At 43.3% G+C, this 72089-nt stretch overlaps 4 protein-coding genes across 5 annotated transcripts in view; 3 read left to right on the plus strand and 1 right to left on the minus strand.

Annotated features, from left to right (window-relative positions):
* Positions 1–7007: 7007 nt before the first annotated feature.
* Positions 7008–22120, plus strand: socs5b (suppressor of cytokine signaling 5b). Of its 2 annotated transcripts, none has more exons than XM_080507559.1 (2): positions 7008–7241; positions 14314–22120. In XM_080507559.1, exon 2 carries the CDS (start codon positions 14333–14335, stop codon positions 16022–16024), a length of 1692 nt encoding a protein of 563 aa, XP_080363685.1. In that variant the 5' UTR covers positions 7008–7241; positions 14314–14332; the 3' UTR covers positions 16025–22120. The 2 variants fall into 2 exon arrangements, with proteins under 2 accessions (XP_080363685.1, XP_080363686.1); XM_080507560.1 differs by lacking the exon at positions 7008–7241 and adding an exon at positions 8441–8574.
* Positions 22121–48587: 26467 nt separating this feature from the next.
* prop1 (PROP paired-like homeobox 1) lies at positions 48588–51056 on the plus strand (the record flags this gene model as incomplete). The annotated part of the gene is made up of 3 exons (XM_080507390.1): positions 48588–48681; positions 50077–50306; positions 50697–51056. The coding sequence occupies 3 exons, from the start codon at positions 48588–48590 to the stop codon at positions 51054–51056; spliced, it is 684 nt and encodes a 227-aa protein (XP_080363516.1).
* A 2496-nt stretch (positions 51057–53552) lies between these two features.
* mcfd2 (multiple coagulation factor deficiency 2, ER cargo receptor complex subunit) lies at positions 53553–55495 on the minus strand. Its single transcript, XM_080507983.1, has 4 exons — positions 55423–55495; positions 54663–54866; positions 54363–54522; positions 53553–53704 (listed from the first exon to the last, which is right to left on the minus strand). Exons 2-4 carry the CDS (start codon positions 54863–54865, stop codon positions 53573–53575), a joined length of 495 nt encoding a protein of 164 aa, XP_080364109.1. The 5' UTR covers position 54866; positions 55423–55495; the 3' UTR covers positions 53553–53572.
* A 1229-nt stretch (positions 55496–56724) lies between these two features.
* ttc7a (tetratricopeptide repeat domain 7A) overlaps positions 56725–72089 on the plus strand; it is a gene marked incomplete at both ends in the record, with an annotated part of 60553 nt that continues 45188 nt past the window's right edge. Inside the window, 8 exons of the mRNA XM_080507148.1 lie at positions 56725–56781; positions 58365–58554; positions 64787–64950; positions 65835–66003; positions 68790–68920; positions 69465–69589; positions 70151–70229; positions 70631–70800. Coding sequence (XP_080363274.1) covers positions 56725–56781; positions 58365–58554; positions 64787–64950; positions 65835–66003; positions 68790–68920; positions 69465–69589; positions 70151–70229; positions 70631–70800 — 1085 coding nt within the window. The remainder of the gene's footprint in view (positions 56782–58364; positions 58555–64786; positions 64951–65834; positions 66004–68789; positions 68921–69464; positions 69590–70150; positions 70230–70630; positions 70801–72089) is intronic.

The raw sequence follows: 72089 nt of genomic DNA on the forward strand, positions 1-72089 counted from the left end.
ATAATGCCCTTAAGAGGAGCAAAGAACAAACAGAACAATCTTGAGCTAATCTGGCCAATCAGTGCAAGTTTGACACAGTTCCTGTTCGGCTGATCGTTTCCAACTCAGTTTGGCCTCGGCCTCCTTTTCTCTTGCCCTGCAGGTTCCAACATAGAACTTGTCTCGATACACAGTCCTGGGGTTTCCTGAGCGTGTGCTCCATGCACTTCCTTCTGCAGATTTGCTGTGCCATTCTTTCCTGGTTCGTGTTCCCCCATAGATCTTCATTATGGATTACCAAAGGCCAATGGAACTCAGGGATGGAACACAGGCAGCGGTTAACAAACATCTGGACCCTGTCTGCCTCCAATGACGGACCAGAGGTTAGAGACCTGTACTTCTGTCCAATAAACATGGTTTCTCTAGAATGTAAATTATCTGCAGTCCTCTTTCCATTATCTTCTGATCCTATCATCTTGAGAATCAGGGACCCCCGTCTTTATTTTTATTTTTCAAACTTAGTATCCCTGTTTCACGTGATACTACATGTCAAACATGAAAGCTCCACAAGATTTCAGACGCACTTCTTCTGCCACATTGGCCTTGCAACCAAACACATGAGTTTTATTAACCGCTCACAACTCTGACACTTTCTAACATTCTGGTGCATTGTAGAACTTCAACACATTCATGAAGTCTTCCAGATTGCAGAATCGTTGACTCGTTCTAGAATTATGACACACTGTAGGACATATTCTAAAAATCTCACATGTTCTACAAATATGATTAATTATAGCACTTTATATAACTTCAATGCATTCTGGAGCTTTGTCATGTTGTAGAAGTCTGAAGCACTGTGAAATTCTACAACATAACAGCATCCCTATAAAATCTATAATCTACAACAATTTGTCGAATTTTGAGACAATAAATATCATATTCGAAAAGCCCCCATGTCAGTTTTTAAGACTAATCTTTCCTGCTGTACTCGGAAAAAACCAGACGAAACGTGAAAGATAATAAACATGGCCACTTCCCCCATAAATAGTCAAGTTGACAATTTGGTAAATACATATCTCATATGTTGCAACCAGTGTGCACAATGAAAGAAATGGATGGATGGAGGGAGGGAGGGATGGATGGACAATAAAGACATATGGTATTTCCCCACGTCTCTGTCTTGTTGATTGACATGTGCCTAATTGTAATTACCTGCATGTTTTTTGAAAGTGGAAGTGAGCAAGCGTAACTGAGGAAAACCCACATGTATAGGGAGAACTAGCGGAAATCTCTCTTAACTATTAAAGAAAGGTACCATGACGTTTTGTCTACCAATACAATTTGACATCTATGCAGTTTAGTTCCACTCTGCTGCCTGCCACAAGATGGCAACACTGTCTTTGTCAACAGTCAACCCTCACCTCTGAGCTGAATCTGTTGAAATGTTGATCTTTTCTTGGCATTTAGAACACTTTCTTTGTATTTGTTTTAAAAATGTCTCATCGAGAAATATACAGTGTTGTCAGCAGCAGTACACATAGAGACACTCACATACAAGACATAACAAAAGTTTCATAGAAAACTGTCTAAAAATCACAAAAATACACATAGAAAAATATAGTTCAAGCAAAGGATAAAAAAAAAAAAGGGCATTACAAAAAAATGCAAGTCCAGATTAAAAAACAAACAAACAGTGCAAATGCAAATATACATAGCTTCATGTCATGAAATATTGCAAATAAACAGTGTCGTATGAATTTATATTTCTAATATGACTGTTGTTTATCGATATATTGGAAAAGTGGATATTGCCGTAGAATCTCACAGCACCTTTGCTGAGAGAGAAAGGTGCTCTCTTTGGTACAGTGTGGGTGAAGAACCGTAACACTGATGGAGCTTTCCAAGGCTTAAACGGCCCCATGCAGGGGGTGGGCGGTATTGTCAGTGATGAGAGCTTTTTCACCATCCTCCTGTCACCCACCACCTCCAGAGGATCGAGACTACAGCCCAGGATGGAGCCGGACTTCTTCACCACTTTGTTCAGACTCTTCCCAACAACCTCAGTCTACACAGCAGGTGGATTAGACAGTATAGGGGAATGCGACAGCTGAGATAAACAAGAGTAAGTGGTGTGGGATGGATTTTGAAAAAGGATTGTGCAGTGTAAGTCCAAGTCTTTAAGTCCAACCGTCCATCCGTTCAGGGTACAACCAAGAGGAGGTTTGTTGGTCAAACAAAGAGACACACACACACACACAGTGTGACGGGCAAATTCACAATCCAATTGGAGTTATCCAATCACTTCATGGACATGAAACCACGATTCTGTTGACCTACTCTCTTTGATTGCATATACATGTTTTTAGCTGCATAATGTTTTCTCTGCATGGGTGCACTGGTGTCTGGATGTTTTCTCCTCCAACCTGAGAGTAAGAAATAGTTTGCACTGGTGTCCAAACATTTAGTGGTTTCATAAATCCTGACAATGAAGAAAAAAAAAAAGTTAAATTTTTTTGTTTGTGTGAGAAACATCCCTTCGTCTTCAGCCGATGAACATAAAGTTGGCCTCAATATTTGCAAACAGTGAAAATGGTTACATCATTCTTCGCAATGAGGCCGTTCCATTTAACAAGAAGAGAAACATATTTCCTACTGAAGGTGGAGTCCAGTTTTACAATTCCAAAATGAAACCCGAACTGCACGTTGCACTAAAAAAAAAAACACACACACACACACACTTTTCTCCATGACTTTCCACAAGCTATAGAACATAGGCCACTAAACACCCTGATACCCCTCTATTCAATATCGTGTCTGATCTATATCCAAATCTATTCCTGAACTGAGTGACTGCCATGGCTTGAATCTTACCTGTCAACACTTGTCGACATGCATTCATTCATTTGGATGTCGGACAGGTTGCTCGCTGCAATAAATTTGAATTTATTACGGTTAGTCACATTCACCGTGGATAACCCCTCGCCTGAAACTCCGCCAGTAAACAGCACAAAAACTAAGGATATTTGTGTTTAGTTGATTATTTCTTAGTTGCAATAAGGATTCTTTTCAAAAACATCAACGAAAGTTTGAAAGCCTCTTTATTTCCTCTACACAGGCGGGCTGGACGGTCAAGGTTTGAAGAGTTCCAGCTATACAATGACACATTAGGAATCATGGATGCTGTAAAGGAAGTTGGTGTACCAGTGGAGGAGATGAGGAATAAGATGAGGCAGCGAGAAGGGGTGAGTCAAAAGGCGAAGAGAGAGAGATTCATTTTACAAACAGGGGCCTCATCAGGATGTGGAAGAACAATATAGATCCACAGCAGCCTGTTACCTCCCCCTCATGAGCCCGCTCACACAATACTGAGCCCTGGATCTCATTCTGCCGCCGCCATTTCTTCAGACTGAGCCAACATGGTTGTGTTGGTCACTCTGGCACAAGACGGGGAGATCAACACTAGATTCTCCTGGGACTTGCTAGTTTTATAGTGGAGAGTCATCCAGAATAGCAAACCAACTTGGTCTTCTGTCCATATGAATGTCCCTGCTCTCGCCACTGTTAGTGTTTATAGTGTATTGTTCTCTGTGCACATGTGAGTGTGGTTTCATTACAAAAAACAACCAACAGTGTCAATTCGTGGCCTGGCATGCCACCTATATCAATGTCAGTGTTTCTGGTGTTTCTGTGGAAACGGGAATCATTTTCAAAACATTGCCCTGTAAACATAAAACAAAAGTGTGAAAACAATGCATTTTCAATTGAAGTGTTGTGTAAACAGGTCCTGAGTTTGCCTGCTCATTCTACAAATGCATGTTTCTTACAAATGGCATTTCAACTACATTTTAGAGACAGATTTTAACCATCCCTTAAGTTCACAGTTCGCCACACTTTATCCCATGAATCTAAAAACTTTGGGCATGACATCATTTGCTTGCATTGCACAATGAAAACACTGAATCTCAGCCTACGACATATGTGAGTCGACGTGAATTCGCAAGAATAAAACATCATAAGCTTGTGAAATCCCTTCATGAAAAAGAAACTCGAGAAGCATGAAAAGTGCCCTCACCCTTGTGGCTTCTGCTGCCACAACTCTGCCAGTCTGTCTTTTTTGGTTTTCGGCCCCACATCCTTTTCTTGACACGTTTTTTCCGTGGTAGCCGCAAAGCATCTATTTGGGTTTAGCACCAAGTGTTGCGCCGATCAGTATGTCATTTCAAATTGTACTTCTATTGGACACTGTCTGAATCTTTTTGTTGGTTGTCTTTGGTCACCATGACAACGGCCGTCTTTGAACAGGTCTCACAGTGCGACGTCGGTCCACCGATATAGAGCCAAGACCAAAGATATTGCCTCGATTCTCTCATGATTGTTATCTTTTGTCGAGAAAGGCCAAAAATCACAAAGTATGCCTTACGAGGGATGTAAGCAGGATCTCCCGTATTCAAATACTTTTCACCCATAAACATTGTTACCACAAACAAAGCACTCCACCATTTCGCCAAAGAACTGTTTCTCATTGATAGCAGTCAAACTGTTGTGTGTCTCTGCTACTGTCAGAGCTTTCCTTCCTCCTCACATCCAGCTGAATCATTCCCCATGGACGCCGTGCTGGAGTTCTCATGTCCTTACTTGTGGATTACTAGCAGATGACACAGCAGTGACTTGGTAGGAGAGGTCCATGATGCCTCAAACACTGTGAATCACTGCTGGCAAGACAATCGGCACTAACGCAATTCTCTTTCATTTCCTTTCATAAGCGCAAATTAGATCAAGCGTCTCGGAGATGTAAAAGCTAATGTGTTCGGACTGTTCGGAAACCCCCCCCCCCAAACCCAACTCAGCCTCAGCTTGCGCTAACTACTACATTACTCACAGCACTTCCACTTCCCATTATGCCTCATGTCATGTGCTCATGAACGCTCAGACTCCAGGAGATGACCTCATGCGTGGGTGCTGCAGAGGCTGTGAATGCTCCCTTTAAGACATTTTGATTGTTTTCAGTCAAGGTGAAGACACATACTGACTAACTCCTCAGCGCTTGAGTTCTTGGGAATTTGGGAATGACTCATGTTACACTCACTTCAGAAAAAAATATACTCAAGAGAGAATGTGGATTAGATTATCACTATAAATTCAGTAATACAGCTATAATCACTGAGGTTTATTTGAGCCTGTAACTGCTTACTGTTGGTGTGCATGAAATCATTTGTAGAGCTTCTATCTCTTTCTTCTTGAATTGGCAATAACTTTATTAGAATCTGTCATGCTAATGATAATAATCTCACGAAATGAGTTCAAACCTCTTGCTGCTTCTTATTGTACCTTGTTCATGAATCAACTTCTGTTGAGAAGAGCTAAAATCCACAATATAGATCATCTTCCTTCTGGCAGAACTTATTAAGTGATTAGACTGATTGCAGCCCCGTTTACACGACAATGTTTCAAATCACCTATCCTGGTTGTATCCTGCCCTTGTTGGCAGATGGAAGGATGAATGGATAGAGGAATAAGTTTATGTATATGTATGTAATGTTATAAGACAATGAAAATGAATTTGCTCATTAATACTGCTTAGATTTAAGTTCAGTTAGTTTCCTGATTCAATGTATTCAAACATTAAAAATACAAAGAATTATTTAAATTGCTTTAACAGGCTACTTTTCCTTCTTTCTTTTTTTTTAGCTATTCAAAGAAAACTTTTCTTTCTGCCATTTGGCTTCCTGGAGCTTCTATTCCTGCAATAGATTATTTTTAAAGTATCATATGTTCCGTTGAAACTATTGCAAGTGGCATTGCAGTAAAATACAATAACCAATACTAATAAACATTGGAGCATAACACTGAAACCATAGACCTACATTTGGACTCACGGACTTTGCAGAACAGACCCTGAAGATGAGGAAACATAGAAGGACCAGAGTCTGAGTGTTTAGTAGTTAAAATGTGTTACTCAGGGCTCGCTCTTGCCTGGTGACTTGAGACTTGGATTGTCCTTCTCTGGTTCCTCCACATCTGGGTGCATGGTTGTTTCTGGATGGTCTGAGGCTCCAACATAGTGTGGCATCTACAAGAAGGGCCAAAGCCATCTCCGTTTTTTTTTTTAAATTCAGCTGTGTCTTTCTACATCTGCCACGCTGCAGCACAGCTTGGAACGCATTCACATAGTCAATGAATGGGAAGTGAGAAATTGACAGATCTTTTGAACACATACCTTCATTCTACACAGCAGATGGATTATCCATCCATCCATCTTCTATACCGCATATTGGTTATAGGATATTCCCTGGACAGGTTGACACCAGACAAACACACAGATTAACCACACACACTCTGGAAACTGGAGTACCGAGTGCCTCAGAGTATTCATGGTGATGGATTAATCCATATTCTACATCAATTGTGTCAGCCCTTTCGTTTTTCACACTTTACTTGTGACTTGGTGGGTCAGATTAGAGTTTCTTGTGGGCCGGTTTTGGCCCGTGGCCTTTATGATTAACACCCTACACAAAGTTTTAAAGAGTTTTTATTGAAGGGGGACCTTGAATTAGTAGATATTTAGTCTGATATGTTCTATGTTGTCTGTTATGAATATATAATAGTATAAATATTGGTGAATACATGTAAACTTGATGCGGAACTGGTACTGTCGCTGCTCCTCCACCGTCCCCGGTGGCCCGGCCCCCAGACCGGGATACCTCCGGCGTCCCTTTACCTCTCCACGTTTCCAAGTAGCGGCCAGCGGAGTTCTCGTTCACCGTCTCCAGCGCTCATTGGCGACACGCTACGCCCATCACCATGGAGCCAGCTCCGGGGCTTTCCCCATCCGCCTGCCCCGTCGGAAGTGGTCGCCCTCTCCCCTCGCTCCATTGGCCCGTGGCCGCGTCACTCGGCCTCCCTCACGGGGAGCCCCGGTCCGCCTCTCCGGCTCTGTCTGCGGAGACCGCCGTCATATTGGTTGCGAGAAGCAGCGGCGACCACGGCAGGGCAAAAAAAAAAGAAGACCCCCACCATGACGAGGAACGGGCTTCTGCGGCACCGAGAGAACATTTCAGGATTTAAATTATTTGACTAGTATTTTTTTTTTTTTTTTTTAAGAATATATATTTAAAATTCTCCGGGATGGTACCGTCGGGAATCCGTTCCGCGCTTTCATCCGTCGCCGTGGTCCGTGAGGGGGATCTCTGCCTGACTTCTCTTAATAGCCATTTTTTGCAGACAAAGAGAGCTGTTGAATAGGGCTTTCACCAGGAAAACGGGTAAGATATCACCTCCAGAAACTAATCATTATCGACCACACGTGTCACCTTTGTCTACTCGGCACGTTTAAGCCGCACAACACCGCCTCGTTGATTTGTTTCGTATTTTTATTTCGATTTTTTCTCCCTCGAGCTAACACGCTAACCCTGCTAGCTGGCTAGTTAGCCGGAGCTAACTTAAACGCTGGAATCTCCCATTGCGGGGAATGCTAACTGTTAGCATTTTTTGACAGCTCGTAAGCCCTTTTGCGGCAACTTCAGTACATCTTTTACAAGCTTACAAGAAGCGGTTTGTGATCAATTCTTGTAAGCCACCATGGGGATTCGTGGATTCGAGAACTTTGGTTGGACAATACGAGTCCGGGGACTATGTGTCGGTGTCTGCGGCTACATGTAGCGGTGTATCGGTAACGGTTAGCAGGGCAGCTAACTAGTCTGGTAGCAGGGGGAAAGTGGGGCCTCCACAAACCCTAAAGGCCTCCCAACCTTTCTACACAGCAACTATGAAAAACGTTTAACTGCTGACATTAATGGTGAAGCTCACCTAGAATTAGTTCTACTTTCTATTGACAGTACAACGGGATAATGCTGCGCATGTACAGTTGAAATAGATGATTTATTAACAGTTGTATGGATAACGTGAGATAGTTACTAATGACTGTAGACGCATTTCGATCTTTAAATGCATGCTGTGAATAACATTCTACTTATGTGGTGTTAATATTAACTTATGATTGCTGATGCACTTTATATCCTGACTTGCATTGTGATTGTACAGTCTGCAAGGTGGCTGCAGCCCCCCAAAAAACACAGTTTAGCATCAGTTTTCAAAAGATCAGAATATATCATGTGGAACTTATCATTTCTTGGAATGTTTGTTGAAGTGGAATTGATTAAAATAGGGAATCACTGTGCTTTATCAGTCATTTACAGACCCTGTATGGACTGCTGCCATGCTACATATCTTTCTGAAACCAAGGCTCTGCAAATATCTCATTAACTCTGGTCTGGTCTGAGCAGAGAAGGTGTCCTCCCTTAATCTTGTCTTCTCTCCAGTCCTCTCTCTTAGATCAGTCTGATCCCAGGAGGATGGGTGTGTGAGGCTGCTGGAGAGCAGAAGTAGTCGAGTTCCGACACGGGACAGCTTAAAATGGATGTGAACTGGATTGCACTATTGGTGTGGCCATTGTTATCAATGACCGCAGTTGGAGAGTTGCTCTCGAGGGCTGTCGTGCTCTTGAATTAGCTGAGCAGAGATAATTGTAGACAGAAATATGCAATATGAGATGCCCTTGCATTGTGTGCCCTCTGTGTGACTTGTGAGGCCCTTCAGGTAATTATTATGACAAATGTAAAACTACAAGGTACAAATTTCTCTTTAAAACATGACAGGTGTTTTTTTTTAAATACAGGAACGTTTAGCAAAATCCTTCCAGTCTGATCTGGGGGTTATTGCTTGTAATATTATAAATTTAGCCCAATTTTGACACTTCTGGAGGTCTTGTTTTTTAATCACTGGAACCAAACTAATAAACGAGGAGTGTTTGCCATTCTGTGTTAATTACTTTTTCCATATACCGGTAGTATTTGTTTTTTTTTTATTAATGAATGGACCATTATTAAACATCTATTGTTTCATTTACTTACAGGCATGTTGGTTAGTATTGGACAACATGAACAGCACTGTTTATCAGAATGCCGTCAATCCTGCAATACGTATATTGTGTGGGTTGATATCACAATTAAGATGAATAGGCAAAACTTGACCATTCTCTTATAGTGCTGGTATGATCCACAGTTCATATCTGAATCAAAACACATTTAAGTATATAATTACTGTGGAAGTATTTTGAAGAGTCTTGCCTCCCATGTGGTTACTCAGAACTAATGCGTGACACTGTTTGTGTTTTTGAAATAATTAGCAGGCCGAGAGATAAACTACTGCAACCCGAATGGAAAATGCTGCCTCTTGAGATGGAGCTGATATAAGCGTAGCCTCACAATTCCAGTTCATCTCGGAGGCGGGCGGCAGGGTGTGAACGTGCTGCTTTAGTCCGTAGGTGAGCGTTTTCAACTTGGAAGTACAGTGACAGAAGCGGGACAAAAAACACGTCCGTTAGTAACTTTGCTGGACCGGAAAATGTGAAAAGTGAACTTGGAACCAATTGGGGCAATCCCAAACTCTTAATAGTTTCGAAACAGTTTGTTTCTTTTGTGAAGTTGAAGTGATAGATACAAAATGTCTCCGGGAGTCATTGTGTATCAAATGTTCTTCACTGTATTAAACGACACGCGACAACAACCAATCCCTTCATTTAATATCCTAAACTTTTTCAGTACTTGTATGATCGTGCGTCCTTTGGAGAAGCGAAGCTTCAGACCATGCAGATCCTTTTTTATAACCCGGGGAGATCTTCCCAGAGCCTGTTCCGTGGGCCCAGTGTTGGTGGTTTTATGACACAATAGGAACAATAAGAGGTGTTGCTTGCTTTGGTGACATGTGGCTGGTTTGAGTTCACAAATTTGGACTCCAGCCAGGCCTGACTGCCTTCACACATTACAGTACTTTCATTAATGGCAATGGAAACATGTTGGACTTTTTTGGGGGGGGTAATTCAGCATCTAAAGCCTTGTGATTTTACTAGATGGCAGCGTACCATTCAACTTTATACCAAGTGTTTAAATGCAATGGTTTTAACCAAATGCACATGGACTTTTATTATTACCTTCGCCAATGAAAGTTGGGCGACCAACAAAGTTGGCCGATAAGGTTATTTGTTCATATACGTGTATTTATTTATTGGTTTGTATTGCATTTTACTAACTTTTCGCAGAAACTACTCACCGGAATTGCTTGAAGTTTTCGGGGATGATTTGTCATCATCAAAGGACCAATCGATTAGATTTTGGGACGTTAACCGTTTCCAAATCTCCTTTCATGTCATCACACTATTTCCTTTGAAATTGTCTAGTAATAATAGCGCTACTATATCTTGCCGCCTCTCCGTTACCTGGGAGCTGACCCGTTTCCACGACAAGGATTTTATCTGAAGCTGTCTTTAATCCCAGGCTGGATTAATCTCCTCCATGAGGTCCCTTTCTCATCCGCTTTGGACAGGACATTTTCTCAGTTTTTGGGGATCAAGTTATCACATCACTATCGATATGAGCTAATGGCTTTCATGCGAGTGATGCTAACTCATAGCTTATGCATTTGAGTACAAGCCCATCTGCAGTTTCAACTGGCATCATTTCAGAATGTGACTGTCTTTTCTAGTCTGGGTATTTATATGTATTTTTGTTGGTTTTTTTTAGTGATTGTGACATTCTGGCTTTGCTGTAATAATGAAATAAGTGGAATATATTTTCAACACAACGTTAAGAGAGTTAGGCTCTGTCTGATTGGCTAAATTGCAGAGCTTGAATGCACAGTGCATGGAAACATAATCTATCACAGTTGGTTTGCAAAATATGTTCGATTCTTTCTTTGTGATACCAACATACACAAAGTATATTTTACTGATCTGCAATAAAAGATGTTTCCATGCCCTGTGCATTTATGCTCTGCATGTTTCAGCCTTTCAGCCAATCAGATGTAGCACCACTGTTCTAGAGTGCGTGGACAACTGGTTATATTGTCTTTAGGGATTCAGTGATGCCACTTTTTTAAGGACAAGTAAGAGTATTTACTTTTTGACGATGCCAAGAACTGATGCAAGTACTTTATTAAATGCCAAAAGTCTAATTCATACTCCAAATGCAAATGGCTATGCATTGCTATGTACCATCTCCAAAAATGCGTTCCCGAGTGACCCATCATGTAGCACCACTGGTGTGTGAGCACTGGAACACTTGAGCATGTAGCGTGGTTCCATGCAGTTTAACTTTTGTGCGACGTCAAGCTCACTGCTGATCCAAATGTCTCTGGTTATTAACTTCCTTTTGTTGTACTAACTACTACACCTACTCTTTATATTTTAACATAACATAATATACAGACTGTATAGATCCCGGTGGCATCCATTGTTGTGGAATAAAGAATGAAAACCACGTAAGGCTGCATTACCTGATGACAGCCTTGTTTTGAAGCTGTGGCCGTGGCTTCAAGTACTCAGAAAAAGTTGAATATGAGTTGATAAACACAGATTCCAAAGAGAACTTTTCAGTGTATGTAATGCAGTGGTTCTCAATTATTTTCTGTCACGCCCCCCCTAGAGGACAGAATTTTTTTCAGCCCCCCCCCCATATTGTACTACCATTGAGAACTTGATAATATTTATTTATCTGTATAAACCACTGTATCAGTTGCTGGCACCAGCATTCTGCATACAATCGCCTGATTATCAAAATAAATCTGCTATGGTGTGAGGTTTTTTGCACCTTGCGATGTGGTGGGCAACTTTGTAAGAGGCTAACAGTGCTTTTTTGTTTACTGATGCCGCGCTGATGAAATGACCGGCTTGTTGGCGATACTCATGGAGTTTACGATGAAAAAACTCCAGTGGCTTACTGACATAACGGGTGTATGGTCTCCAGGTGCCGTCTTAATTTATTTGGTTTCATGCTCCGCTGCCAGAGTTTTTAGGCATAAAACACAAACGGGTGTTTCCTCGTTTCCGACCGTGTTCACGGTAAACCCAAGGGCTATGTAGGCATCGTCATATCTCCTGCTCTTACTAGGTTTATACCGGTTACTGTCACCTGTTTTCTTTTCCTCTGATGCCTCATCCTTTTTTCTTTTCACTCCTGTCAGAAACTTCTCCACCTCTCCTCCTCCTCCTCCGCCAGCTCTGTACACCGGTGTTCATGTGTAGTACTTCTTCTTCTCTACTAGGTTGAACAGGCAGCCTGTTGATTAGTTTGAGCACTGCTGCCACCTAGTGGCTGGAGGCCCTTTTTTTATTGTTCAAGCATGAATAAAGACACTAATACTGAAAGTCGCGCCCGCCTCGTGCCCCCCCTGACACCCCACCACGCCCCCCCAGGGGGGCGCGCCCCACCATTTGAGAAGCACTGATGTAATGTGAGGCCATACGTCATTATACATCCATGTAGTGGAATAATGTGAAGTGTACAGACGTTACAGTAATGAACTCCATTGGTGACCATGTTGATGGTGCTGGAAAGCCTTTGGTGTTGCTGTTGGCTTGAATTAATATCTAGTTACTCAGTGGTGGACTGTCAAGGGGTCTGCTTTACATTTCTTCATTGGAGCTACGAGTTGAGGTAATGAAAGAAAGCTGGTGAACACACCAGTGAATGTCCTCAACCTGGGTTATAGTTCACAAAACATTGCAAAGAAAATAAAAAGATAAACCAACGTATCACCTCGGCAATGTCGGCAGTATAGCTTAATTAAATTGGCCACTTTTTAATACTGCTTGCAGTTCCAAGCATCTACATCAATGCAGGAAATGGAACATATAGGGAACAATTGTCTTCCTTTTTTCGATAAAATGAGGGAATAAGTGGCAGGATTTGGGCTGTCACACACATCATGTGTACGTTTCTGAAAGACTCTGAACTTCCCCTTGGCAAATCAACTTAAGTCATGTGCTGGAGCACAATCTGGTTTCCTCCTGTGCATCAAAGAGCTCCATGGGCCACAGCTGACGGTGCAAATCCATGATGTCTTCATCAGAATTTACAGGCAGACTTCACGCTGCACACCAGTTGACGTGGTGCCAGCTCGTTGCAGGGCAGCCCCAGTACATCCACTCAGCCTCTTGAACAGTTTAGCGGTGGACCACTGGAAATGTGACAGTAATTAGTGTCATCGTTTTATATTTTGACGCTATCAATTACTGTGTATGAAGGCTGCGATTTTAACAACTGCGAAAGTATGTCAGACACAGGCACGGTAGCTCAGTATTCTATTTATGAAAGCAGAATACTGCATTTCGTGCGAAGTGGTCAACAATTCTCGCTTGTGCCGTGACTTCCTTTGCAGGTTTTAAGGAAACAAAAGCTTTCTCATGTTTCATTGTCCAGTCTAGTACTTTTCCCTGGCATTCATATTGCTTCTGACATTAACTATTGCATGAGCATTATCTTTTCTATTTTTTAAACCCATTTAAATATTATTTAGCACTGAAAAACATTCTGTGGACAAAAAATGCAAATTTGCTTCAACATTTAAATTTAGTTATACATATTAAATGAACACGCTCTCACCAGTGTCCCTTAGAAACACAAAGCATGAGTTTTTATGATTTTCGGTGCGTCAATGATTTTGATGACCCTGTTGAATTTTATCTCTGGTGGCTAGCGTGTAGCCATCCGACATCATTTGAATCACTCATCTGCGCTGGATGAGTGCTTCAAAGTTGATTAAATAAAAAACAAACTTTACATCGGGGAAAATCAACACAGTGATGGAATTGATTTTATGAAACCGAATCATGTGTTCGAAGAAGAAACGGAGTGGTTTGTTTGAGGATAATTTGCAAACCTTTTAAGTATCGAGTCCTTTGCTCCAGATTTGCTGCAAATGGCAAAATGTGTTTGCCTAGAAATCAGTGAAATCCAGAAGTAGCAAATACACTTTTGGTGAGGGAATCCTTGAAAGCTCTCGTGTTTGGCAGGGTACCATCCACTGTGACTCTGCTTCCTGCAGCATTTGTATCGCCAAACTCTCTTTCAGTGCTTTTTTTTTTTTTTTTTCAAATCCCTGTCTGATTCTAGTAGAGGGATAAGTCTACGGTCTTGTGTGTGTTGCAGTTCCAGGGAAAGTTTTTGGTCAGGTCTAGACTGGCTCTGTAATACAGTACATACCAGCAGATCAGCTGTGAGCAGATCCTGGGTTCATTTATAGCCGTGGCCTTGTGTCCCTGCACGTCTGCCTGGCAACTCCTAACTTCGCTGTTCCAGCTAACTCGAGCTCGCCCACCTCTCAGACATTTTGGCCCCGTTATACTCTCGCCATGTCTAATTACAAAATGCACAATAGCACAGGGAATTGAAATGTGGGGGCATTCTTTATGCGCCTCGTACCTGGGTGTTAAATGTTGGTGCTGTTGTGTGTGCAGTCACCAACTGCGAGTTAATCAACCCAATGTCCTTTTCTCTTCAGGTCCCAGGGGCTCCCATTGATGAAGAAAGTGGGCAACATGTGGAGCAACCTGAAGAGCAGATGCCAGACACTCTTCCACAACAACAGTGCAGGACCCAGTGAGAGCCGGGCGGAGGCAGAAGCCGTCCACTGCGTGGTGGAGCTCGGTCAAGGAGGCAGCTCAGGTGAGGCTCAGGCGTCAGGATCCTCCAGCCCGTCACGGAGCCTCCTGCCAGTGCCAATGGTGACCGTAGGACGCCGCCACCACAACTGCGTGTCGGACATCCCGCAGATCGTCGAGATCACGATCGACAAGGACACCGAGGATGTGCGGGGCGGCGCGGGCAGTGTGCCCCTTGCACGGAGAGACTCCTACTCGCGTCACGCTCCATGGGGCGGCAAGAAAAAACACTCGTGTTCCACCAAAACCCAGAGCTCTCTGGAGACTGACAGGCGGTCTGGGCGCTTACGGGGGAGCGGGAACCGGCGGGACAGGCGCTACGGGGTCAGCTCCATCCAGGAGATGAACGATTCTGTATCTGGTGGACGCAGTCTGAATGCTCGCTCGTTGCGCCAGCGGCTTAGTGATACAGTCGGCCTGTGCTTGCCTTTGCCTGCTCGTCGACGCTCCCGCTCTTCTAAGAACCCAGTCGCTTCCAAACGAAAGATCCACCTGACCGAGCTCATGCTAGAGACCTGCCCCTTCCCACCCGGATCAGACCTGGCTCACAAGTGGCACTTGATCAAACAGCACACGGCGCCGGTCAGCCCGCATTCCTCCACCGCACTTCTGGATGCTTTTGACCCAGCCCACCCCTCTCCGGAAGACGAGGAGGAGCGTCTGCGCGAGCGCCGCAGACTGAGCATAGAGGAAGGCGTGGACCCGCCACCTAATGCACAGATCCATACCCTGGAGGCCTCGGCGTCGGGCTCCTCTCTCTACAAACTGGGACCAAAGATGGCGCCCGGCATAGGAGAGGCCTCCGGGGAGGGCAGGGGCTCAGGGACTGGGAGCTGTGCGGGTGCCGGACCATCGGGGGCCAGTGCACAGGTGTTGGGGGCTGCAGCTGCAGTCCAAGACTGTGATTCTGAGGAGGACTCCACCACCCTCTGTCTGCAGGCTCGGAGGCCCAAGCAGAGGCACGCTTCTGGGGATGGTCACCTGAGCAGGCAGCAGCCTGGTCCCTGGAAGGTTCACACCCAGATAGACTACATCCACTGCCTGGTGCCAGACCTGTTGCAGATTACAGCTCTGCCCTGCTACTGGGGCGTTATGGACCGCTATGAGGCCGAGGCTCTGCTGGACGGGCGGCCGGAGGGCACCTTTCTGCTGCGCGACTCGGCCCAAGAGGACTACCTCTTTTCTGTCAGCTTCCGCCGTTACAACCGGTCCTTGCACGCGCGCATCGAGCAGTGGAACCACAACTTCAGCTTCGACGCCCACGACCCATGCGTTTTCCACTCTTCCACCGTCACAGGACTGTTGGAGCACTACAAGGACCCCAGCGCCTGCATGTTCTTTGAGCCGCTGCTCACGGCGCCCCTCCATCGGACTTTTCCCTTCAGCCTGCAGCACCTGGCACGGGCCGCCATCTGCCGCTGGACCACTTACGATGGTATAGGCTCTCTGCCGTTGCCGCCTGCCCTGCAGGACTTCCTCAAGGAGTATCACTATAAACAGAAAGTACGAGTTCGCTGGCTGGAGAGGGAACCGCCACTCAAGGTCAAATAGGGCGGTCTTCTCCATCGCCTGTACACACACTGCAGGAGGATTACAGAACTTTAGAAGTTCCTCGGTAGCCAGTCGGAGGTTGTGCTGACGCAGCTTTCTTTCTGCTGGGAGGGACGGAATTTAAATGTAACAAGCTATACAAGATTCATTCTAATCTTTGTTTTAGTTATTACTTACATCACAGAAAAATACATATGATTATATTCAGTATAACGCTGTTTGGCAAGCACATGTTTTTTGTGTTGAACAGGTTATTTTGACCGGGAGGTGAGGCACAAATATCACCGTTTTGTGTCTTTTTCTCTCCCGCTCTGTGCTAAATGTCTGCCTGATCCCACAACGTCACCCTGCCTGTAGACCTGCCTGCATGCCTCCCTCTGTCCATCCCAGAACTGCAACTTTAGGCCCACAAGGCGCGTGTTGTACAGCTCACTGTGCTTTCTCTTTTCTCCTCTCTCTCTCTCTTTTTTTTTTTTTTTCCCTCTTCTCTTCTTTAGCTTGTCAAAGCAGCTAGTGGATCACCTTTCCGAGAGAAGGTGTGTGTGCATGTGTGAATGTGTGATTTGAGAGGGCATCTGGAGGTGCAAATGGTATATTGCAGTTGGAGCTTGTCCCATGGACGGAGCTACATAAGGCACATTGTTTTGCCATCTTGTTGCACGCGTTAGAATCAGCTAAAGCCGGAGATGAGCACAGAGTCTGAGAGGGTCCGTGGACTTCTACAGACAGCACATCAGGGAAATCAAGTGTTTTCTAAAGACTATAGATTAGTCTTTAAAGAACACTACTTCCTCTTTAAGCAGTAACGAGCGATGATTTATAAATCGGCCTACTGTGTCCTATATGAGCAAGCTGAACTCTTGTCAGCTTTATTCTGATCGTAAAGTTTGCTTTTTAAAAAAAAAACACGAGGGGCAGATCGTAAGGGGATGTTTGAACAATTCTCGGCATTGTTCCAGGCGTCAAAGCAGCCTGTCAGTCCGTCAGCAGCCACGGGCAGTTGAGCTCCGCGCATGCTATTGTGCACACATGAACCCCGTTCAGATCTCCCTGTTCTTTTAGGTTTTAACAGTCTGCTGTTGTTCCTTTCTCTACATGCATCTAGCATGTGCTATCCTTTGTCTTGGCGGTATAACGGATCACACTTCATATTCGATCCAGATCAGATCCCCCCCCCCCCCCCCCCCCCCAACAACATGTGATTCACAGGTGAATTGCAAAGTTTTCATTCACAAGTCTGAAATGTAAATTTTAAGTGCACTGCAAAATCCGCGAAGCTGAGTGTTTCAAAATCCGCGAAAGCAGCTGTCTCAGTACAGCATGTTCAAAAACAGGCCACAGCAACAGTCGTAACTGTGGATGTGAAAACCCATGAGCTAGAGCCAAATCAGTTATTGAATAAAACATTTGATCTCAATATAAAAGGCCTTCATTTTTAGATTATTAAAAAAATTAAGCTTTTTAGCTGATTAAACATCTGATTTGAATTGTGAGTTGTGATCTGTTAAACCTCAACTATCAGCAGGTTGATTATATTTCATCAGCAGAACTTTAAAGATGGGTGCAACCGAGCGTTGCCCCTGTAGCTTTAATAATGAACCCTAACAAGTCATGTCAGTGGAAGTGTGCGCATGTGTGACCGATTATCAGTGAAGACAATCAATGGAAATTCAGAATGCTATCATCATCATCTTCATCATCCTCCTCCTCCTCCTCCTCTTTCAGGGTTTGCACCAGTGTGTCGTCAGCCCGGTCGTCCCATGTAAAAACTTTAGTTTTTCAGATGATTCAAACTGGATGGTTGATCGGACAAATAGTTGGTGACTTTGTGAAACAACAACAAACTGAAGCCTCTAATACGACTACTGGAAACGACAACTTTTCTTGTGGAAATCCGGCGTCTTTTAAACACGATCTGCTGACACTGGTGGAGTTTCGTCAGAATTGGGTTTCAAAGAAAGGGGTGTTATTGTTATTATAAAGAAATACAACATGTGGAAATTCTAAATTGCTGCCAGCAAATGGAACGAAGGCAACAACACCAAACCTCTTGAGAGTTTGGGGATTTAAAAAAAATAAAATAAAAAATGTTAGCTGGCTTGCCCTGTCATTCTCTTCTCCATGTGAGGAGGAAACATGGAGTGTAACCTATGTGCCTTTTTAGATGACCATTTTGTCTCATCCCATACTCGGTTCCCTTCATTGGCAGCGGCAGGAGGTGCTTCACAGTCCAGTCCGCTGGCGTGCCATGAAACGAGACTGAAAAGACCTACAAGCTAAGAGGTGCATGAGCTGTGAGCTCACTGAAGGTGCACGTTAAACGATTTCTTAACCGATTTAGTGGTGCTACATTGATAGAAAGGTTTGTCAGATGGCTGACGGAAGGTTAGTTTAGTCTGTCGTCGCTCACTAGTGCATGCGTTCGTCTGTGTGTGGTAGCGGTGTTGTTAGCGGGGTCCAAAGCCAGCTGCGGTGCTGTAGCGTATTGCAGTGCAAGATAACAGTGTCCAGCCCCCTCAGGCGCAAGTTCTGACGCGCAGATCTGATGAGGGGCCCAAGGAAAAAGGGTTCCGGCTCCCGGCGACGGCAGTGTTTGTTCTCCTCAACGTGTCCGAGACATTCTTTTCACCCCGTTTCTGTTTGAACGACGTGAGCTGAACCTGCGTGTGGTCACGGCCTGGGGGATGACACGAGCGGAGAGGCCGGGTGATTTTTCACCAGAAAGTATTGGGCTCTAATCCCAGCCAATCACCATCACAGGAGACGTTTCAGTAAATCATGAACAAACGTCTGCTTCCTGCCCCGAACGCGAGTCTGTGACCAAAAGCTCCTGCACCAGTGGACACAAACGAACTATTGAGGTCAACTAGTACATCATGCTCATTATTTAAACCTCAAATTTAGAATAGGAGGGTCCGTATGTACCTGATTTAAAGTCTTCATATACACAATATGGAGACAGTGACATTTTTCATACATTAGCAGCTGTTCAGTCATTTATAATAATGATCCTATCTTGCAAATCATGGCTTGATTGTGGCTATTTGCTGACATAATTAAACAATTCGATACTCTTTTGTAGATGATGGTCACACCTCAGCAAGCCGACTCTTATTTGTGAGTTTTGTTGGCACCAAAACAGCTTCAAAAATGGAACTTTGGAAAAAAAACCATTTTCTTTTCAGAAAAGCCCGTCATTTGTTTATGGATTCAAATGACTTTTCTCTCCACGCAGGCTGAAACACTGAAACGTGTAGCGTTGCCACGTGCATCAGGCTCTTGTTTCGCTGCCACCTTGTCGCTCTGGTCACAGGCTCCGCTCTGAACAGACCTGGACGTACGCAGACTTTTGCTCTTTCTCCACCAGTCGTTAGCTCCTGCCGTCGTCTCCTCCACCGAGAGCCGACAGGCCAGAATATACGAGAGGGAGACTATTAACTCGGCGTCGGTGTGCTCATAGACGGGGCAAAGGACTTTAAAGCACTTTACTTGATTTCTACAGTGCAGTTTGCATGCATCAGGATGCAGAATTTTTTACTGCAGAATATTTGGCAGTGGAGCTCTATGGCACTTGTGGGTTTGGGGATCATTGCACTTTTTCCTTCGACAGATTCTTCTACAAATAAGTTTTACACCTGAAGTTGTCGTCGTTGGCGATTCAGGATACTGAATTCAACCCCCCCCCCCCCCCCCCCCAGGAAATCCGTGAAGATTCTCTCACTTTCTTCAGCTTCTATAATTGTCATCATTTCTTAGATTTAATTTTAATCTTCAGAGTTTAGCCTTTTTTTTTTTAAGCAGATGTTAATCATGTGCACAAGTAAATAAAGTCAAGCAATTTCATTAGGATATCCGAGAGGATCCAGGTGTCATTGGGGGGGAAAAACTTAGTTCTGCTGGCTTATAGTGATGAATAGTGAAGTTGCCGATGCCTCCTGAGGAGTACAGAAGGTGCCGCTGGTGCTACTTTTTTTTTTTCAGGAATAGGCCGTCGTTCATTTGGCTCAGTGAAAAAATTAAATTGGCACGTCTCCAAATTTTGACCGCATCTGTTTTCCTTATCGTGGAAGTCGTGGCTCTTTGACGCGTCGGGGGAGGAAAAGGCTGCTTTTGTTGCCCCTTTTGGATACGTTGCAATAAGTCTCTGTACCGCAGGCATCAAGTGGTCGCGGTCTGGCTGCGTGCTTTATTCCAGTGATCTGATCTCCTCAAAATGTAAAAAGTACCAATTTCTCAGAGCCCTCAGGAGGCCGGAGGGGGGGGGGGGACCTTCACATTTCTGAACTGACACTTAAGGTCTGAATCTACCACCTGAGATCAGCTTCTGTTCCGTGCTTGTTGAGCCGGCTACGGTCTAAAATTGGGGCATTGCACTAAACACACCCCGCCCCTTTTGAACTCAACTCAACAGGAGATGTCCAAGTCATTGTCCGCTCACCAGTACGCTGCACTACAGAGCCAACTGTTCCAAATACGTGTTGACCGCACTGTGTGTGTGTGTGTGTGTGTGTGTGAGAGAGTGTATGTGTGTGTGTGTGTGTGTGTGTGTGTTTGCTCCAGATGGCGAGACTTGGGTGTACGTCAGCCGCTTTTTCGGTTCACGAAACGTGTCACTTGGTTTATCCCAGCGCGCGGAAGCTTGCAGGGCCGAGAATCGCACCCTGCTCGGCGGCAGCTTCGGCGCGGGGGAGACTCGCGAGCCCACGGATCGAGCCGAGGGTGCCGGGGATGTGGGGGGGCGTCGAGTCGAGCGTGAGGAGCGACGTGACGTTGACTCCCATGAACGACTCCCTCGCCGCCCCCCCCCTCTCCTTCCCACCTAATTCTCAGGTGCAGCCCCCCCCCAAAACACCGCCGCCACCCCACCAAGGAGAGTCCCAGTGACCCTCTCTCAACGCCTCCACCGAGTTATTCCCCATGGGAAATATCTGACGTTTAACTGTAGCACGCTTGCCATAACCCCCCCCTCCCAGTAGATTTTTAGGAGATTGCAGAACAGTAAAAACCTTGTATGTATGAGGAGTGACGGATAAATGTTAACAACTTGATGGGAAAAACTGTGTGGAACACGCCTGCATCTGCACCCACACTTTGTTTGGACACTAGCCACCACGTATTGAGACCTAGCCCCCCCCCCCCCCCCCCCCCCTCCTCCCCCCAAGCCATGGGTGTGTAAACACGGACCACTGCGTTCTATTTTCAACTGATGTGGTTTAGCGTGACGCCAGCTCGCTGCACTCTGAGTCTTGACACCTGAATCGAGGTGAGATGGGATGCTCACGGCGCGTTCTGTCCTACGAGAGAAACACCTACACACACCTGGATGTTTAACCTCACCCCCCCCCCCCCCCCCCTCACCTCGGTACGCAACGACAACTCGTCTCAAGACCTTAGAGGGCAACGAAAAGAGATTTATTTAAGAAATGTTTTTCATGTTCCCATATATATATTTTAGAAAGCTGGGTTAAGTGCTATATGCAGACAGAAAGAAAATGACTTATTATTTTTCATGATTACTTCTCCCGAATATGCAATGGAGTGTAGTGTAACAATGGTTGCAATCCCGTCACTTTAATGCTGTATGTGCACATCGGCTGCCGTGTGGATGTGGGTGCCGGGGCAACAGGACTCGACGGCGATGGGAACCAATGGCCGTCAGTCCTGCAGCGCCGTCACGTTCCCACGCCGCCTTATTCGTTCTGGCCCATCTAAAAAAAAAAACAACAACAAAAAAAACACTATTTTTTCCCGGGATGGGAGGGCACGGAGCCGCCCAATATGGCCGCCGCGTTTCATTCTTCCTCCGCTCCCTTTACATTCTCCCTTTTCTTCTCTTCTGCTGACAGGTAGGATGTGGAGCGTGTAAATGGCATTAATCATGTTCACATTTCACCGTCTGTTCTGTGTATCTGCTTCACCATTTTAACGAGTGAGAGGGGGGGAGAAATAAAGAAGAAAAAAGAAAGCCGTTGTTTTCCAGTATAACCTGTTCATTTTTAAGAGCCGTATGATGCGACACTTGTAGCTGTCACTCTTGGTGCTTGGCTTATGCTTCATTGTCTTAATATTCCAATAAAACTGTTAAGTGTAATCCACACTGGCCCATGATATAATCTGGAGTGTGTTTTCTTTTCTTTGGAGTCACTGTGAGTTGGTTGATGCACACATGCCGTTTTGTTTTTTGTTTCCTCACCTCTCCTGTTGATTACATGAAGCTTAAATCATTAATGTGAACAACTGTTGCCCGCCAGGGACATTCTCTTCATTCATTCATTCTTCTCCCTCAAGTAGCATGTTTCTACTTGTGGTTGGTTGTAAAACTAATGAAAAGCTTTAAGGCGAAAATGGCTTCAAGCTGAGTGAGAGCATGCACAGATTTCTTCCAATACCGCTATGATTGACACGGCAGCCCCAAAGACACGAGCATTAGAGATTGCTCTCTCGCTCTCTCAGGGCCACAAAGAAATGGCAAGCGGCTACATTCATGGTCTTTTGACCGACGCCAGTGACGGATAGGACTTCCACGATCTGGGAGAAGCTCAGACGATAATTGCAGAGAATTCTGCATTTGTGCATGATGAAAGTTAACTTCACTGACCTGGGGCCTCATTTATAAAACCTTGCGTAGGATTCCTACTGAACGTTTACTTGTACACAAAAACTGAAAATGGCGTGCGTCCAAAATAAATTTGGATCAATAAAACCATGGGTACAACACCCGAGCACTCCGCTGTTTCTGTCATCAGGATTTAATTACAGCCATTACATAAAAATGTACTAAACAGTATCACGTATGTACGATGATAAAAATAAGCGATCTAAAATCTATAATTGCTCTATTTCACATGTAACCCTTTGGTAAATCATCTCAATTGCAGTCTTGGGTTTTTTTGCACGAGACTTTCCCAGAGACTTTGTTACCGTGAACATACAGTTTGGTATATTTGTACGTTATAGCTGTAAATCCTAAGAAAAACTGCGAGAACAGAACAGACCTCCGCAGCGACAGCCAGTCAGTGTTGCTCCCGACACGACAAAAGTGAAGTGTGCAGCTTTACGCACGACTGTTACTGCGCTATATTTATGCGCTTACGCTGAAATTAGACTGATTGTTACACACTTTGTCACAATTGATAATCTGTTCTATCCACCGCTCTGTAGCACTTGAAGATGAAACTAAGACATATGAACATGGTGGTGCTGATTCAGTAGTAATGGCGCTCTACAGAAACACATCTGCAACTTGGCTGTTTACGATTAAGTGGATCAGCAAGTCTGATATTTGAAGATATTAAATGTACGAGATGAATCTCACTTCAATTCTCCACCTCACCATCAGCGCTGCCAGGTTCCCCGTCTCCAAAATGTGCTTGCGCAAGGTTCAAAGTTTGCGTACCGCACATTTTCCAGCAAAGTTTTTTTTTTTTTTTTTTTTTTAAATCACAAACTTTGCGTGGGAAGTGGCGTACGCATCTTTCAGGACCCGTTTTGTGCTTCAGCAAGCTTTATAAATGAGGCACCAGGTTCTCTATTTAAAAGTCGGTCTTTGTTTACAGAAACCTGCATTTTTCAAGCGGATTTAAAAAGTGCAGCCATCCAAACACTAAACTCCAGCTGCATACATCCTGTGTTAATAGGTGACAGACGGTGTCTGACGGTCACTGTTCAGCCGCAAGAGTTCAAATCAATTCCCATTCAGTGTCTTCCTCAAGTGGCTGAGCCCTGTGATAAAAGAAGACTGAAGACTCTCCTTGACAGTCATTCTTCTTCATGAGCTCATTGAAGTAGCCCACTTGTTGCTTCAGTTAATTATCGGAGTCAGAGTAAAGAATAACAATACATCTTATTTGTAACACACTTTACATTTAAACAATCTCATATTGTTGCAGAAAGAAAAAAAAAATTAACTATTAAAAGAAAAGGTAGGTCAGGGTGAAAAAAAACCTGTTAAAGTTTAAAAGGGACACCTTTAAAAACACTTAAAAATAGGCTTTTAGTTTTCTTCAATGTCTTTCGGCTCACATTCATCTGACTCTTCATGGAGTTTTTCAGACGGCCAACACGTTCCAAGGTAAGGCTTTCAGGTAAACGGGTTTATTTCTCACAGGCTAACATACTAATTGAGCCTTTTTTGATGGCGGCTACATTGACATGATCACTTTTCTATTAATTTTGAACAAGACATCAGCTTTTTCTGTTTTTATGAACAGTGAATTGCATGATTCTAGTTGTGGGCTGGTGTACATGGGACATGTGATTGCACCGCGTTTGGTGTGATGGAAACAAAGATCAGTATGAACCACCTCCTTGTTTGGTATCAGATTTCTTTCTTAATGGACCGTATCCAATCATAATTGTCTGATAGATGTGCTTTCATGGAGCATTTTCATGGTGATTGTGATTTTATTACAATTATTAGTGTCCGTGTGAACACCGCCACTAAAAGATGAGCACAGTTGTTACTCATAGAATGTAGGACACTTAATGCGATAGCTGCAAGCTATCAAGTGTCTCGGCATGTTCCCAACTCTTCCTGTCCCTCCAGCTCAGCAGTCTGACAATTCATCAATTGATATCCAAAATCTGTGCAATGATTCTGTGTGAACTGCTTGATTTCTGTACGTGTGAAGCCGAGTCTTTCTGCACTGTGCGCTCACCTCTGTGGCGGAGCTGCTGATTCAACCTTTTTCCCCCCCAATGGAAGGACAGACGACCCCCCGCATTGCACTCCCCGCGCTGCTGTGCCCAGCAGCAGCTATGCAGACAGACACGACAGAGCTGCCTGGAACTTCACAGTTAAGTATTTGTTCATTTGAAATCTAGTATAAATAGCATGTGGGTTATTGGTTTCAAGTTAACTACCCATGGCTTATGAATAATTGACGCTCGCCCATGAGGTGAAAGAGAAAGCGTGGGGGGGGGGGGGGTTCTTCCTGCCATGTGGAGCAGGAAGCGTTCAGATGGGACAAAATCTGAGTAACGCTCACAACATGGCCAACGGCAATGAGTTGAGGAATCCGGGGTCGTACGTGGGCGCAGATGACGAAGGTCTTTGTCAGTTTATCAGTAGGCCGAACCCTCCAGATTCGATCTGCGTGCAGCCAAGTGAGCTCTGAGAGAGACGCCTCCTTATCTGCTGGCAGCAGCGGCCTCCACCATGCAATCCGCCGCACTATCTCGCAGCGGCACGTTGAGCTACAATAAGCAGTTGTTGTTGGCAGGAACATCAAGAGATACGTCAAGGGTGAGAACCATCATGCCGCTATCAAGATCAACTTTCTTTTTTGGGGGGGGGGAACATACAGTTTTTTTATGGTGAAATATTCTTATCCAGCACTTAAATGCTCTTAGATAGAGTGTACTCTGCATGCTAAATTTGTTGTGGGAAAGTAGAAAATGTTCTCGTGATGCAACAGTTATGGATTCGTTTGCTTCCTTGCCAAAAGTTTTGAGAAGATTTTAGAGCACTTTCATCCACCCGCCGAGCTGCAAGGCCAGTGAACGATTAGCATAGCTTAGCACAACAACCGGGACGGGAGGTCAACAACTCATGTTTGATCTGCCCCAAACTTTCCCCATCAACACTTAATATTTCCAGATCTGTCTGGAATTAATGAAAGGATAATCATCGAATAATATTGGGGTTGAGTAAACTATCAAAGATAAAGACAAAACCCCGAGTAACATCCTGATTCCCACAACAATGATCAAACCCCAACATTTTGACCTTCTGCTCCCTTCATAGACCTTCACTGGTCTCCACTATTGTTGGGTTTTTTTTCCCAGGAAATTAACAAAATTATCCCTCCTCTTTTTATTGCATGAGAATAGTTTTACAAGCTACTGCGAAATGAAATCCTAGCCTGAAAATGAGGTGCTGGAGAGAGAACGTATTGTTTATGATAGCTTCACAATTATGTAAGGAGTCTGCATAAAAGAAAATTTTTTAAAATCAATGTTTGCTGGTGGTTTTCTGAGCCATATTGACCATTTTTTTTCATTTTCTCCATGGGCCTTTTGTTTGACATCCCTGGTTTCAATGGTAAAATAACAAAAACTACTAAATTGGTTAAATAGACAAACTGCTAAAACAACTGAAATGGCTAAACTAAAAAAAAAAAAAAAAAAAGTAAGCCATTTTTGAATAGTTTTTCCAATGTGGAAATAGCCTCAGACACACTGCTGGCCCAGTGCTGGCCCGTGTGTGGGCCACCAAAGGGCCGTCATTCTTTGCGGTATGTGGGCCGAGCCTAAGTGCATCGTGTGGGCCGGAGCTGGGCCAGACCAGTTTTGCTATGTGGGTAAAGACTGTTTTGTATAGATGTGTGAACATAAAGAATTTCAGAGCTCATTTGACTGATTGTTATTTGGAAAGCGTTACAATGAGAATGAGTCTCGCCTATAATAAATCACTTTGCTTCTGCGTCTTTGGTTGTTTTAAATGAAAAGCTGTGAAATTAGATGTCAGCAAGTTTCATTAATGCACAGCAATGTTCAGTGACAGTGGAGATTAATGAGCTCCACTCGATTACATGCAACACAACTGAGCTAACTCGGATTTGCTTAATCAAACGAATCAAACAAGTAAACATAACGGAGTACTTTCCATTCAGAGATGCTAACTGGCAGTTTGCTACCATTTCTCTTGCTCCTTGGCAGAGGTTCGTGGTGTAATGCGAAGCTCGGCTAACCTCTAGCCAAAGCACCGTTTTTTTTTCTGTTCTAAAATTAGCAATAATTCCCCATTTAACTCTGTTCGAAAGAAAATGTCCCTCGTAAAATGCTTTGTCTCGTTGTCCAGCAAAAAGAGGTCAGCGTTGTTTAGTATTTTTAGATTTTTTAGATTTTACTACACCAATAATACCTGCAGGGCCATTTTTACAGCCCCGTTTTTTAAAATCCTCAGCAGCATGTGGTGAAAACTTTCCTCTCGCTACTCTCTCTCTCTCTCTCTCTCTCTCTCTCTCTCTCTCTCGGGCTCATCTGACTCCCGTTTGAGTCGCAAACTAGTTAGGCTTTTCATTTCCTTCACTTCTTGTGCTCTTGAGCCCAACATTTCTAACCACACACGCTGCGCTAAGCTGCGAGCTTATTGCAGACGCTTGGCACACCGGTCACGGCTCGCCGGCGCGCTATCCACACGCTAACTGCAGTTATAGCGAGGAAGATCAAGACGAGAGAGCGTGGGGAGCAAGAGATAGGACAGGGGGAGTGAGTCCGGGACGCTGCCGCTTCTGCTTTTCCAGCCCTGGAGTGCCGCCAAGTCTGTGGCGGCAAAGTGAGCTCTGACCTCCGTTTAACCTTTTTTTGCGGACGCGCACACGCAGCCGGGGCGTGTTCTCTCACACACACACACACACACACACACACACACACACACACACACACACACACACACACACACACACACACACACACACACACACACACACACACACACACACACACACACACAGCGTGCATCCATATTTCATAGTAGAAATATATCCGCCTGGCATTTTTTTTACACCCACCGCGGAGCTCTCCCCCCAGTGGCTGAATGGAGGCGAGGAGGGCCGGGCCTGGTAGGCCGCTCGTCTTCCACCGGCCGAGCCAAGAGCAACAGGACCGATCTCACACACTCATCTGGAGCAGGAAAGTCGAGGCCGGCTTGGAGAGGAAGGTCCATCATCGTGTGTTTAGGCTCCGTCTCGCTTTTATCGCACTGTAAAAATCTAAAGCTTGGGCAGCTCTGACGGGGCCGGGCCTGTATGGACACTGAACAGTCGGAAGCCTCCTGACCTTTGCCCCCCCCATTCCACCCCCCCCCCCCCCCCCCTGTACAAATTCGAAGGCGACTCCCCACCTGTACCACATCTGCTCGCCAAATGTGGCAAAGCTTCAACTCGAACGTGATTTAAAAACCGACCCACCATCGACCGTCTTCTCCCCTTCCCTTCAACAGTCTCTCCACCCCTTGGCTCCACAGAAGTTGGAGCACATGTGAAGTTTTTTTTTTTTTGGTTCTCTGGCAGAGACGTTGGAAAATTTCAGTGGGCATGTCCTGTTAATTCCTCTGTCTTTCCCTCCTCCTTCCTCGCTCTCCCTCCCCGACTCAGATCCTATCTTCCTATGTGTTGTGTATATACAGATGTTCCCGTCGGGATTGCTAAGGCTGGCCTTGCCCTGCCCGTCCTCTAACTTCTCTCCGGTTCTCTTCTTTCCACTCCACCACTTTTTTTTTTTTTCCTTGCCCGTGTCCTTCTCCTCCTCCAGCAGCAGTGTATCATTGCTGCTTGGCTGGCCTCTGTGTAAACCCTGCGCTCGCTGAGCGGCCCATGCTCGCTCTCACCCCCCGTCCTCCCCGCCGCTCTCGCGAGCCGCCGGAAAGTTTCTCGGGACTGCTGGCATCGGAAGACGAGTCCCTCTATGTGTTTATGGAGCTCTGACAAATTCCTTCCTCCTCGCTCCCTCTCTCGCGTCGCGGACTTGACATGCGAGCATTATATTTAATCCCTCGTTCCCCGTGCAAGGCAGAGGCAGTGTGGTGGAGCGGCCATGGGGCCTGAAGCTGGAGCCGTGGCCTCTGCGGTGGCTGGTGCACCATTATGGAGGCAGCGGGGCAGTCGAATGATGGGTTCAAATGGGTCCTGTGGTGGAGCTCGGGGACGTGTGGGGAAGCTGTATTTTCTTATGGCAGGGTTTTGCCTGGGTCATTGGGATTAGGAATACTGGTCACTCTGTAATTAATTGAATTATATATACAGCAGTCAACATGGCAGAAGTTAGAAAAAAAAACTAAACCAGAGCTGTGCTGTCTCGTGTGTTAACTTGGCGCACTTTTACCCCATTAGGTCTAAAGTAAAAGAGAAAACGCCGACTTGAGTTACTGAACATTGTCATAGCTACGTCACGCTGTTGGCTGGGCTTCAAACCAGTCTCCAGAAGAAAAAAACTAAAATGTTGGCACTCTGCCTTTATGGGAACTATAGATTTGTCGAGTTTCCACAATGCAGAGCCAGAACAAAAAGTTTCATACCAACAGTTCAAGGAACTTGCAACAGGATAGTATATATCAGTTGTTATAGCAACTACTGAAACACGGTGAGTTCAGCTCAGTCAGATTCAGGCACCACGGCCACTTGGTCAGGTTTAGGGAAATACAACAATGTTGGTTCTGTCACCTCTGATCGTTCCCCAATGTAAAACCCCTCACATTCCCCATTACTGCTCCTGTCATGACGATAACAGACATTAGACATCGTATTCAGATCGATCAGCTGAATCAGGGCTGTAAGACTTTTATGGTTGTGAGCATTAGTTTTTATACTGGTATCATTGATGCAAGGAATCATTGTCATGACAGTGATTCACACAAACTTACACTTTCTGCACTGCACAACACAATGAGGTGCACGTTTTCAACAATTCTTCAAGAATCCCTAAGGATCACTTAACATCCCCTATTGCTGTTTTCCAGAGTGTGGGCCGAGGCCCCCCGGTGAGCTGTAGAGGTACTGCAAAAGAAAAATACACAGCTATATATCTCTATCAAGAAATGATGAAAATGACTACACACTGATCAAATTCTGTCGTTCGTCATTATTCAGACCTATATAAAGACATTTAGTGAATCCATCATCATCAGTCTAGTATTTCAATCCGATACTTAATAGTTGGCTGGGCCTCACAAGATGTTTCACGTGGTCCGCTGCACTCTGCTGTTGAATGGAATCAAACGGGACACATTCAGACACTGTTCTAAAGTGTTAATGCTGAAAGATGCAGAATGATTCAAAGGCCTATCCCCCTCCCCAAGCCCTCTACCTTCTGAAGGAACGCCTCAGGTAACGTCGGCCTGGGAACTCGGACCGTAGCAGCACTGACTACGTGACTATAGAAGGAGATCTATGAGGGCAGCAGTCCAATGATTGATTTAAAGATAAAGTTGTACCAATGCAGAAGCCTGCGTGTGGATAATGCTGAGCAGTGGACCAGAGAATACAGAGTACGGGTACGACTTTAAAGGGCTTCTCGTATATGTCATAAATGGAAGAACAGCAAATCCATTGTTTTTGTTGGTATTTAGCAGCAATTTGAGGCCATGACTGAATCGTGGTTCAGTGTGACTGAATATTGTCAAATGAAAACTGGATTTTAAAAGACCTGTTTGCACACCAGTAAACAATTGCATCGTCTTTGTGATGCAAAAAGATCCATCACAATTGGTATGACCCACATTGTTTATGGAGATCGCAAAGAGGTGGCCTTAAATCTGAGCCCTGTGGTACACCACTTGCAAATTTAAATACTGTAGCTCCCCATCAAAAAGTAACATGTCCAATTTATTGCAATGTTCTTGTCAGAGTAACAAACACAAGACAACACAGAAGATTATTAGCTGTTTTTTTATTTTTTTTTATTGATTTTGGTTGTTTTAACCATATTAATTGTGACCCATTTTGATGTTTGACAGTTTTAGACGGGGCAGTTTAATCCCGTGGGCTGAACTCAACCCTCCCGTGGGCCACATGTCTGACACCCCAGGCTTCCAGAGTCGCCAGAAACCTGGCGTTTGGGGGATTATCATGCGTTTATTATCAACAATCCAAACGCAAACAGAAAATGCTGTTAATGTTTTAAGCTGGGTGCTACATCTGTGGTGGGCTGCAAAGATTCGTCAGCCCTGCAACGCTCATGAGTTAAGATCTCTATCACATGATTCAGAGTCATGCAGATGTGTCCAGCTTTAAATGAGCTGAATCACCGCCTGAACTTGAAAGTGTTGCAGAAAAAAAAAAAATGCAGTTAGTCATGTTTAGTAATGGAAACCTCGTTGACAGCGAGGAGATCCTGTGCAGCTTGAACAATGAAAAGAGCGGCCGGATTTTCCCCTTGAAACGACACAAAAGAGAAATGCCCGAGAGGGCAACGAGACGTGACAGCGAGAAACGAGGCAGGTCTGTGGTTTCCTCCACGAACCGGCTTTCCCAGAAGAGTGAATCAGCAAAGAGCGACCACAAAGAATCCCAGAGGCTTTTCATCCCTTTACCCGGGGTCTCTTCCAGGATGATTGTGGGGGGGGGGGGTTCCTGTGACCAAAAACCCATCCAGGTTGAGTTGAGGTTCACTCCATTTGATAATGTGTTGAAATAGTTTCACCGGTCTAAAGTCCCACGTAGGCTGTTTGCATGCTGCCGACATGGGTTCTATTTCGTCTGGCATCTCCAACACATAAAACCCTCCTCCAGATATATAAACATAATATATGAGCCTCTGTGGGGCTCAGTGTTTTTCTGGGGTTTTTTGTTTTTTGTCTTGTCCTCATATGCAGCCACTATGGATGTTCATACTATTCTCTGTGGGATTCTGTTCGTTATTTTCCCTCCACAGCTGCAGCCCTGGAGCAGCATGTGGCTCTTTAGCCCCTCTGTATTGGCTTTCAAAAGATATAGGTTAATAAATGTGTTGATTCGCTTTTAATCTTTTTGGACATCAGACTCATTTAAAAAAGGAATATTATTTCTTCTGGATTAAAAAAAACCCAACTAGAATCACAACAAAATGGTGAAATGGCAAAAACTTTCTGTGCTGATTATGTCTTGATTAGATTTAGTCTGATCAGTGGCTTCACTGTGCAGCTGCAGCCGTCCTGCTACTGCTGCATGTATATTTACACAGTCATCCGTATAGTCTACTGTCTTTGCACTACATGTGAGGTCTTATGGTTCAAATTAACGCTCATCTCTGCGCCAGTGCAAGATATTTGTGCTTTCAGGTAAACAAAAATTAGCACGAGGCATTGTGCTTTAAAAGTCTATATAGTTCAAGTGTCGACAATGACTAAACCATGGATTTCAGCATAAAATAAAAGTATCCAGAGGTATTAAAGTACAATGCAGCCCCATAATTAGTTTAGTGAAGTGAAAACATATTGTGAGTGCATATGTGTTATTGTGCTTCACAGTGCATGAATAAAAATGTAATTAAATAGAAATGTGACATTTAAAACAATGAAACGCCTGAAAAAAAAGTTTATCCCTACAATAAATTGTTGAAAATAGCTAAGATATCTCACAGTGCAAGAAAAGTTAAAAAGGAAAAGATCATCAAAATAGCAAAAATATTTAAAAGGGCTTCAATGGGTTAAACAGACAATATTGCTTCAATGGCTATAATAGCTAAAACTGTTAAACCATTAGAAACAATAAAGAGAAAAAATAATATGCAAGATATAAAATAGCTAAATATGGTCAAATTGCTAAGACAGCTTAAATCGAGATAAAAAAAAATTTAAATCGCTAAAATGGTGTAAAGATGTTCAAATAGCTAAAACAGCTCAAATATAATCTCTGATCAAAAACTATTAATTGCGCTACAATCAAGACTTGTAATCCTTCACCCCCTCTACTGGTGCGCTTTTCTTATCAATTCAGGTTTATTCACTATTTCCAATTTCTACATAGCCAGCATGTGACACTTCTACATGTGGGAGGAGCAAGGAAGAGAGGAAAAACTCTGTTTTACCAGGAAGAAACCTGCAGAACCATGTAGTGTTGGAGGATGGAGAAAAGGATGATGATAAAAGCATGAACTGTCTTAGCCAGATAGCTGAAAGCTTTCTCTGGACCCTGTCCAGGCTACAGGTCAACCAGCAGAACACACACACACACACACACACACAAACAATCACGTCTTTGGGTTGAGAGATGATGCAAACACAAAAAAAACCCCTCAACCCAGAATTGAACCCAGACCGTCATTCAAGTATGATGAATTCTAGCACGACCCTGTGACAATACAAATCATGTTTATAAGCGAGTCTGAAGGTGTGTTGAATTGTGATTCCGATGACCAAAGCTGACTTTCAAAGTCAATCAAATCGGACTCAGCTGACCTATGATGATGTTCCAGTCATGAGCAGGGCCGCCCCTGGCCAAGTGGGGGCCCTAAGCAGGATTTTATTTTGGGGCCCCCCTTCCAATAACATAATAATAATAATAATAATAATAAATTACAATTACTAACGAATCAAATGAACAGCCTCTATCAACCGTTGGAATAAGAACTTTACAGATGCACACGTCTGAAAAAACTTTGTGGCATAAACAGTTTTTTCTTTTTTATTTCAACAACATACCCATCTTCAAGTGAAGCACGAGCCTCTTCTTGTTTGGACTTTTTCTTTCTTTTGCTAGCTCCCGAATCGTATTGACGTTTGGAAGCCGTCTCTCTCTCTCTCTACTCTCTACCTGTAAACAACTGTCTGCCGGCCCATCTGGCCGCTGATTGGTCAGATGGTGACGCTTCGCGCTTTCAATCATTGCGTCTCTTTTTTTTCTCTCTCTCCTGCCTCGGGTTGACTCGGTGGCGGTGGTCTACGTGCGCCTCTCGGCAAAATGCACGCGCATCCTTTGCGCATTTGCAGGGAATGATGATACTTTATTGATCCCGAGGGAAATTCAATTCACTTGCGCAAAATGGGGCCCCCCATGGATCGCGGGGCCCTACGCACAGCGCGTGTTCTGCGTGTAGGGAGGGGCGGGCCTGGTCATGAGACTCGGAAATTTTGCAGGGTTTGTTTGTCTGAACACTCTATTATGCATAACACTGGGTACGAATAGACATGGAGCCTTCCACCTGTACTCTGCAATCAACTCACCCAGTCCAAACTTGCAGTACCACAGCTTGCCTCAAAGGGCAGTGTTGGGAAGTGTTCGAAAAGGGACGAGCAAAGCAACATCTCTGGCCTCCTGTCGTCGCCTTCGTAGTTACTGTTGACTCTTTTCTGAGTCCGCTGGGTATGTGATCAGAATGCTGATTTAAAACGGCGCCTTCTAGTGGAGCCTCATTCCACTGGTTTGGACAAATGGAGCAACTTTGGCGTTTTCGTGAAGATACAGTGTTTGCGAAACAAAGATGTCAGCTGTCAGTCCAGCGTGAACCCCTGCAGAGGATCGCAGAGTGAAAACGCAGGCAAGAAAGGACGGGCAGCTGAAGCGCAGAGTGCTGGAGTCTGCTTGTGGTCGAGCCCTCGCGACAGGAAATGACAGAAGTCGGCGCAGCGGCTAAAAATAATGGCCGTTGTTAAGGGAGCGCGGAGCTGGGAGACGCAGCGGAGTACAGCAAATATTATTTCAATTAAATTGCGGGAGAGAGGGGGGTGAGAACAGGTGGTGAGGGGGTGAACACGAGGAGAAAGTGGGAGCACAAGTTTTGGCTGAAGAAGGTGGGGGGGGGTTGGGTCTTTGCCTCCATCACCTACTTCTCTGAATTTGCTATTGTTGCTGAGAGAAGGGAGGAGAAGGGGCACTGAGGGCCTCCATGTTGGCACTAACCTCACTCTGGTTCACCTCCCCCTCACACACACACACACACACACACACACACACACACACACACACACACACACACACACACACACACACACACACACACACTGGCAGCCTCCACGCAGCCCGACACTCGTCGGCTCCAGGCTAAGAATGGAGCGCTCCTCCGGCTCACGCAATGTGGTGTGGCTGAAATTTCCTGCAATAAAAAGCACGATTGGGAAGATACCCATTACAAATGTGTGAGGGGGGGAGAAGAATCAGGGAGGGATATTCTCCTTGCTTGACCACTGCCTACCCTGCTCACCCTCTGCTTTGGCTTCTTTTCTTTTCTTTTTTTTTTTCAAATCCTGTTTTCATTTAGCACATGGCAGCACTCCCTCCAACTCTTGAGTTTCCCAAACCAAAAGCTATTTCCTGATTCACTCCCTCTCTCGTATAATTATTCCGCTGGACCGTGTTCTTCGTGCTTTTTTCAGGGCGATTCTTTTCCAGCACTGCCTGTTCTGTACTCGGGTGACATCACAGTTGGGGGGGGGGGGGGGGGGGGTTGTCCGGCTCCGGGGTCAAGAAGTGGGGGGCTGCTCTCACTCGCTCACACATACTTAATCCTTGTATGACACCCAGGTCCTGATGTCATTTTAAGAGTTCATTTAAAGTCCCTGGCTGGATTTTAGCAAAGTTTTATCACAGTGCTAACATGCTAACCGTCACATGGTTGATATGTTAAGGGCCCTTGTTAAAGTCTGCGGTATTCACCCCGTAAATGGCCACATTGTTCCCGTGCGCACACACTGAGGCTTTTTATGCTATTCTGAATGCACCCGAATGTGCTGCCCGCTCACACCACCGAGCGCGTTATAGCTCAGGAACCTGCTCGTTGTCTGTTTTCCAGCCGGCGTGAGTCTCTGCAGACGCACTCTCCTCTCTCGACTCCAGCTGTGGTCCTTTCTCCAGCTGTTTGGGTGTGGTTGCTGCTGCTGCTGCTGGCACCAGCAGAAACCTCCAGAATCCAGGAAGTTGTGCTCATTGATTGACTGCTGGAGGCTGCAGGCTGGGAATAGCTAGATGTGCAATGCTAGCGTCGTAGTGTGTATTCAGATTGTAATCACGCATAGACCTCGTCACAATAAAGCATGCCTGGCAAATGTAAGAAAGTAATTTTATTTTTATTTTTTTTAAAGCATGATACCCCGAGTTTTAAAATAAAGGAAAAAGGTGACAGATTTTGCTTTAAAGGAGTCATGTCATGCAACTTGTCAACACTTTCGCATGGTTCCTATTGGTCCGCAAACAATACAGTCAAAGCTTTTTGCCCAAATCCAGCTTGTCCTTTTCAGCCAGTTGATTATTCGATCATTCGAGGCCCATTCAGAATCTGCTGGGAGCTGGACTGCTCCGCCCCACATGCCCATCTTGGGAAGAAGAGGAAGTACTTCCTCTCCTTATGCCATGTGCCATTGCTTACATTCTATCTGTTGCTAAGTTACGGAGAAATGCTGTTCAACCAAACCAATATGAACCAGAATGTGACCCAGAAGCAGAAGCCAGCCTGGTGCTTCGGAAATAATATAAAAGCAGATAAATAATAATATTTTATTTACAGTTCCCAAATTTGCTTTATTAGAAGTTTTAATACTGGCTTGATCCAGCGTCATTTTGAAAAAAGGTCCTCCATGAAGTGCTGGGAGCAACATATAAAACTTTGGGAATTCTTGTTGTAGATTCCCATTAAAAAATAAAATGAATCCACTGGGTCCTCACATCCTCAGACGAAGGCAGTAAAAATGGACTCCTCTGCTCGTTGATACAATTAATAACGGCAGAATGGTGTATCTGGTGTATCTTACTACAGCTGCAGGTAAACACCTGCTGCTGTCCCGAGGTGAAAAAAGTGGGAACGCAGAGCGGGCTGCTTGTGGGCGGGTCAAAGGGAGGGGCAATCTGGATTGGGGTTGGCTAAAAACTTTGGTGGCAATACTAAGGGTTAGCTTTAAAATGTGTTCATTGGAGCGCACAATTTCGAAAAAATTCAACAGGCTCAAGCAGGGGACGGTAGACTGTCTTCACTTCCAGGTATGGGGATGCATATTACTGTTGGAAAACCATTAGAAATGGAATTTGGAACGATATGTCTCCTTTAAACTTCTCATAATCATGGAAATCCTGGAAACACAGTGAAGGTTCAGGTAAATAAGCACAATTTGGACAAGTGTGAGAAAAATGGGAGTGAACGCAAACTGGCTAATAAGCATAACTGGCTGAATGATCAGCCTCAAATATCCCCAGTCAGTACAGAGTCCTAATATAAGTGGACCATTGCCACCATATTGGATGAGGATGTGCTTCACCTCCAGTCCCTTCACTTCTATTGAGGAAGATGGTCGTAAGCTCCAATAGGAAGTGTCAGTCAGTATGGGACCATCTTAAACATATCTACATGTTTTAGGCTATAATGTGATGATGATGATGATGATAGTGCCTGTATGATGCTATCAAACAAGCACAGTAACATCTATATTTGACTACAGTGGGCTGTTTATTTTGGTTCTGGCAGATATTTCTGTGTGATTGAGTGAACCAACACAGACCCAAATAGAATTTCCAACACAGTCTTGTCGATGAGCTGATGGTTCATTTGTTGAAAAAGCAAATGATGAGCGAAGAGGGTTTTCCTAGAGAGAGTTGTATCCTTTTCCTTATTGTCTGCCGGGTTTGTTCCTGTTGTGTTCGCTGGTGAGAACCGTTTTTGCTGTGTGCCTTCCATTTTCAATGACCTATGCCCTCTAACATATGGAACCTGTGCCCAACTACTGCCACCGAGTGTCCAAATCTTGCAACAACAACAAAATATTTAAATAAACTAACATACATAAATAAATAAATAAATAAATAAATAAATAAATAAATAAAACTCACAACAATAAGTATCAGCCACTCCTCAGAAATCATCATTGTTTGAACAACAATTTTGGTCGTTTACCTGAGGAGCCTTAAAACACAGTATCCAACATGACCTACTGAATAGAGATGTCAAAAAGAGTAGAAATACTTTTTTACCCAAGTGAAAGCCAAGCAGTAGCTGCAGAGTAACTATGGACAGCGGATTATATTTAGGAGCCATCATACCGGTATTTATGACCAAAATATTTCACATCAGGTTACCTCCTTTGAAGGGAAGCAGAAGATGACTTTTAAGGCAAGTTCAACTTCGGTGAACTTTTATATGGAAACGATAACATGGACCGATAATAACGCTTCCCTGACTTGGACTTGTCCTTGTCCTTAAGAAACCACCAAATAAATTCAACATGCGAACACTGTCTAAAATATGGTATCGATGGGTTTTCCTTTTTGAATGTTGAATGCCCACGGCTGGTTGATTTTAATGAATCTTAATGTTTTTAAAGAGAGAACTTTGGTTTTTGTCTGTAAAATAAGTTGAAATATATTTTGGATGTCTGCGCAGTAGCAGAGTGTCACGGAGACGCTGCGCCTGTGACCGTTTTGGTCTCACTTCCTGTTTGGTTTTGTATCCAGGCTTCTTGCGCTCTTGTGCTCATGCTTCGTTTCCTAACGCACCGCACCTGCACCTCATTACTAATCAGGCCACCAATAAAGTCACTCGTCAGTTGTTCGACGTCTTTTCAGTGGCGTCCCAAAGTGAGGTTGCAGTTATTGTCTACGGTGAAAGTTAAATACCCAGCCCAAAGAACTGATGTCAAAAATATTAATACAAATTTGGTTACTTTTAAATCTTTTCATTCACCCCCCCCCCCCCCCCCCACACACACACACACACACACACGCACATGCACACACACACGTTTTTCTTTATGCTCGACACAAAAACTACAGAATATAAAAACTACAAAATATTGAAAACCAAACCAAAATTTAAAAAAATAGAATATATATGTCAAAAACTAATGTTAATACTTGCTATTATTGTGCTTAATATCTGCTTAAAAATGTAAAATTGTACACGTATATTATTCCTGCACATTGCTGCACAACTGTCTTGTCCTTTTATTTGTTTGATTGTGCTCTCGCTATTTGTTACAGTCATGTGCCATGTTTTATAGGGGAGGAAAACATTCATCTCATTGCATTGTGTACAATGTAGAGATAACAACTTCTGATTTGCACGTTGCTGGAGATGGTATAAAAAGAGGAAGCAGCTCCAGTCTTTAGTGATGTTACCCAGAGTATTTGTGACTGGTGTCAGAATGGCTATAAATAGGAATTTGTACTATTTTGAGCATGTGATCGCGCGAGTGGTTTTCATTTGAATTTTTCAAGTACTAATCGGCAATTTTGTTCAGTTTCTGCAAACTTGTTTCCACAAGTTCTGATCAAAAAGGCCTTTTAAAGTATCTGGCTGATGACTGCAATCAGTTTGATGATGAGAGAGAGCAAGTGCAGAAAGACTAACGGTTTTTGGATTTGTTAGTTGAGCAATTAAAATGTGGTGGCGGCTGCAGCATTGTGAATATGACCAGATGCTTGTGAATGGATTTCACTTCACCGACACACAATATTTCTAGTTTAATCTTTGAATTTTGACAGCTTACTTGATCTGATTTCGAAATCGAATTAATTTTCATGTTTTTTTGTGCGTGTGTGTTTTGTCGTCTCCCTCTAAATGTGCAATTGACCAACAGCAGGTTAATCACTGGTGGTTCTACTATATTGGCTACTCGGTGTGACTGTCTTTGACTTGGTAGAACTGCTCAAAGCTGCAGATTTGCAGCGTTTCGAAATGAAACAAACAGCCTGAAATTGCACCGGCCTGGTTTCATCGAACGATTCGTCAAAATGTGCAGCACATGTCTGATCTGCAGCCTTTAAGACCCCTGCAACATTCCTCCTCATGGTTTCACTTATGGCTCAGCTAAGAATAGCCCGCAGACCAGACTACAATATGCACTGTAATAGCAGCAGAAATCCTACACTCGGCCAGAGGTCACACTCTGTGCATGCGAATGTCTACTTTGTGAGGCCAATATATAGCACACGCGTGTGTTAAGTTGAGAAGCGTTCATGTGCACACGGCGATGAGTGTGCGCGGCATTACGACGAGCGGCCGTGCTGGAGGTTTAGGCGGCGCGAAGGCCGACCGGCCTGCAGAGAGCTTCCCCACGAGCGGCTGCGCGCCCAGGAAGAGCAAGAGGAAGTGCCTGCAAACACATGCGGCCGATCAAGACTGCGCGAGCCAACGAGGTGGTGGAATTAAGATATGTCGGCGGCTATATGAGGCCCAAATGATCAGGCAAGAGACCATATATGGTAACTTTCACGTCTCGTTTCTCCTCAACTTAAAATGGTGAATGGAAGGGTAGCAAGAAAATAGTATAAAACTAAAAGTTTCCTGACTATTTAAATATGTGTTATTTCTGTAGTTTTTTTTTCTCGAGATGTCCGGATCAAGCTGATATAACAACTGTAGCAGAATTAGCTACACAGTGGCTAATATGAAAATATTTCAAAGACCAGTCTCAAAACCACTTGCATTATCCGCAATAGCGACGTTGCAAGGAGGGGAAACATCAGGGTTGTATTTAGTCCTGGAAATCCCTCGCATATGCTGCAATTTTGTGCCGTGACCTGGACAGATCAGCTGCAAACAGAGAGATTCATACCGTTTCAACAGAAATGGCAGAAACACTTGAAGGCAAAGTAGTTTTTATATGAAAAGGTGCATTTTCTCCGTCTCTATGGAGTGTTTTCATAAAGTTCCACCTTGGTTTTTGTCCTGAAAAAGTTGCGTTTTCTGTGTTGTCGCGTCAACAGGGCTTAGAAATGTGCAGCTACCACGACACACAGATATAGTGATGCATATGCTGTGTTCAGTAAATGTCTGATGGAGAGGGGCTTTTGTCGTTTCATGTAACAATCGACATGAAAGTCTAAAAAACGTCCGTGGTCTGGACATGGTATGTCCTGATGTCTCCACGTTTCATTTCATACAAGACGCAGGGTTGTTTGAAATAAGAAAACCACTTCTGGTTTTACTGCAGACATCTGGAGTTTCTCCATGTCACGCGATTGATTCTGACTCTTTACAGTTGAATCCAGCAGTGTTTAATACGTGACACTTTCATGGGTCTTGTACAACAAAACAATAATTTAATTTTTCCTATTTGGAAAAGACGTGGAACATAATCCACCGTATGGCAAAAACACAACTCGCCTCTACATTTAGCTGAAATCACCAATTATGAAGAGGTTTTACTGTTAGATAAATTAACTCATCATTAAATATCTTAAAAAGATATTTAAAAAAAATATAGTCCTTTCAAGACCATCAAAGATTAGTCTTTAAAGTGAATGGGACATGATTGGTGTAAATACATTCTGCTGTGGTGCAGCCTGTCTTTGATAATTGTTGGAGGATTTGATTTTCCTGGAGGCTGAATATAGGAAACCGTTCTCTCTGTTGTGTGACATGAACTATATTACTTCATCACTGAAACTGCTCATAACAATTTCAGTAGTTTCTCTCTTGAAACATGGAAATGTTGCTTTTCGGACACAACGCCTGACTCAGACCAGAACCCATGACCTTCTCCCCAAGAGGTGAGAGTGCCGAACCACTACACCACCGCTCAGCTCCACAGCAGCTCTTGCCGAGGCTTAAAAAGTTTAGTTGTACAGCTGCAAACTGATAATATCCAGCCTGCAGTGGTAATTTGAGGTAATTTCATCCCCGTGCTGATTCCTGTGTTCAGAACAGCAGCTGCTCTGTTGAATCTGAGCTGTGCAGGTATAATGAGAGGTGTCGCGAGGAAACCAAGGCGGGGCGAGGATAAGTATACCACGCCACCGCACTCTGCCTGCATTTCCTCCCCCGTGGCAGTGGATGAGGGCGAGGCGGGAAGGGGCACAAGTATCCAGGTCGAGTTAGGACCTTGGTGTATACCCAGCAACCAATAAAGAATGGTTGTTGGGTATCTGTTTTGGGGTGGGACGACAGCACCGAGGGAGTCTGGAGCAGGAAGAGGCACCCAGACAACAGCTCTGCAGAATCCCCCGGACCCGACGCTGCCAGACAGCTGAACCTCTGAAAGCTCGCACAGGGCAGGCTGCCACACGCCATCATTATCACAGTCCCTCCACAATAAAGCCGACATTTACAGCCGACACCGCAACGAGAAAAATGTATGGTTAACATTTAAAGCGGCAATCAAAGCTTCAGACTGGAGGACTGGGGGTTCGTTCAAGAAACGTGACGACTCTGCAGTGCCCAGGACACGCTGTCCTGTCCTGTCCTGTCCTGTCCTGTCCTGTCCAGACTTTCTTGGCGTTGCCTTTGCAGCCAGGAAAGATGAGATTCCCTGGGCGCAGGGTCACGTGACCTCCCTGATGATTCAAATATCATTAGCAGGACACAGAGTCCTGTGTGTGTGTGTGTGGGTGGGGGGGGGGGGGGGGGGGGGGGGGGCATGCTGCAGTCGTCTGCTGAGTCATAACGATGGTGCAAAGTTCCGGTCCGGCCTGCCGACTGCCCCCCAGAGTCAGAGAGAGGAGCTGACTGACCAGAGTGACTCAAACTGGAGCCCAAAGTCCAACATCAAACAAGCAAAAAAGATTCTAATAATTAAAAAAAACATGTAGTGTTGATGGTTTAGACTGAGAGGATTTCTATTCAAATAGACTGATGGTGTGTCATCGGTAGCGGATTTTGCTCTAACCGAAGTGGGCAGATACTGTAAGTCTTGTGACTCCGCCCCCTGTCTGAGCAGACAGCTGTCAGCTCCTGCAGCTAATAACCAGAATCTCGGTTTATGATGACGTGAGTCGATGTGATTGTGCAAGAACAACATGTCATAAACATGAATGGATCCCTTGTCGTGGTGGAAGATAAAATCCTGAAAAAAAGGTCAAGCATGGAGAATATGAACTCGGTCGCAGCTCAGAAAGAGAAGCCAACTTGTTATGTCAAGTCTGCAAAGGCAACTTGAAGTAAGTACTTGTTAGCATCTACTGGCATGTCACGCTAGCATGTACTGTTAAGGTCTTTCCAACAAAATGCAAACGTAAACAAGCAAAATGAATGTGAAGTATCGAGATGTTTTTAGATGGACGGTATCTTATCAGAAAGACTGCATATGATCACATTTAGATGGACAATCAAAGTGGCTTTGAAAATTTACTCCATGTGGACGTGGACCAGTTCAGTTGCCGTAGATCGCAGCGGTAATCAAGATCACCCGAAATATCTGACTGGAGGAATTTGATTGCCGGTTGCAAGAACTTGGCATTTAGAATAAAGACCAAAGATATCGCTGCCACTCTCCCGTGATCGTTACCTCTCGTCTGGGAGCATTCATTGCAAGCATCAGTCCTTTGTTGGCCCGCTCAGTATTGGTTGTTTGTAAGCAATAAAGTGTGTCTCCACATGTGATTCAGATGATGGCACAGTAAATGGACACTTTATTGGAGAAACGTTGTTAAATTCAAGAGTGAACTCCAAACACAGCATTTATTGTTATGAACGAATCCTTCTCACGTAAGCACAGAACGATTTACTTTACTAATGGTGCACATGGGCAGTTCAGAAAAGTTGCGTTCACATGGAGACAGAGTCGGAGCATTTAAAAAAAAAAACAACCCAGTGTTTTCGTGGCTCTGAGCACCGTGGTCCTTTAAACGGACAACCCAAAAGGTTTTCAGTTTTCACTTGAAAAATGTTATGTAAATGGGGCATGACCTCATTGTAGACGAATGTGGCATTCCTGCTGTAGTAAACAGGAGTATAGTGAAACAGCAGCATTTTTAATGGATAGCGCCGATTCTAAAGCTAATGGTCAAGTTGGGATGTGTTGGAGCTGCACTGCTGCTTTTTTGTTTTATTTTGGGGTTTTTTCACAGACAATAAACGACAGGAGCACAGACACTTCAGTTACTGTGACTACATTAATACTCATATTGTAATAATCACAAGAAGAAGGAACTAACCGAAGAAACAATAGCAAAAGTGCTGAGAGATCGTATAAATAATTGATTCTGAATGATATAACTAATGGCTTGCAAAATATGTAAAACTGCATCAAAATAGCATAAAATTGATCGAGGAAGTCTATTTCCTTTGGACGAAGTGGCGTTCATTGTGTCCAGTGTTCATCAGAGAAGAACCACCAGAGACATACATGAACACACTTTCCTCTGTAATATTGGCAGTGTTTGTGATGCTCGCTGCTTCCCTCCTCCTGTCCGGTGATCGTCCTCACACAGCTGGGTTGGAGGGGGACGGGGGGGGACGGGGGGGGACGGGGTGGCGGTGGTGAGAGCTGGATGTGGAAGGTGGGGTGAAGAAGGGGGGTTAGGGGACTTACATTCCTTCCATTGGGGCTGTGTGTCTGCCAACCAGGTCACTCCCAGTTCAGTCCCTGGAAATTGGGAGAGAAGAATTTCCTGTGTGTCCATACTGGACATACAGGGGCTGCAGCCACACAGAGGCCCGTGTGTGTGTGTGTGTGTGTGTGTGTGTGCGTGTGTGTGTGTGTGTGTGGGCATACTTAAACATAGATTATATATTTTGTATATCTATAATTTCATAGGCTATAATTTAATGATTTAATTCATTTATTAATTGAATCGTTCTGCATTAATAAGTTCAATTAAAGTCTCGTTTATGGAACTTTTTTTTTTTAAAGAAAAAATATGTAGCTTTTGTTTTTGTTTGCTTGTTTATTTATTTAATATGGATCAAACAAGATTTTTTTTGTTTTTTTTTTAATTAAAGCACTTCCTTTGTTGTTGACCTGAGAATAAAATCCAAGTAAAGTGAACGTAGTGTTTTTCCTTTCTCAGGACCCTTCGATCATCAGTATAAGAATATATGTGTGACCGATGGTTTGTCGTCTATCTTCCACTAATAAATCCCCCATTTCTCTGTACGTCTTCATTCTATCTCTCTGTGGTCTTCAGGAATGCTGATAGTTTATGAGGTTGCGTTCACAGTGAGAGATTTGCACTTGGATAATATTGTATGTTGTGTTTGGAGTTTGTTTCGTTGGCGATGATGGAGCCAAAAGAGCAGCCAGAGCGGCCCTAAAGCAAGTGGCCGCGTGTCGGTGATCAAAAAGGTCAGCGAAGGACCAACGCACAGGCGGAGTAAATCAGACGTTTGTGGTCCATGTCGGTGTAACTTTATATTGCGAGGTACACCGTGACCTTAATGCACCACACTAACACTGGAAGCACATGCAGAACGCCGCACGTTTAAATCTGCGAAACTTGATATTAATGTGTCTCCAACTGCCGTTTTACACTTCAGTATAAAGTACTGGCACTTCTGAGAACACATATGGGGAGGACATTCAAATGATGCTATAGATTTTATTGTTGAATCAGGAACAAATCGTCACAATAAAGAAGTTGGGTTTTTTTTTGGAAGGCCTTCACCTTCCTTCATAGAACCATTTTAGTTGTGTGTTTCTTGGTTTGTACACACTGTACAATTCCAGGAGTTTCGGTTATGAGTTCATCGCCTGACGCACTTTGCGATGAGGAAATCACGAATTCGTGTACGACGGCATGTTCCACCGCGCAGCGCCGTGCCCATAGACGTCTCGTAGAGCCGGCTGCGTATTTTGTTGATACACAAGGAGAAAGACGTCATCGCTGATGTCGTCAGCCCAAACAAATGACGCCGACTGACAAATCGAGCCTTTCTTCTGGTGAACCACATGTAGGCGGAAAAAATAACTCAGAAGAGGCAGAAACTGAGATTCCGGATGTGTTTGTGGTTTGGGGGGAAAAAAATTCTAACGACGCCAATCCGACAGAAGAGCCGTTGCGTTGATCATATTCCCGCTGAGTTTTGACTGGCTACTGAGATACTGTCGGCGGCGACTGTGCGGCGTCATAAGTCGGCCATCTTGGAATTCCTGACAGAATTCAGCGTCTGGACGTACGACCCTGAAATCAGCCTTCAACTAATATGTCTCACAAGTCGGATGTCTTTACGACTGTCCATCTTCCGTCTGAGACAGACAAACTTGTGTTTTATTTATTTATTTGTTTTGGCTTTCCCCTTTCATCAATGACTCGTGATATAATGATATTTTTTTGCACGCTTTAAAAATGTGGCAATTTAAACTTGCGCCAACGTTAGTGTGTCGCTGTTTTCACTGTGTTCAATTGCGCATATGTAATCTATATTGTGAGCCCAGATAACACTATATAAAGATATTATTACATTAGAGTCTAAATACATGGATTGGTCTCACAATGGATTTTCACATTGGGCCTGAAATTGTTCTACATTCTTCTGTGAAGTTGCACAAAGATCTGGCTTGAATGTCCACCAAGTCCCTCTTGGATTGAGGTTTGGACTTTGACTGAACCACTGCAGAACATCCATCATGTTGTCCCCACACATTTCAGCTTCCACCGTCTGCTTCAGGCCTCGTTGAAAGCTGAAACACTTCTTCGTGTTTCATCAGGATTTCAATGGTTTGGTTTTATGCTCTGCCTCCTTCTTACCACTTTTCACTCCCTTCTCACTCTTCCAGGAAATGAGGAGCTCGGCTGCTCCATCCTGAAGCTCCGCCACAGCAGCAAGTAGCAACGTTTGGTTAAATGTCAAACGTCCTCATGGTTGTCACATCATAACATCTTATTTTCTAACAACTCTTGGTATCTATAAACCCCTCTTGTGCTGGTTAGAAGCTTGTTGTTGTTTTTTTTCAGAAAGATTTAGGAAAGGAAGTTCCACACGTAAACCTTGCTTTTCTACAACGTGTTTCATAAATTCTACAAGTTGTGCGTCTTTAAATCTGTGGATGCAATTGAAAGTCGTGACTTTTTAATTCATAAGAAACATGTGGGAAGCTGTAAATCTTGAAACGGACTACATGAGCTGAGAAGAACATGAAAATAGGGGGCACCGACCGGCAACGTGATTGTAGGATTGTGGCGAATCATCAGATGAAACAGGAAGGACGGACACTCCCAGGAAATGGGTCTTGGCCCTCGCAGCCGTCGCAAGGAATCAAATTAAAAGTTATTACGTAGGGGAGCCCAGAACAAGGCCAGGGACTTTCTCCAGGAATCCTGCAGTGAAGTTGATTCAGCCTCGAGGGTGATCTGTCGATTTCAGTGTAACAGGCCCGAGCGTTCTCTTTCTCCTCGGCCGAGAACGCTCCGAACCGACGAGCAAGTCTTCCTTTAACACATGAAACTCCCAGCAGCCTCCATCATATCACTGCCTCAATAAGGAGTGCTGCTGACTGGAGGTTTCCAGGTTCTCTCGGGTCCCCGTCACACGACAACGAATACGAGTGTGTCCGCAAAAAAACGTTCTTCACTCTTGGTGAAGAAAGTTTCTCTTCTTCTTACGGTTGTCGGTCTGAAGTGTGTCGATGTCGTTCCTCTTGACCTCCGAGAGTCCGACTTGATCTCCGCCACCCATGAGTCTGGTTCATCTCCAGGTTTTCCTGTGCAGTTGATTTACACATCTCCAGCCCGGAGTTTTGATTTACCGGTTCTCGGGAGTCACATAGACGCCTCAGGTCAGAGAGAGAGAGAGAGAGAGAGAGAGAGAGAGGGGCTTCTTAGAAATCATCCCTCAGACTCATTCTAACCACGATGAGAATTTCCGATGTGATATAGTGGCCCACTTCACCAGGTGCTGAGTTCCACATGAGTGAAACTGTATGGAAACCTAATCTGGACACACACAGGTTCGTACATTTGTATTACAAATATAGCCCCCGATGAATTATTCTGTGATGAGCAGCCAGCTGCTGTCCACGCTGCCCGGTCATGACTCAGTGATGAGTGGGATGTGTGCGTGTGTGTGTGTGTGTGTGTGGGGGGGGGGGTTCTTCCGAGTATCCATGGGGGGGGGGGGGGGGGGGGGGGGGGGGGGGGGGCATTCCTGCACGCTGAGTGTTGCACGAGAAAAGGAGGATGGCTGATAGCAGGGCAGGGTGCTGAGAGGTGAGGCAGGAGTTCAGCTGAGTTAACCCCCCCCCCCCCCCCCACACACACACACACACACACACACACACACACAGAATCATAATACAGTTAACCAGACAGTAGCTGGTGAGGTCTCTCTCTCTCTCTCTCTCTCTCTCTCTCTCTCTCTCTCTCTCTCTCTCTCTCTCTCTCTCTCTCACTCTCACTCTCACACACACAGACACACACACACAATATCATGGCATAACACCGCCCCCTGCTGGCCACAGAGGTCATTGCAACTCTTTAGTTCCATACTATATATGGATTGTCATGTTAATTCTCGATAAGTTAAATGTTTGTACATTCAACCTCTAGCTTATAAAATGAAACTTTGATTCTGTATATCCAGTCTGCCACTGTCTGTCTAAGTACACACTTTCCATCTGTTTCTTGTTTTTCTTCCATTCCAATTGTCTGTGTTTTGCCAATGTATTCACACTGGTCAATTCCAAACCATCAAATCTTTATTCTATATTTTTAGACATTCATATGGACAAGTATACTATGATAATGAAACTTTTCATCATGGTTCATTCAAACATACACACACACACACACACACACACACACACACACACACACACACACACACACACACACACACACACACACACACACACACACACACACACACACACACACACACACACACACACACATAATGTGTCAATTAAATTTTTTTTTTTCAAATATGTAGCCTTTTCATTTATATATCTAGACTTTCTTTCTGTCAAGTCCAGTTTTTCACCAAAATATACAAATTCCCTTTTCAATCTGACAGTAATTCTTTGCATTCAAACTTCAATAAATCCTCCTAACGTTTTTCATTCATTCACATTTCGAGTGTTTATATCCATTCTATATTTTAATTATTAATTATATAAAGTCAAACGGTCTTTTGATGAGATATACATTCAAAGTTTTTGATCCAAGAAGCTTAATTCACACATTACGGTTAAGTAACGCCTTTGTGTTTATATTAAATAATCTCTTACGATTTCACCCTCTGTTATAGAGGATGGACCCTCACTTGTGTTTCAGCCGTCAAATTTTTAGCTTGAGGTCGTTTCAACAGGATGTGTGTGTGCTCTACTGACCACACACACACACACACACACACACACACACACACACACACACACACACACACACACACACACACACACACACACACACACACACACACACACACAGGTGAAGGTGAAAGACAGATGGGTGGGACGTTGGGCTCCTATGGGTGTGTGTGTGGGGCTCAGAGCCTCAGAGCTGCAGGGACGATGGCCCAGGTAAAGGTTGCTGAGGACTCGGCCCAGAGCCACCTGGACTGTACGGACATCTACTCTGACATGGCGACTGTCAGCTCAAGTGCAGGTGAGTACAACTAAACAACACACCATAGAAGAAGAACATCAACACTTGTATTGTTTCCAGACATTCAATTTTCCTGGACAGTGGATTGGCTGCTTTTGGGTCATTCCTTCAGCGAGTCTCCTGTACGGCACAAGCCGAGTGATTTGAACTCTGAAATCCAGCTGAATTCTTACGAAAAGTATAATTACACTCTCTGGTTTGCCGATACATGACTGCTGACAACCAACAAGCTCTGAGCATTAGGAAGTCAGTGCTACTGCTAATTGTTGACTCTGTGTCTCCTGAGCTGGAGGAGGTCAGCTCGGTGCAGCGTTTGGACAGATTAGTCACTTTGTCAGTGATTGTTGGAATAATCTCGGTCAAATCCTTCCAGTTTCTGGTATCTGGTTCTCACGAGCTTGTGTTCGGCTGCTAAAGCTCTGCGGCTCTCAGGTTGCCGGTGGGCAGTGGGAACCAGCATGTCGGGGTAATCCCTCCTTTCTGAGGCGGCCATTGCTAAATTGCAATCGTACAAGTTGAGACAATTTGTTTACTTAATAGATCAACCCCATTTCCAAAGTCCCGCCAAAAAATTCCAGTCCATGAAAATGATAATAAGTCAAATCTGTAATCCAGCCAAGCCGAAAACCCACAATCTGATTAAAATATGAGACTAAGATTAATGAATATAGGCATTAGCAAGCAGCAATTACGTGCGTATTGATAGATCAATTGTTTATTTAAAGTTTATTTTAATCATTTTCATTAAAAAGATAACAATTTATCTTATTCAGTGTCTGAATAAATCAGTGTCTGAATTAATCTTTCTCAACAAAACAAAAAAAAGGTCTTGAAGAATATTATATGTGAAATTTTTCATCGTATTTACAAAATATACGTTAAATATGTGAAATAAATATTGTTCAAATTTATGTACGACACCTTTCAAGTGCATATTTTACTCAAACACATTATGTTAAATACAATACAAACACATTTTTAACATTTACATTCATTAACAATAACAAAAATACAAACTAACTCTGTTATTCCAGTTCATTGTTCATCAGGTCAGTTTTGTTGATTTGTTTGAGGTTTGTTAATGTTTGACATGTTTAATTTAGCTGTACCCAAATTCCTCTTAAATCATCTTTGGTTTAGAAACTGCTGGTTATTTATTAATATAGAAATTGACAAAATTGTTGGATGTGATCATTTTATGATTTGTTTAATTTGTTTGTTCTCTGTAAGTATCTATATTTAATAACTGTTTTGTGCAACAACAAAAAAAGAAAGTATTTTAAAAGTGTAAAATTGCAAAAGTAGACAACCTACAGTGAAGTTTTTAGTTTCCTTTCCATTCAAAAGAAGGAGAACTGAGAGCCGCCCTCCTCTGGCATGCGTGTGCTCCTGCAGACGTGGGGGGGCCGATGAGGAAGGGGCCGTCCTGTGAGACCCCCGGGTCGGTGGGCCCGGCCAGGCGCGGCAGGGCCTACCCGTCCCCCGCCCGCAGACGCCACCGCACCACCTTCAGCCACAAGCAGCTGGAGCAGCTGGAGGTGGCCTTCGGGCAGAACCAGTACCCGGACATCTACTACAGGGAGGAGCTGGCTCGGGTCACCAGGCTGAACGAGGCGCGCATCCAGGCAGGAGAATCTTAATAGTGGCTGCTGCTGCTGATCTCTGAGTTCTGTTTTTTTTTTTTTTTTTTCTTTTCTCTTCTGGCCTGGTTTGATTTTGTTTCTTTATGTTCAGTTTCCCTTATTTCAAGCTTTTCTTTGTCTCAGTATAGTTTTTACAATCGGGTCTATTTAGTTCTGGGTCACTATGAGCAACTTTTGTGTCATTCTCATCTTTGTTCACGGCAACTTTGGAATTCTTTGAGCTGGTTTAGTGTCGTTCTGGTCATTTTATGGATACGGGAGGAGCGCCGCGATATGAGGGAGAAGAAGCTTTTGTCTTTTCATAGTCATTTGGCCTCTTTGTGGCCCTTTTTCGGTATCAAACCGTTGACGTGATCCTTTTCACCTGTGCAGGTGTGGTTTCAGAACCGGCGGGCCAAGCAGAGGAAGCAGGAGCGGGCCTCGCACAAAGTCCTCCCGATGGGCATCATGGCGGGCCACAGGCCGCTGCTGGGGGGCGTGCACATGCAGCCCTCCGCCGTGGCTCGACAGTTCTACACCCAGCCTCTGGCCCACCTGCCCCGCCTCTCGCCCATGCTGCCCTCCGGGGCGTACCCCCGCCACCCGGGCCCCGTGGGGCAGTGCCCGTGCCCCAGCGTGGCCCCGCAGCCCACCGGCCAGCGGCAGCACGACGACTGGTACCTCGCCTCCCCCGTCTTCTCCCTGAGCAGCATCCAGCCCCTGGAGGCCGCCGCCGCGTCCCACTGGAGCTAGGACGTAACCGTGGCAACGCTCACCCTTCACAAATGTATCTACACTTTAGAAACTTTCTAGACAAAAATCACGCTTCCATAATGTTTAGAGTTCCAACAGCTGAAGTACATTTGTTCTCGTGTATTAAAACACTTTTCAAAGTGTTTTGAATCTGAACTCTTATTTAACCCACGGTGGCCGTTCACGCAGCTCCTCTTCTTTCTCTTTACGGCTCCCAGCTGCACAGCCTGGAAAATATATCGCATCAAACACAGCATCAAGGGCCTGTAATTTAACACCTGCCTCATTGTTTTTCATTTCCCAATAATACAGTCCTGTTAAAACTCCACATTCAGGGGTTGCCATCCCAAAATCCAGATTATAGAGGCTCTTCATCCCACTAACTTGATCTGAACTTGACTACAGTGACAAGAGAACTTAAAAACCACACAGGACACAGTCACTAGATTACAGTAGACTTTTCTTTAATATTGCACACTCCAGAAACAACACAGCTGCGTCCTTTATGCTTGTTAAATATATGCATCCACAACCCGACATGATTGAACAAGTAACACTGGGTGGCAGATAATAGAAAACTCATCCGGATGAGCAAAGAACCACAGATGAATTCAACAATCCTGACCTGATGTGTTGGTTTTTCTTTTTTCCTTCTCCATCTACAAAAGGCAGCGAATATATCTGAAGCACACACGCCGTGCTCAAGTGCTTTTATGAGGAAAAGGGAGACACGGCCAGCTTCTGAAGGAAAGAAATGAGCAGAGCAGCTTCCAGTGATGAAGGACGAGCAGGACGCTGCTTCACATTCACTATCAAGACACACTCGTATGTGTGAAATCGGCTGGTCGGCCTCCATTTGCTTCATAGTTTAGAAGAAGAATAATGTCAACATCTGTGTGTGTGTGTGTGCGTGCCTCCTTTTATTTTTTACCTCCAACCTTAGCTTATGTCAAAAAAATATATATAATGAAGCTATTCTTAATACATTTCTATTTAAAGGGGAACTGTGTAAGATCTGGGTTGTACCCCTGTTGGACATTAGGTGGCAGCATTGAGTCACTTTCATTTTATATTAGTCTGGTCGCTGCAGTAGATAAACGATCACAATGTTTTTGCCAAAAACGTAAAGACAATTTTTTTTTTTTTAATTAACAATTTCTCCCTTGGCTTCTTACAGCAACTCATTACACCACCCTGTGGTGACAAATGGTGTTACAGGACCCAACTTGACTCCGGCAGAATCATCTTTCGAATCACATAATAACCATTTTGCGTCATTCGACTTGTTATTAGATGCAATATTAATTGTAACTGAACTAAAATATTCGCTGTACCTTTAAGACTTTTCGAGACGAGTGGGGAAATAAGGAGGAAAACAAATATCACCATTTTGTCTCTTTTGATGACCTAATCATTATAAATCAAGAAAACAAACTTGGTCATTCAAGGTCAAATAGAAATCTGAACTTTTTTCTTAAAAAAAAAAAAAATATATATATATTTTCATGCTCTGAAAGTTAATTTGTCATACTGTAATATGACTATTATATGTTAATGTATCAAAATATGATGACAAAGTTCTCTTTGTGAAACTTTCTTTTAAATGTCAAGAACCCTAAAAAAGTAAGCTATAGAAATCTGCATTTTTTTTTTTTTTTTTTTAAGCCCAACAAACCTTCATAACGAAAGATGTCGCGCATTTAAGTTTTGCAAACGTTGACATTATTCATGTAAAATATGAAACAAATCCGACATGGAAACATTCTTATCAACGTCAAGTATGTGCAGGTTGGTCGATGATGATGATGATGAAGGTGGGCTTGTTATGTAGTTTCATGATCACAGTTGCGACGTGAGGAGGGGCGGAGCTGCTAGATACGTTCAGCATCTCGGAGCTCGCTCCACATCCCGGATCCACCGGATCGGCTCCGGTTAAGGACACTTGTGTTTTGTCACCGGGGGGGGGGGGGGACGGGACGGGACGGGACGGGGTCCGGACCTCGGTGGTCTCAGAGCAGCGGATGGGAAGGATCTGAACGAGGAATCGTTTGGTCCACGAGGAACATCAAACAGGTTCTGGGTTTAACTTCAGGAGGATCTTAATGTTAATGGAGAAAATAGAGAGTGTGAATGCTGATAGGGAAAAAAAAAAAAAGCTCCTGAATAGAGGATTGTTTAACAACGGGGATTTGCCGGAACTGAGCTTTTAGAATTACGTCGTTTAAAGGACTCGTCCCGTGTGGGCTGTTGAAACACCAGAAACGAAAACGCGAGGAATTGTTTGTTTGGTTTTTTTTCTTAACTGCTGACAAAATGAGTTCAGTTCAGCTTCTGAAGCCAACGGCCACAAATGATTTGATTGGCTGATCGCAGGAGGAAAACAAACTGGTTCCTGCTCTCAGTTGCGCTCCATGTGGCTCACTGGTAACCCTCCTCCTCCTCCTCCTCCTCCCCCTCCTCCTCCTCCCCCTCCTCCTCCTCCTCTTCCTCCTCCTACTCCGTGCCCATGCAGGTTTCTACTCCAGCGACTTGGCGAACTCTGCGTAATCGATGTAGCCGTCGTCGTTTTTGTCGTCGTCCTTCAGAACGTCGTCGATGAGGGCGATGAGGTCCTCCTCCTTCATCGGCCGGCTGTCCTCTCCCTTCTCCTGAAAAACAAAACCCAGGATGTGACGTTTAGATTGACATGCCACACGTCCTTCCCCACACTCAAGACCCGACTTTAGTTGCCGTTTTTTCCTCGATCGTTCATACATAAAATACACATTTCCGCCAATTCAAATGACCTGTTATTCTATTCTGGTCGGTCGTTTTTGTCATTCCGTCCACTGTTGAGACTAACATATGCATGTTTACAAGCTATGTATATGTAGAAAAATCAGTTAGAGTGTAAAACTGACCAAATCAATCACATTCCACTTTCTAAAATATGAAATGGGACAGAATTGTCTTTGTATCTATGCTTAAGACTGTCAATACACGACTAAATGCAACAATACTACAATATAAAGAGCCTAAATATGACTCAGTAGACGTATTGGACATACGTTTGAAAGGCAACAAGCCACTTTTGTTGGAAGCGAGTAGTAGACGAAATTATTTTTGCGTGTGAGGTCATATTTAATCAAACATTCGATCATCTTTGAAAGAGCATAAAAATATGAAATAACTTTCAGATCAATATTTACACACAAAGATATTTCAGATACCGGTTAAAAGAAAACTACAAAATCAGAATAAGTGGGTCAGATTGTAGAGGAAATGAGGTTTGGTCAGGTTCTCAGTGTTGGTTGCGACTGCACCCACCTCTCTGTGTACATGCGAGATCGCTGTGGCCAGCTCCAGCCCATCCAGCAGGTTGTTCCCATCGTAATCATGCATTTTGAAGTAGTGCAGCTGCATCTCCTGGGGGGTCATTTCCTTCTCCGGTTTGTCTATCACTCCCTCTAAATGCTCCATGATGTGGCTGTGGGTGGTGAAGCACGGCAGAGAGATGGGGGAGGGGGGGGGGGGGAGGGCAGAACAACATGACATTTGGTTACACAGAGAAGAGAGGAACGATGGTCGCTGGTCAAAGTTCACCCGCTCCTGCAGCACGTCACTCACTCTTTGTCCTGCACCATGTTTTTGTCCAGGCGGCCGTGATGAGCGGCGTGACCCATGGGCGGCTGCTGGTGTTGATGCTGCTGCTCCTGCAGCGGATTCACCTGGGAGTGGGCGGAGAGCTGGGAGCAGGACAGGAGGAGGACGAGGACGAGGAGGAGGAAGAGCTGACCCCCCAACTGCACACGACACCTGCTGCTGCTCATCCTGAGCACAAAGCAAACAGACAGGATGGATCAACGAAAACAAACAAAACAAACAAAACAGAAAGAGCAGATCAGCATATTTGTTTACATGCATCGTTTTAAGTACATGCAGAACAGAAAAGGTGTGTCTTATTGGCTGATTTAATATTTAGCCAGCGGGTTTTTGTCTTCACAGCTTTACATAATGTTCCATATGTGAATGAGAGCAAACAAGAAAGGCTGCACAAACAGATGTTACCATCATATGTGGTTTCATGTCCAACGTTACTAAAACAGGTTCGTTTTTTATACAATTATTAACAGTACATCAATAAGATAAACACCAAGAGCAGTCATACAGCTGTGTGTATGTTTAAAAGCGACTTAAATTAGCATGATTTCCAAAGCATGTATGGAAATAAACATTAGCTACAGGAAGCTAGCATGGTGCTTCCTTCAATGGAAATCATGAAATGTCAACACCAGATAAAATGTCCCAACCGCTTCATGACTGTTAATAAGCTGACGACTGTAGGGAAGTTAAAAAAAAAAAAAAAAAAAGCTGCTGTGAAACCTACCTTTATAGAATTGGTGTCTTCCTCTGAAGCCGTGAATAGTTGCGCTGTTTCTCAAGTCGTGTTGGCAACAAATGATGAATGGAGCCTTTCGGGACCAGGCGGGCCACCGTAGCTCCTCTTGGACACGACAGCTCATTGTGATTGGTTGGAGTAATCAAAGAGTGCACACGTGCAGCGAGAGAGTTCACCCCCTCAACAACCGAACTCCGGGTACTATTGATGAATATATATGTTGTATATCAATTCCAACAAAATTTTAGCTTTAACCCACACACACACACACACACGCACACACACACACACACACACACACACACACACACCCACACACACACACACACACACACTCACCTGTGTTTGAAGCATCAGCGATAACGTTACATGTGTTTGTACACAAACACACGCCCAACGCACTTTGTAAGTTCACATGATGAAGTTTAATGAGGTTTACACAATCTACAAGATTAAATTCTAACAAAAAATAAAGTAAACTTTGGCACGATTCTTTGTTTACGAGCACGGAGGAGCGGCAGCAGCCTGCCGCGGTGTTGCCAGATCGGCAATATTTCCGCACCACCTCGGGTGGACAAAAATCACTTGGCGAATGTGATGATTTCCCACATTAGGCGGCGATTTAAAAAAAAAGAAATATTCCAGAGAAAGAGTTAAGAAAACACTTTGTAATCTATAGGAAAGAGGGTTTAAAAAAATAACAAAACAACAACAGAAAAACGGAAAAAAGAACAAGTTTGAAATAGTTTAATTGGGGAGATATTTTCACCAGTAAGAATAGAATAGAATAGAATAGAATAGAATAGAATAGAATAGAATAGAATATTTAATTAATCCAAAGTGGAAATTTGTTATCAAAGTTATAGTGTATTTAAATAGAATAGAGGATCACATATGTAAGTATAGACACATACACCAAATAAATATAAATAAGAAATGAGCAATGGTGCAAAGAAACACTAGGAACTAATTACAGAACAAATCAAGAAAAGAAGAGGAAAGAAAATATATAACATAAGTTGATTGATATTACAAATCATCATCATAATCAAACCTAACTTGATATTTTGAAGACAGATTGGAAGCTGTCGAGCATGAAAACTTTTGTTTCTCTATTAAAGTGATTCAATTAATAGATTATGATGATTACCAAGGGTTTCTGGGGAGGCTTTTATTGACTTGTGTGTTTATCCCGTGTTTTGAACTGGAAGCTGTCAGTCCAACCTGGCAACCCAATGAGCAGCTGAGCGGTCAGACGGACAGCGGGGCCAACACGCTCCTAACGTGCGAATGTCAGGATTCAGAGGAGAAAATGACGCGGCTAAATCTCTGTTCAGGAGGCTCGAGGTTTTTATTGATCACATTTATAAAGTAGATCTAGATTCCAGTCGATCCCTGTTTCTTCCCATTGACGCCCATCCCGACGTCCCCCATTTCTCCCCGAGTTTTCACCTTTTCCTTCACTGCTCTCAGAAAAGTTTTCACAATGCTATGATGCATATGCTATTTTCATTTCTATCGTGCTAAAAACAAGTGCATATACGTGTGATTTGACAGGCTGGGCCGTTTTATTTTGGAGCAGAGAGACAGGAACTCCATGCCAGTATTGCTCAGCCCAGATCAGGGAGCAAGCCAAGCAAATCACACACACGTCTCCAAAAAAAAGAATTAACGAATTTAATGAAAATCTAAGGAGAAGAAAGAACAGTCATTGTGTGAAATGCACACATCCTGCCACAGTTACAGACTGCACACGCGTTTCTTTTTGCTTTGCTGTTTAAGCCACCTGATCCAGTTAAAGTGTTAACGGGGGAAAGATTAGAGGGAGTCTTAAGAGAGAGGAGGCTGCCTGCAGATCAAGACACTCCAAATGCTCATTTCTAAGAAACTGACAGAAGTCACTAATGCACAACACCAGGGATGGGAACGTATGCATTATACAGAGCATTGCATTAAAGATGCATTATCGTTTCTGCAGTGAAATGATTGAAAAAAAGAGAGGAAAAAAGAGATTGAAGAGGACTCTTCTTTATTATTTGCAGGCATGTTAACCCTTCGCGGACAAGTACATCTTTTTTAAGGTTTCTTCTGAAAGTTCAACAAAATTCTAGAAAAATTGTAAAAATTAATAAAATAAGTAAAAAAAAAATGGAGAAATAGGTAGACATTAAAAAAAAACATAAAACTCAGAATTGTGCAGAAAAATGTCAGAGTTTCTTTAAAAAAATTTAAGTCAAACATTTGAGAGAGAAAAAGTCAGAATTCTGAGGAAAAAAGGAGATTTCGGAGGAGAAAAAAATTATTGTGCAGACAAAAGTGTCAAAGAATTCACAGAAACAAGCATGAGAATAAAGAAAACCCTCAAAAATCCGTAAAATGTCAATATTACAGGAAGGTTATAAATTCTGACAAAAAAAATCATAATTCATAATTCTTTATTCTTGACAAAAATGTGTTTTCTTGAGAAAATCATAATTCAGATGAAAACAAACTCACTATTTAAGAATTAAATGTTAATTCATTAAAATTCTCTAAGAATTTAAAAAAAGCAACAAAAAAGGAGCCATAATTCGGAGGAAAAGGTTTTACATTTTTTTTTTCAAACATGTAAAAAACATGTCATCAAAAACATGAATTTTGAGAAAAAAAAGTCAATATGTTACAAAAAGTCAAACATTTGAGAAAAATACAGAATTCTGAGAAAAATAATAAAGTAAAAGCTCTCAGAATTATGGAGAAAATGAATAATAAAACATTAACTCGAGCTGGATCCAGACCAGCCTCTTTCTTTCTTTCTTTCTTTCTTTCTTTCTTTCTTTCTTTCTTTCTTTCTCTCTATCCCCCCCCCCCCCCCCCGGCGCGTGGCTCCTCACTCCTTTCCTCCGGGTCTCCGGTCTCCTCCTCCTGACTCAGTGCTCTGTCTCCGGCAGTCCGCCGTCACTCCCATCGTGTCCGGGGACTACAGCCACCAGCACCGGGACCGAGCGCCCATGGCCGCCCGGGTCTCCTTCACCCAGGCCCGGCTGGAAGCCGAGCTAGAGCGCTACCGGGCCGAGTGCCAGTGGGACAAGATCCCGGCCGCCGTGGAGCAGATGCAGGCGGCCAAGATCCACGAAGACGGTGAGAGAGAGAGAGAGCGACAGAGAGAGAGAGAGAGAGAGAGAGAGAGAGAGAGAGAGAGGGGGGGGGGGGGGGTTCACCTGGTCAGGTTCAAGTTCAGGTCTCTGGTCTCATGCAGAGGAAACACTGGTTCCAGTGATCAGCATCAAGTCTGTCTGGTTTCATGTCAGTTTGTTTGTTTCAAGAAGTTGTAGTTTGTTTGTTTGTTTGTTTGTTTTTTAAATAAATCTTTATAGATTTAAATAAGAATATTCTACTAAATAAAGTCGTTTAGATTTAATTCAGGAAGATCTGCTCTTATTTTTTACTTTCAATCCAACATGTTTAGTGAAAGATGATTGTTTTCTTTCTTTCTGCAGTGCAGGAATTAGTTTCTGTGCCCAACCTGGACTTTGGACTGTGAACATAACAGTGTTCATACTGTCACTGAAGGTTTCCACTGCAGATCCATAAATGAGTGCCAGCAATCCCGATCTAATGTTTTCCCACACAGCAGCTGACTTTCCAGTTCAGCGCAGTTAACTGTATCAGAAATGACCGAATCATTTCCTACTGTCTCGGTGGAAGACTACACACAACTTGTGTTTCGTGTTTAGATTGTATCTGTTCCGGTTTTAAATTCTCCTGCTATCAGTGTCTACAGTGTTTGCACAGTCATGACCTCCTGTAAGCTGTAAAACATTGTTTTCCAGACTTATTAAGGATTCTTAAATTGAACATTTCAGCAGAGTAAATCCTTGTCAAACACCCCAATGCTAATTTATAAGAAAAACAAACAAAGCAAAAGCTTGAAAAGGAAAATGATCAAAATATGAAAAAAAATGTGTGGTGTGGTGTATATTATGCCAAACTGACTTCTGAAGCTGCCATGAAGCAGTCCTCCATAGTCCCAAACAATGCAGCAATACCTACTTACACCAGTGTTGCCAGATTGGGTGGATTTCCAGCCAGTTGTGATTGTTTGGACCACGTGTCCCTGGAAAATCTCCTGCTGTTAGGAAACTTGGTTAAAAGGTGCTGTTATTTATGGTTTTTGCAACATTGTGCAGGACTTTAGAGGATATTCCACAGAAAACATGAAGACAAATGTGTTCTATTATATGGCAACAAAAGGAAATATTACACATTTCAATAAATTATTGTAAAACTAGAGGGAATCTGCTAAACAGGACTTCATTACCAGTCATTTTTCTCTAATGATTTTAGAAATAAAGGTTTTTTTTTTCTTATTCTTATCATTACACAAAACATGACTAAAGGATAAATTCAACATCACTGGATTAAATAAAATTGTGAGGTTCGAAGGTAATGATGAATACAAGCAAATAAATGAATTAAAAAAGATCTGGAATAACAAATGACAATAGGTAAACTCATGAGGTGAGGTTTGTGGGAGGGGTCGAGGTTGCCGCGGCAACATAATTGTTTGTGGTTGCTTTTAAGATTCCAGCTAGTTTTTTCTTCTTCTCAGGATTATAGGATAAAACATGTTGTTTTGAAAACTGTTGTTTGTTGATGAAGAACTTGTGTGTTTAAAACTATGAACTTTATTGATTGTTTGATTTTTTGGTTTTTTGTTGTTGTTGGAAGGGGTTCCTTCTTATTGATATTCAGTGCTGTGGTGAAGCTTTTGTGCCTATTATGTGTATTTATGATAATCATTAAGTTTTTGAGCAATTTTGTGATTTTGGCTGGGTTTTTTTTCATTTCAGATACTTTTTTATCCTGTTTTTTTAATTGATTAGAGAGAGTTTTTTCTTGGTTTTTTTTGTCTGGAAACTCAATGATCTCAACGGTTCCACTGTCTTTTTCCTTTTGTCACATTAAATGCCTTTCAAAGATGTCAAATTTAAAAGCAGAGTAACATCAGGATGAGAAGAAGAGGAAATAGAAGAACATCCTGTTTACAATATGAGATGTTTTCATTGTCTGAAGCTTCATTTCACAACAATATTTCACAGAAAACTGTGTTTACAGCCATTAGCAGGTGAGATAAGTGAGGGAACAACCCCCCAAGACAATATTGTAAACTACCGGATACAATTGAGCTTTTTGTTCAGAAGAAAAATATGGTAATCATGCCTTTAAAAAAGACTTCTACCTTTATTCATCACCGATTTCCTAAAACAGCAGGAGTATTAAGAAAAGAAGGTTACATATTTTATTTACATAACAACATTGCTCAGAGCCTCTGAAAACACAACTTTTTGGATCAAGCTCCAACTCCATCTCCATGGAAACAGGAGGAGAAAACGCAACTTTGTTGAAATGCTGCTACTGCACATGAGCACCGATGCTTCAGTAAATAGTTCAAGATGGACAACAACAAACATGGCGGCCTCCAGAGTGTCATGACTCACAAATCCAACTTGGTCGTCCATATAAATGTCAGTGTGCTCGCTATTATTAATGTTTATAAAGTATTGTTCTCTGCAGGTATGTGTGGGAGGTTTTATTGCAAAAGCAAACAACAGCGCCCACTAGTGGTCCTACACGAAAAACGATATTGTTTTGTGTGTTTTGGCAATTTCCGTTCAAATGGAAATGTTTTTCAACGACGCTGCAGGGAAAACACGAAACCCTTTTCGGGAACATAAACGCAAAAACGCTGCGTTTTCCCTTCAAACGTTGCGTAAACGGAGCCTCAGTTTAAGCTAAACTCCATTGTTCTCTCACATGTGTGTCATTTGGTCGGACCAGGGGTCACAGAGGGGCGACCGGATAACTCAGACAATCGCGCCGCGATGAAAGGAAGGCTATTGTACCACTATTCACATAGATGATGGACGTCAGTCCGGTGCGGCTTATGCAAAACAAGTTTACAGCTGGGCCATTACCCCTGGAACCTGTTTACACTCTCCACCGGCTCCGAGAAAGGCAAACACGCTCATCGTTCTGCCCCTTTCGGCACGCCACTAATGCACCCGCACATCAGCAGGGTAAATATGGGCTTCAGGTGGACCCGCCTGCGAGGGCCTCCTAGTTATTGTGCTGACGGCGCGGAGCGGGTTTCTCCCCGCATGCAAACGCACTCGGCTGGTAAATGAATGTGGTGTCACAGCGTCGGCCCGTCGCACAGTCGGCGTGCAGATTAGACATAGAGGAACTTTGTGACGGGCGAGGCGGTCACACCTCCACCTCGGCTGTAAAACTGTAAAGAAGAAAAGAGCTGGAGGAGGGAGTCATGAAGGTTCGGTCTGAGTAGGGCTCATTCAGCTTCGACAAATGTTGATGGAAGTTGACTGGACGTCCTTTCACGCGTGTGACTGAGAACAGTGGTGAACAGCTGGATCACCGGACAACATCACTGCAATGGGATGAAATCTCGCGTTTTTAGATGTCGTTTGTAACAATTGTTATTCATTTTTGACTCGCTCGTCCTCGTTTTGTTGCAAACTCAGAGACATCTGTGTGCAAAGTGTATAAACAACAGGACTGAAACTCATAATTCGGGACGTTTATTATCAAATAGCCCTTTGTATTACCGTATTTACCAGAGTTGGGGTTGCATTTGTCCAAACAAATTGTCATGAAGAGGAAAAAAAGAAAAGAATTTATGAGACGTAACTGCACCATCGCACACTCTGGACTTTTTGCCTTTTTCTCCTGCATATTTTGTCATTTTTTATTTCAATTCCGTTGTTCAGCTTATTTTTCCGGCCACATTTTGCATGCACTAACGGTTAGATATGGTCGCAATGGAAGTTCTTCTGTGATACTGTAGCAGCATTCCGTTGTCAAACCGTGATCTCTAGTGGTCACAGATAGTATGTACCGCTATATTTCTTAATATGATTTGCACGACTACGGTATTTGGTAGCCTTTGATAACTCAGCATTGTCTTCTTCAAGCTCCAACAAGCTTAAAACTCAGAAATCAATGTATTGATGTTTCATGTGTCATGTTTTTTATTGTGTGTGATATTTATAGAACTTGTTATGGGCTGATTAAAAATGAACAATGGGCCCAAGATGGCCTGCAGACCACAGTTTCGGCGCCTTGAGTTAAAAAGAATTGGAGGCTTCTGATTCCAAACATGGCAGCAGATGTGCCTGGATGCCTTTCGAGCACACTCAGGATTTTATTAACCCAGCGAGAACTATAACTTATGATAAAATAACTCGTGGCATTTTGTTTACTGATTCCAGTAATCCAAGATCCTGTATTTTTAAGTATCCTGTGGTTTATCATTATAAACATAAAATGCATGTTCCCATTCAGGCGGCATCATGTTTATCTTTAAGGTTAGACAAAAAAGAAAATAGCAGCATCTTCATGTCCTTCCTTGTAACTTATTTCAATGTTTTTATACTGTTTAATTTGCAATGGTTTTTCTCATGCAGTATACTTTTCAAGTGAATGTTGAGTATTTAGGCCCAGAGGTAGTATTAAGATTTGAACTCTTCATACTCGGGTAAAGACACAGATGAACAGAGCACCGAGAAACTCAAGAAAGATATTGTGTTAAAGCCACAGGATTTGGGCTTGGAAACCAATATATTTATAAATAGCACTAACAGAACACTTATGCACAGTTGTCATTGCTGTTATAAAGCCCTGGATTCAGGTGATAGGAGTTTGTTTTGAGTTTCTTTATCTACTTCAGTGCTTAATTCATTATTTACCCCATGATGCTCTTGTTCAGTTTTACTAAGTTAGCTTTTTTGTGCATGTAACAGGGTAAAAAAAAAGAAAAGAAAGAAAAAGCATACAATGCACTTCAAGGACCCACTGGATTAAATTTTTAATGTACATATTTCAATTTTAGTGCCATGAGAACATCACCATCCTTTCCAGGCCAAACACAGAGACAGACACGTTCACATTCACACATTTAGAGGCAACTTAGTCAAATCAGTAAACCACACTTGATTTTGGACAGTGGGAGGAAACTCATTCTAACTCAGGAATAACATGCAGACTCCATACAGAGAGCCATACTCACAATGTCCATTAATATTTAGGAATAAAATGTGAAGTTTTCACAATTAAAACAATTGTAGATACTTTCTTTTCTTGAGTGTCAACGCTCCGCATGACGGTGCGATGGTTAAGCGCTCTCACCTCACAAAAAAGTCTGAGTTCAATAACTATTTCTGTGTGGAGTTGGCATGTTCTCCTGTGTGTGCATGGGTTTCCTCCCCCAGTCGAAAACATGCATGTGAGGTTAATTATGGTTCCTAAGTGTGAATGTGAGTGTATGTGCTTTTTTCAGTGGATTTTCAGTGTGAACATACCAGTTTTATCAAGTCTTTCAGTGTTTGTAAATATATTCCAAGATTTTTGTAAGGTTTAATGAGCTTGCGATTTGCAAAACCAATCATAAATCACCATGTAGGAACTTTTGTTGGGGACTGATTTACTGGACGTACTTGTGCAGCAATCGGTAGCGGCTGTACATAAACAGGTAATTAAAATTTGTGTGGGGAAAAGGGACGAAATGCATTTGCAATACAACATTAAGTGGAGTTTGAGTTTAGTTGAGCATGAAATAAAAAAACATTGTCACCTACTAATTACAGTTGATTAATTTTTAGGATTTTTGGCAGCTCAGTTACTCACTGTGACCGTCAGCGACAATTCATGGAACTAAAGTCAGTCAATTCTAGGATTAAAGATACTTAAAAAAAAAAAAAACACTTCTTTCCACCAACACAGAACATAATAATGTTAAAATTCTATCTACTTGTGTTGAAACACAAGTATGTATCCTCTAACCCTGTAACTTCTATATGATTTTCATTGCCATTCTTGTTTTTTCTTGAGTGTAAAATGACTGAACACATCTTTTGCTGTTTTCATTGGCTGCTTATCCGCCTCCTCATCCTCTCAGGAGGCTCCAGCCTTGTGCGGTGCTGATAAAAACGAACAGGCAAATATGTCAAAGCACGTTCAGACATAAACACTGCTCGCAGAGCTGGCATCTGATCACATACACAGGATGAATAAGTCAAACAGGAAAGCTTTTAATCGAGCGCGTGTGTACGCAGACAGAGGTTTACTGTTTGTAATCCGGAGTACCTGGATTCAGTATTTGTGAACAAGATGTTATGATAAGATTATGTTGTCATTACAGGGATAATATAGGAACTCTGGCTTCTACGCAGACTTGTAGGCTGCGCTCTCTTCACTGTTTTTATTCCGCCAGTGGAGGTTTGCTTTGGCCACAGAAACTCATGACCTTTGACCCCGAACTCAAACTCAATTTTTAACTTTCTCATCCCCCTTACAGATGATTATGGGACGCTGCTGCTGGCCGAGTCGCTGCTGGAGGAATGCCTTCAGGAAAATCTGGATCTATTACGGAGAGCCACGCCGCTGACGGAGAAGTCCCAGCCCAGACTGGGCCGAGCCAAAGGCTTCCTCAACACCATCCTGAGCCGAGGACGTCTCTCGGTCAGTCCAAGTAGGGTTATACACCGTTAAACTATTGGGTCCTGAATGTAGGAGGTGAATTACAATGGTTCATAAAAGGTATTACTTTTTTTCTTTGTCCATGACATAATGAAAAGAAACATAATTTATTATTATAAGCTATTTTACGTTGAAGTGTGTTTCTTATTGGTGGGCATGCCACCAAATGATCTTAAACTAAACCTTGAGTATGAGTTTGAAAAGGACATGAACAAAACACTGGCACATGGGTTATATACTGAAATGTTTTAACGTTATGATTTTCATGAAAGAAATGCAAGTTGTTTTTTTTCATGCATCTTACATGCAATTTTATTGGCTTTAGTTCATGTGCATATTGAATAATACTTTTAAGTGAATGAAATGTTTCAAGGAAATCCAACTTATTTTGAACAGATTGTGCATGTCAGAGTTGGGTTGGCTGCTGATGATTTTAGGATTTTCAAGTAATAATAATAATAATACATTTTATTTTAAGGCACCTTTCGCAGCAATCAAGAACACCTTGCAGTCTGGCAGTTAAGAAAAACAAATCAACGCTAAAATATTGCAATTTTTGTGTTATTTTGGAATAAGTAACTAAAACTGAAGTTTTAAGTTGTTGAAGTGTCTTATAAAAAAAAAGAGAGAGAAAAAAATATTGATGTATGTGAATGTAATAGCAGATTTTCATGTTTGGCCACTTTGAAGATGACAGAGTGCAAAACGCATTGAGATAAACACAATTTATGAGTTAAAAACAGGAAGAAGAAAAAATCCTGTAAAACATTCACTCCACAAGCTTTAGCGCAGAGAAAATGTTCACCGATTGCGACAAACAAAGCTCAGAACTCGTCGTCGACCATTCTTGTCTTGTTGTCCGGCAGCCCAGGTACTTGAACGAGGCTCTGCTGCTGATGGCCAAAGTGCACTACGCGCAGGGCCGCTACCGGGACGCTCAGGGAATGTGCGCCAGGGTGGGCCTGGAGGAGCTGACACAGGACGAGCAGCCCAACTACCACCTCCGCCTGCTGGCCGAGGCCTTCGTGATTAAAGGTACCCGCTTTCAACATTTCAACCCACATGCAAACACAGGAGTATTCAAAATAAGGGGTTTTGGTGCACACTATGTCAATTTGTTTTTAGGTGCAGTTTTAGTAATTTTTCATTTCAAATGAGTTAAAAGGTTAGCAGTCCTTAAATTAATAAAAGTTTGTGGATTTGCATTGTTGAAAAAAAAAAAAATCATTCAATGCAGGAGTAGACCATAAAGATATCTAAGTAACAGACAGCAGTTTGTTTAAAAAGGGTGATTTTCAGTCATCATGCATCTGCCTTGCTGCTGGTGTCCCGCAGGGGTCAGCGTTGGGACCCAAACTGTTTGTACTATGCATTAACTACATACTGTATGCATACAATACAACAGTTCGCTTTATTTGCAGATGGCACTATTATATTTTGTTCAGGTTAGAATTTATCGCAGGTTTTGGAAGCAATCAAATAAAGATTGAGTAAACTCAGATGGGGGGTGGGGGGGGTGGTCTGTGAACGATTGAACGATTTAAGCAGGCGACCAATTCACAAAACTGTTACAAATGCAGACTTAAGCTACAATCTCCTCTTCTTTCCATTCAGAAAATATCAAAACTCCACATCAGATTCAGACTCAGCATCACTTTACCTTCACGATGCAAAACGGCTGAATAACTGTGTGAACAGTTTCCGCCCAACAGTAAGATTTCCAAAAGTTGGCGGTACTCTATAATTGCAGTAGTAACCCAAAGTTGATTAGAGTATCGTTGAGTCACAGTTTGACCAAGTGGCCAACTTGGTGCACAGTGTGTTAGTTCAAGGCTACGTGACAGTGTGATTGGACGACTTGTCCATCAGTTGACTCTGTTGCACAGTTAACATGAACAACACATCCTGTACCGACAAGGCTGATCTTCATAGTTCATTACTGGCGGGTTTCCTCCAAAAAACATCACAGGAAAGCTGCAAACGTCTCCCGGATGGTCCCACTCTCCGTCCCGGCCACTTGAGTTATTACTCCTTGACACCACAACAACCTTGTATGGAAGAACACAAATGCGTCTGGAAATCATCAGTCTGACTGGACAGAGTCGTGTGGTTGTGTCAGTGAGCTTTTGGTGTTTTCACTCAAGTTGATGGTTTGATATTAAAGAACAGAGACGCTCCCACTTATCAGTGTCATGTGTGGAAAATATAAAGCCTTTTACAGTCACAAAAAAAAAAGAAGAAAATAGAGAAATGTTGGTTCAAAAAGTCAAGTATTTACTGCAACACACCAGCGACATTCAAGGCCCATCCAGAGAGCATTACAGTGGAACGCTGGGTAATCTTGTTTCACTCATCATCATCATCTTCGTCATCATTATGCCTCCCTGTTTCCTGGTGATCGGACATGAGCTCATGACCGTCACATTTCCATTCTCTCTGCTTCTTTTCATTCCAGCTGAATGGGATTCATTGAGGATTATTGTGGTGACCTGAGAGAAACAGATCACAATCTTTGTGTGTGTGTGTGTGTGTGAGTGTGTGTGTGTGTGTGTGTGTGTGTGTGTGTGTGTGTGTGTGTGTGTGTGTGTGTGTGTGTGTGTGTGTGTGTGTGTGTGTGTGTGTTTGTGGGGGGGGGATCTTCAAAAGTGAAGATTGCGGCGATGAACCTCAGCAGTCGCTCAGATTATTTGATTTGACGAGGCGTCTGGTCTGAGGTCTCTGCCTCCTGCAGTCCAGAGAAGTTCCGGCTTCTTACGATTATTTGTACCAATAAACCTGCTAACAAACATCAAGACGAACATCTGGACCTCGACAGACTTCGGCTGTTTGTTGTGGAAACGTCCATCGGCACTGAAACACAGATCTGACTGAAACACAGCCATAGTTATGGACAAAAGTGTTCTGAGGCGTTTCTCAAGTTCATATTGGAATAGCAACATATATTCACTGTCTGTAGAATACAACACTCTTCTGATATGCAGACTATTTGGTGATAATGTTTGCGTTTATACAATATTCTGGTCAAAATTGGTCTATTTTTATACACTTCAAAGCAGAAATAAATCTCGTTGCTTTTTTAAAATGACCTAAAATACAGAAATATTTTACATTTTCATACCTTTGTACAAGCAGCTTGGGTTAAATAAATAAAAATATCTCAGTAGTGCTGAAATCTGTCCATTTATAATGTTTTCTTGTGGCTCAAGAGTGTTTGTAAAGTCTGGTTGTGAAGCTCTGAAGTGTTTATTCACCGTATTCACTCTCACACTTCATGCTTTTGTGGTTTATGTCTGAAATGTGTTGACGACTGAAGGATGTTTTTGTTTGTTTATTCTCCCGATGAAGTTTGACAAAAGAATCTGTGGGTCCGTCTATATATACTTAGTTTGTTCCATGGATGTAATCGGATTACATTTAATGATTGATAATAATCAGATTCGTTTGGGTTAAGAATAAGAGGTAATAAGGATGATTTTCATATTTACAAAATAGTGATTAAAAAGGTTAGATTAGAAGTAATTGAATGTCTTTTTCCATAGAAATAAAGGCATGAATGATCTCAGCCGTCAGCACAGTTATTGTGGTGAAGAAGCATTTTCTCTCCTGGCTCACCATGACTTTCATTTTTGGACTGAAGGTTTTTATTCTCGATACTCCTGTTTGTATGGGAAGTCACTCCTTGTCGATCACCAACCGAAACTTAAAGCTGATCTGATTGCATCGACGTGCAGTTTAGCATGCGTTATACTGGATCTCAGTGAGAGTTTTGTCGACAGTGAATGAACCCAGCGGTATCACCTCGTGCTTCCCGTCCCTGTCAGGTCTGTCGTTGGACCACCAGATCGTGTCGTCAGTGTCTCGGGTCCGTCTGTCCGAGAGACAGGAGGAGAGTCTCTCCTGTTACCTCCGAGCCTGCGACGCAGCGCTGTCCTTCCTGCAGGAGCTCGAAAAGGTTCACACACTCATGGCATTCACTGACATTGCACTTTTATAAACTTTTATGAAGAACTGTTCTTTTTTTCAGGCTTGCAATTAAAAATGAGTTGTTAATAAGGTTAAAGGGTTAAACCAGGGGTTTCATATGGATTTCAATTCAGGGGCCACATGGAGCTAAATTTAATATTAGGTTTAGCCCGACTAATTAAATGAAAGTAAATAATTATTTTATAACTGTTGTTTGGTTTTGTTTTGTTTTTGTGAAAAAAGTACAACGACATGTCATCTACACTGCTGTTCACTGAGGTGTTGCAGTTTTTTCCTCTACTATTATTACTCACAAACCGCCCGAAATGACAGATGGCAGTCAATTGAGTTGAAAAGTCCAAATGAATATTTTCTTGGGACCCTGTGATGGTCTGGCCTTTATACTCGACGCTCCTGGTCAAGGCACTTCTACATTGGCTGCTGCCGTCTAATCAAATCCTCGAAGCTTTTTTTTTTTTTAAGGTTTAAACGTGGTTCTTGAGTGTAAACTTGGCATGTGTCTGTGCTTTCAGACTGTAGCGACACCCCATGCCAAAGGAGCCAAATCCAGTCCCCTTCTTTCACCTGCTGAAGTCGACCTGGGTTACTTCCTGCAGGCGGCCTTGCAGAGCGCTTACCTCTGTCTGCTGCACAGGGGGTGAGTCCAGTCCATCCGCAGCACAGGCCAATAACTCACCTTAATGGCCCTTTACGGGCCAGAAGCCACGGTTTATCCGTCTTTGCATTGCACCAGTGGTCGCGCAGTATTTTTAGATTCCGCTGAGTCATTCCTCTTTCCAAAGATCAGAGATGCGAGGAACTATTAATTGTTCTCGTTTCAAGTGTTCGAAGCGGTGAGAGAGCAAATCCACCAGCAGGGGTCAGTGCTGCTGTGCACTTCTATAAAATAGAAGCGATGAGGCAGATTTTCACTCCTCTCCCTGGTGACAATGTAATCCTCCCCGTGGGGGCTTTAATATGCATCCAACTTTCATCACAGTTACAACCTTCATGTGCAGTTTACCGATAAATCACATTACTTTGAGAGGAGCCTTGTGTGGAGTGTTTGTGTGTGTGTGTGTGCGAGACTGGCGTTTGCTTCCTCGCATTTATTTTGGTTGAATGTTGCCCCCTCTCTGCCTATACAACATATTGATGCACACCTACTCTGTGTGTGTATTTGTGTGTGTGTGTGTCTCTATGTGTGTGTGTGTCTTAGTCATCTTGCACAGGGTGCTCATCAGCTGCGTAGGGTGCTCAGAGTGGTGGAGTCACGAGGGTCTCAGAGCTTCAGGAAGGTGAGCCACACACATATTCACACAGCTGTCACCATTTACATAATGCATTTTATAGCACCCTGAAACAGCACATTGATCATTAAACGCCTGTAAAACAAGACTGGCTCCAACATTTTGGAGATTAAACCCCATAAAGGTGGTGTACTTTCTGGTTTGGGACTATAAAGGGAATAAAGTATGAACCGTTGCTTCACCGCTATTATAAGTGTCATGAATCATAACAGAAAATGTACATAAGGCAGAAACATGACTCAACACACCACTTTGAAAACTGCTATTATCAGCTTATTTCCACATGAATCCCAGAGTACACACTGATAGGAAGGTCTTCATGCGTTTATCTGGGTTTAACTGTAAGCATTTCATTAAGAGAACACGTATGGATGCGTTGTGGTTCCCAGTCTGCAGCCAAGAAGCTTGCAGAGGTGCTGCTGAGCTCTGTGAGTGAGGACAGCTACTGGCCCCCGCTGGGGCCCCCGCCCTCAGCCTGGCTCCACAGGGAGGGGGCCGCCGCCTCCAAAGACGCCATCTACCCCACTGTTAAACCTCCACAGCGGTACAGCACCGACTGGTTCGTATCAGCTTGTATGCTCCATGAAGTGTAAAATGAATCTTAGTTTGTGGAGAAGTGATTGCTTTGTTCAGAAATTACCATTTGAATTGACAAAATTAGACAAAAAAAAAAAGTGCAGGAAAAACACGAACCTGGCCCACCTCTGTGTATCAGTGGCCTTTATCAAAGCTTTGCTCCCTGATGACTCAACTGGGGCTCATTGAAGTTACATGCATGGGCTCGTAAGGTATGTTGAGCCTAAAACTAGGCTTTGCTATTTCTTCATATGAATCCGGGACGGTTACAATTCATCTTCTCTTCACCACAATGTTTAGGGTGGCTAAACTTTCCACTCCAGGGAAAAATAACATCATCGTTCCCGGAATATCATGTGGAGCTGTGAGCAAGATGAGATATAACCGAGTGGAAAACCTTTAGACATTTCACAGTCCATAGTGATCTTAAGATTTAACAGAGGGAAAGTTAATACATAGTATAGACATTTCTTTGCATAAATAAAGTTCCCCTCAGTGTTGCTGTTTCTACTCTCGGATTTAATAACATGAGCCTGAAATTATTGTCATTATGCTCCCCACTTTAAACATGACCTCCGTCATATGTCCTGTACGTGGGATCACTTCAATGTTGCTCTTCCCAACATTTCTCCCATTTTTACTCCCATTTTTCATGGCTCTGGGATTTCCCCCTTTATCTAAACAAGGGCTCGGAGGACAGAGACTGTGGTATACACTGCTGATTGTAAGGTCCCCTGAGTATCTGTGACACTGGGCTGCATAAATATCTCTGGTTTGTCTACACAAATGGCCACAAGAGACAAAGAAAGATAATGTACGTTCAACATGGCTGTAACTTACACTTCAGTAAAGAACATCATCTTAAACAGAACCTCGATGTGTTCTCAGAAAATTGCTTTTTAAAGCATCACACAGTTTTATCTGCACCTTAAAGAAAGCCCTGAATTGCCACTAGAGGTCATCATGCCCAAGGTTTCATCAAAACCAGCTGCTGACTTCAAGTTGTGAGGTCTATCAAGTCCAGACAATTAATTATGAATTCAATTCAAATACCAGACAGACGATTTGTATTTGTTTAACAAGCCATAATAAAAGTATTACTTCATGCAGTGTGAGGCCAGGTTGTAAGTAGTATACAGTGTTTTTTTCGGAGTGAAAGATATGATATAACAGCATTAAATTAAGTGACATGGCATATTATGACATGAAATGATAAGACATGATTGGGCATAATATATGCATACGTATTAGAACATGGCATGATATGAGATG

This window comes from Blennius ocellaris, assembly GCF_963422515.1.
Source record: "Blennius ocellaris genome assembly, chromosome: 13".
Taxonomy (NCBI): domain Eukaryota; kingdom Metazoa; phylum Chordata; class Actinopteri; order Blenniiformes; family Blenniidae; genus Blennius; species Blennius ocellaris.

Coding starts and splice junctions, on each gene's coding strand:
- socs5b (XM_080507559.1), top strand. CDS start 14,333: ATGAAGAAAGTGGGCAACATGTGGAGCAACCTGAAGAGCAGATGCCAG.
- mcfd2 (XM_080507983.1), bottom strand. CDS start 54,865: ATGAGCAGCAGCAGGTGTCGTGTGCAGTTGGGGGGTCAGCTCTTCCTC. Junction 54,523..54,662: donor AACATGGTGCAGGACAAAGA/GTGAGTGACGTG, acceptor CACCACCCACAG/CCACATCATGGAGCATTTAG. Junction 53,705..54,362: donor TCTCGCATGTACACAGAGAG/GTGGGTGCAGTC, acceptor TTTGTTTTTCAG/GAGAAGGGAGAGGACAGCCG.